Below are 72,089 nucleotides of genomic sequence, written 5' to 3' on the forward strand. Positions count from 1 at the left end.
TTGGTTTCACAGCTTGCTTGACGAACTGCGCAATGCTGGTCGGCAATGCGGACGTTTATTAATCGATAATGATGGAGTCTGTTATCACTCAAAACTTTCTCAAGGTTAAAGAAAGAAATTTCCAAGGTAACCACAAACCAATCTTTTAAGTATAGGTTCTAGCCAACCTACACTCAGAGAAGGCTCTCTCTTTATAATTTAACTTTGTTTTGGTTGGATTTAGGCTAGTTTTTAGTGCTCATAAGGTTTTGATTTTGGTTGGGTGGTGGAATTCTAGGAACAGATGGACAGATCAAGGCTTTCAAGCCATTGGGCTATGGAGTCAATCAAAGGATGGCTTAACTGGATCAGATCAATCACTAAAGGAAGAGTTCACAGGGCAGGTTACCAAAGCAAAAGACAAATTTGCAGGTTCAAATGGATGAGGTAGTCCTAACTAGGGTAAAAGCGCAATGAAGAATCCTTAAACTGGGATCAAGATGAAGAATAGAAGGAGATAAGTAGCAAAGGGCAACTAAGAATCGTTTACTATGGACCTAAGGGGGAAAACTATGGAAGTAAGGAAGCAAATAAGAATTCCCAGACTAAGATAGTTTAGTAGAAAATAGTGAGAAAGTAAACAGTCAAGAAAGAGAGAATTAAAGCTCATGCTAAAATATCATTCATTTTTTACCATTCAAATTTCATAGAGAAACATGTGAATATTTATAAACATGAAGAGAAAACAGTAATAAACATGAAGAGATAATACTTATTTGATTTCCACCGTGCACAAGAATCCTGTGAAATGTCTTTAAATTTATTCCATGATCTAGAAGCCAATCCGGTCTTGATTACAATAGCTCTTTAACTTGATATGAAATGTCTACAGAAATGTCTTTGAATCCACACAAAATACTTCAAATGAAGAAGTATTTATACTAATTCTAAACTGAAATATCTTGAAGAAATATCAAAATTGGTTTTACAAATTTCTCAAACTGTTTTACATTAATATAACTTAAATAAATGAAACTCAAAACTAATGAATATATTTGGCACTATGTTTATGGATTTATGGTGACAAAGAAGAGAAATTCGAATTTGATAGCAACTCTTAAGTGATGATGAGGCTTCCAAGTCACTAACTGCCTCCTTCCTTTGTGCATTCTGCCCCAGAAATTCGGGAAAATGAGGGTCCAATGATATGCTTGTATATCTCAATCCGAGATAAATATGTAAAAAGTGAAAGAGGTTATTGTAGATAAGTATGTTATTGAGATAAATCTCTCTCAGTTTCCCAAAATTTATCTCCATTTGTTCACAACATCCTCTGTAAAAAGATGTCAAAAACAGGACTTTGCACAAACTGAAATATACGCTGTGAAGACATGCACTTATCTCCCTTTTGGTAATTCCTTTGTAAAAAGTGAAATAGGTTTTTGTGTATTAGCCTTTTAGAAACAAAAACCTCCTCAATTATCTCAAAATACATCTTACATTGGTCACAATAGTTTCTTAAAAACTATGACTTAAACAGGAAATTTCTGAAGATTGTACCATTTCTGCTCTGATTTCATCTTTTAACTTTAAATTTCTTTTAACTATTTTTCACTTTTACTTTGAATAAACTTCATTGTTACTGGTGAAAGTGTTTTCATCTTTGTTTAACTTTTAATGCCTCCATGTTTACTTTTACCGCTCCGTTTTTTATCTGTTTTCACTTTGACATGAATCTGCTTGCTTTGTAACTGTCTTCCCGGCTGTTTATCTTCATTTTAGATGATTTACTTGACTTGGTCTTCAATATGATATTCTTTAACCCTGATGCACTTTGACTATTCTTTACTGTGTCCTTTTACCTTCACTGTATATTTTACGTTTCTACTGTCCATTTCAACAACAAATCATTTAATTTCATGTTTCCTCTGCTTGTCTTTTAACTGTATGTTTTATTTTCCATCTCTGTTTGAACAGATTTGATAACAATCTCAGAGTAAATAGGTCTTATGACTAGTATTAAGACTTTTTATCCAAGGCTACGGTCTTCTGATCGCCTGTAAAACGAACTATTAGGAAAACGTTGGGTTGACAGGGAGGGTCATTAATGGATTTATCAAGATTTATAGGTCTATGGAGTGAGTCCAAAGTGATTTCAGGAGGTAAACCGTGCTTGAATTGGTTAGCAGAGGCTTCAGGTGGCACAGAAGGGTTACACAGGGTTTTACTACACAAACAGGTGAAAACGAGCAAAACTGGGGTTTTTGTGTTTAAACGGGTAAATGTTTGATTTGTTTGAATTTTGGCGCAAAGTGAACAGTAGACGGTTTTGTCATTTAGCAAGAGGGCAGTAAGTAGTTTATTTCGCACTGCTTTTGTGGGCTTGGTGGTATTGGGGGGAGACCGCCTGATGCCATTCATCAGGCGCCACGTAGCATCAGGGCCCAACAGGAAACCACCCATATCAAGCGGTTAAAGGTCAGACTTTGGAGGCCGCCCGAAATGATCATCCATCGTTGGATCAAAGGGAGCCTGATTGTACGGTGATCAGGGTGGAGTTTTGATATGAAGTTTAATGGAGGGGCCCGGCGAAGGTTTAAAAGTGATGGATTTTAATTAATCACGGATTATGGTGGATTAAGGGTGTCAGGGGTGATTTCATTGGCGGATGTTTTGACTTGTAATTAACCACAGATTGATTAATTATGTTGGGTTTTATTCATAAAGTTTATATTTCAAACTTTCGGGGCGGGGTATTAATATAAGGGTTTTATTGATATATATACGGGAAGGGTTTATATTTCTTTTTGGGATTTAATACATATATAAGTGTTAGAAATTAATATGAAGATGGCAGAGAATGGGTTTTAGCGCTAAGTGTAATGTATTTAATTCATTTGCTTTTCATAAACACATTGTAACTTAGGCTAAAAAGGTAATTTTTGAGGGTTTTTTAGGAAAAAGGGTTTACATGGGAGTAATTGCTTTCCCTTAGGAAAATAGAGTTTAAACCTTAGGAAAAGGGGTTTTATGAGGGGAATGAGGGGGAGTGAAGAGGGGTAAATGTTTATGAGGGGATTTTTTGTACTTAAGGTCTATAAGTTATTAGGTCGAGAGTCTGGTCCCTCCAGAAGTCAGTGAAATGCTCTGAGCCCCCTTGACTTAAGATTTTAGGTACTTAAGACTTTTCTTGGAAATTAGTTAAGTGAAAAGTGTAATGAGTGAGGGAGGTTAATCAATTTGACTTTGTGGATTTGATACATGCCCAATTATTATCCATACTTGGAACTTTGATGATGAAGGTGATCAACATGCTTTTATCTAACAATCATCACAATTCTGCAACCATTCTTCTACTTACCCACCTACTCATCCTACCATTTTTACTTCTCTTTATTAGGGTGCACTTAAGCTGGCAAACCCTTATCAAAACCTTTTTATTTTCTTTTACAATGGTATTCTAACTAAGTCTAACCTTATTACATCCAAGGGCTTAGATTAAACAGTTGAGCTCCTTTTATTCACTCTACCTAATCTAATTATCTGCCAAGGTTAAACAGTTTGGTTAGATTTTCATTCTCTATCTATAAATATGAAACTCAAAACATTGAATATGTTAGTGTCGGTATCTTCATCCCTTCGTCAGTGATCAAATTCTCTTGTTGCATTACATGATAGGTGTCTCGCTTGGTCAGCTACATTCCATTAGGATCATGGATCATCTGACGGTAGTGGCTTGGTGTACATTTTCCCTCATGTCCTTTACCTGTTGGCCCATTTCCATTCATCTAGATCATTTGCAGTCACTTTTTGTCTTTAAATCTACAAGAGTCATGTTTAGGGTTTTAGTTTCATTAGGTTTAGGGTTCCATCAAAGAGGTCTTCAAAATGTCCAATAATGGTAAGTAGGTGCATGAGGAGGTTGAATACAGTTTCAGTAAATTCCATAATCACATACTCAAAGACTGATTTTTCCTCAAGACCCTGTTTTGAGGAAAAACAGAGTATTTTATGTTTTTATATATAAATCTGATGTAATTTCAATTTTTTCATATGTAAGCAACTTCAATGGCAACCCTAGTCACCTTACCAAGCTTCAGCCACTCCATCCCCTACAAGGCAAAAAAAAAAAAAATCAAATCATTCAATTCATTGAAGGCAAAAATGAAGTAAACTTCCCAAAAACAGAGTTGAAAAGGTAAGTCACAATGAAAGCATTATAAAAGTGGGTTTTATGAGTGAAAAATAAAATCTCTTGTATATAACTCATTGGTCATGTTCAAAGAGCTCATTTTCATTCAAAGGAGAAATATTGAGCAAGAGAAGGTCGTGCTGGAGAAAGGGAGCAAGTTGGAAGAAAAATTGTGCAAGTTCAAGGGCGCGGTACATTGGGTTGTGGGTGCGGCGCATTGGGCTGCCCTCCACAGTGTAAAAAAATACACTGGCGTGATGCATATAGAAGGCGCGGCGTGTTGGGTTTGTGGTGCGGCACATAGAGCTGCAAGCCCGATTTCACCATAAACTCCCTCAAATTTCCAAATTTGCTCAATCCTATGGTGTGCAAGTAAGTCTACATTTCTTCGCTTGCTAGTGAAAGAGTGTTTCTTAAAATTTATGGTGGTTTAGTGTGAAAAAACTCAAACCCTACCTCTTTGCAATTTTTGCTCAAAAACAATTGCCTAGGGTTTGTATTTGTGTTTTTGCTACCAATTCTACTCCATCACCCCTCACTCTTTGACTCCTCCATTCATTTTTTAGTTTCTTCCACTCATTCCCTAATTCCCATATTCCTAAAATTCCCTAATTCCCATATTCCTAAAATTCCCTAATTCCCATATCCCTAACTCCCACTATCCTAAACCCTAGATACAAATTCCTAAACCCTAAATTGCTATCCCTAAGCTTACATACTATTCCCTAAACCCCCTATTTCCCAAAAAACTTGTCAATAACATTCCCAAAACCCCTCATACCCTCTCCCTCCACAGTCCCTCATACATTCTCATCCTTGGTAGCAGAAAACTAAAAACACCATAAATCTCTTCATACTCATCAAGAAAACTCATACATTAGCAAACATGGAATCTGATCCCTCCTATGATCGAGATGAAGAGACACATAGTGACTCTCCTACATAAATGCATGCACCAAGGAGACCTCACAAGGGTGGTAAACATATACGAGAGGAGCCTACTTCACTTGCCGAGCTGCAGGCTTGCTCTCTTGCTGTCACATGCTTTCAACACCAATCCTGTTATCAGTTATGTGAGATGGTTACGAGAGTTCAATATCATCATGAGTTGGCCAGGTTGTTTGTCCTCCATCTTCAAAATGGCCAAGTCACTCTAGTAGGTGTGACATTCACCTTGACACCAGGGTCTATTTCTCTAGCAACCCGCATTCCAAATGTCAGTGAGCAGTGGAATAAAAGGCAAAAAATTGACAGGGAACAATATGAGCCTTACATCAAGGCTGGTTACTAGAGACATCTTAGCAGATTTTTTCCCTTCCGGTACCTGAAAGACTCATATGCTCCCTTGATGAAACTCATAATTAAGTATTTCAGCTGTGAGGGCCGGTTTTCTCGCCTATATGCTTATCATATCAAATTGTTGATGCACTTTAACAGGGTGAGAATGATGAATCTACCCTACTTTATTTGCCGGAACATTGAGAAGATGACGACCTTAGTGCAAAGGAAGACTCCTCAGCAGCAGTATAACAACATATATCATTTTGCACTAATTAAAATTGTGGTCATGCATCAGCTTGGTTTGTAGAACATCCCATGGGAGGATTTCATTTTGCATGAGGTCTTCACAGGTCCTCAAGTACCTCCAACATCTTTTCATGGGACAGGTGGACCTTCACATCAGCGGGAGATTCATGAGACACAAACCGCTAGTGTACCAGTGTTTGTCACCTACCAAAAGGGCACTAGACAGTTGTTTGCAGTAGCAAAGCGAGTATTATCTCCACCCGGGGTGGAAGGGGTTTCACTTCCTCCATCAACAGAGCAGGTTCAGGACAAGGGCAAGTGGCCATTACATGATGAGGGGCCTTCAGGAGAGTTAGAGATAGATTTTATTCTCATTCAGGATGATGACACTGATTTGGGCCCACAAAGCTCAAAGCTCAAAGAGACCATCTAGGAGAAACAGGCAATCATCAATGATTTGTCCCTCAACTTAGAAAGATCCAAGTGGATAATCAAATACCTGGAGCAAAGAAACAAGTAGCTAGAGGATCAACAAACCATTATGGAGCTTCAAAACATACAAGAAAACCGGCAAGCTGCTAAAAGGAGGAAAGTGAAGTTCACACCACTTGAGCAAGAAATCAATGCTCATCATGAGTCTTGGTTTGAAAGAGCTAATATCCACTTGGAAAAGTTGCTAGAGAAGGCCAACAGGGAGAAAACAATGTTAAAGCACATGGCCTACCATTACTTGGCGAGAAACAAAAGTTGCAATGCACAAATTAGGAACTTGAAGGCCAAGTTGAAGAAGGCATCGAGGAAGCGAAAGGAGCAAGATAGACTTCAGATATTGGTTGAGGCTTCCTTGGCCCAACACAAAACCTGATGGAGAACACTCAACCCAAATTTCAAAAAATTTGGGACACTTTTTGCATTTTTGGAATTTTTGGCATAAAAAACAGGTTTTTTCTGCCCAATGCGCCGTGCCACCTGGCGCTCGCTTTTGATGGGGGAATTATTGTGATGAAAACTCAAAATTTTTGGATTTTTCATGGAAAAATATGCATGCTCACCAATTGCCAAGAAATTTTGACAGGTTTTGAGCCCCTAAAAAGGTCAAAAACACCCCAAAAATGACTTCTCTGCCCCTTTTTGGACACACATGAAATAGTGTTGGGAGAACTCAATTTTGGAGGGGAAAATGGAGGCAAAATTCAAAAATTCCACTTTTTCGGGAAATTATATAGGTAGACCTTTCCAACAAGCACACTTGGAGCAAATTTGGACACCGATAAGGCCTCCAAAAGCAGCTGCAAACAGGCGCTACACATAAGGAAATCAGCACGGCGCATTGAGGAAATTTTGTCGAGTTTGACCAAAAATACTTTGTTTTTCGCCTAGTTTCTTGACAGTTTGACTTTTCTTCTTATAAATGTAAAAATAATGATGTAATTTGATGGATATTGATGTAATTATGCTAAATTTTCACTCATAGAGGTAGATTCATCCATGAAAAGGTAGTTTGCAACTGAATAAATCAGTTCCCTAGTTTTTAGAGGCATGTTGTTCCATTTCCTACTTTTTAGTTCTTTGTTTATAATTTGTTGGAATAGCTCCTAAACTTATGAGCTCGACCCCTAGAGGTAGGATGAGATTTTTTGCTTATATCTTGTGATTTTTTAGTCATTAGCATGGTTGGACTTTTGGGAAAGCTTGGAGCTTCATTGTATATTCATTTCAACAATTTGGCTAAGGAATAGACCAGGGTTTGCAGCACTTTATGGGATTCATGTGGCATCTTGCTTTGGTATTGTGTTTCCTTCTATAATTGTAAGTTTACATGTGTTTTATGTATGCCATCATCTCTCTTTGCTTCATCTTAACTAAATCAAACAAGGATAAAGGTAGAATCCATTGAAATTGCAGTGCTCTACCTAGGGTTTGTTTAGTTATTTATGTTTTCAGCTGTTTGAAGAGGATCCCTGAGACTTTCTTGCCCTCTTCAACTCCTCACTAGTCTAAAATCTCTCCATCTCATTCAATTTGAAGTACCAAACCATTTTCCTACCTTGCCCCATAGAGATTTCTGCAAAATTGAGCCTCATTCCCCAGACCCAAATCTGCCTTTCACATTTGAGCCAACAAAACATCATCAAATTCAATCAAACTCTTCTGCACACATACCTAGCCTAAAATCAGTCTTCACATCAGTCATCTCAAGCCTCATTGATCATATTTTGCTGAGATTGACAAGGAGAGAGCCCTCTCCTGACCTGGTAGGGCTAGCTACTAGGTTAAGCATGGTTTGATGTTATCCTAGATCCTACCTTTCTCAGCCTGAGGTAGATTTAGGCACTAACATAGTGGCGACCGTACTGGGCAAGAAATTGTTTGTTTGTTAGTGTTATTTGTTTTATAAACTACAGACGGAGCCTGAAAATTAGCCAGGTAGCCTTCGAAACGCTTTTGCTTTGCATTAGTGAAAGTAGATAAAAGGTGCTTCAATCAATCTCCGGTCTAATCTTATAAACAGACTATCTAACTTGCAAATTGCCCCAGTACATCTGATAATTCTAAGCTTTTGGATGATAAGTTTAGAATTTGATAGGCTGATCAAGTTGGTAATGTCCATTTGATTTCTTGGAAATAATAACACACTGGCTTCTCGAAGACACACTAGAGCAAATCTGAATCTTGATCCACTTGTGTACAAAAATCCAAATCTCATCCTGAGAATCATTTGCCAAGGAAGTTCTGTGATTCCTGTGTTTAAATATCATTCATGTCCTGTGGTTTTTGAGTGTCTTGAAGATCTTGAGTTTGACGAATAGTTTGACCTATCGTTGTTTGAGACAAAATCTGAAAGTGTTGTTGGTTCTACTGTTCTAAATCCAGAGTTTGTCAAAGATCTTGAAACTGAAAAGGCCAATAAGTCAATTGACGATTATATCTTGAAATAACTCCAAACTTCCATTGTGGCTACAAACATTCCCGAATTCTTATATTCTGCATCTGCAACTCTTGGGTCATCCGCAATTGCATCTACTTCAAAAATTCCCACCGAACCTCCTTTCATTCCCACCATCCCCGTGCAACCTTCTATCTATGATAAAAAATCTGTAGTGGTGTCACCTCCGTCCAATCCTTCTACCCCTCAAACATAAAAAAATTCATCACCTCCATCCACACCACATACACGTCATACATCAGCTGCACCAACTCCCCCTACATCCCCAAGACCGGTTGTAAATCCACCTAGAGCAATGGCTGCCCAATTTGCACCTCTTGTGTTGCCTCAAAATTTGGATGACATGCCCGCCGATTATCAAAGCAAAATTCCATTGTTTGATGGCACTCCTCAAGGTGTTACAGCTCAACAACATGTGGATAGGATGACAGACTTCTTTGACCTTCATGAGATTGATGCAGAAAATGTGACAATGAGACTGTTTGTACAAACTTTTGGAGGAGAAGTGAGGAAGTGGTTCAGAGCTTTGCCGGCTGCAAGTATCACTACATTGACTAATATTCAGAGACAATTCTTGGATCGCTGGGAAGTGAAGAAAAACCCTCTTCAGATCCTTTCCGAATATGAGAACATCAAGCGGAATGTTGGTGAGTCTGCTCAAGATTATTGTATTAGATTCAATTCTGTTTACAATGCAATTCCTGATCATATAAAGCCGCCTATGGGGCTGGCTTTGATTAAGTTTCCATATGGTTTTGATTCTGATATGGCCTATCAATTAAGAGAAAGAGATCCGGCCACTTTGGAGGACATGCAAAAAATTGCAGTCAGCGTTGAAGCTAATCTGCTTGCCAAGAGAGCTAAAACAAAGGCTGAAAATAAGGTAACAATAAAGGAAGAGGTTTCCACTTCAGATCAAGTGCTCCGGAAGATGGAGAAGATGTTTGATAGATTGAAAATTGACAAGCCTGAAACACAAGTCAGAAATCCCAACTTTCGTGGTCAGCAGCAACCACAATTTAGAATCAAGCAAAGAGAGCAGCGAGCACAAGACCAAGCAGCGCAATAGCAGGTGAAGACACCCTTACAACAGAATTTTGTACATGGTCCAGAATCAGATGATGAGGAGAATGTAATTGGAGAAGAGAATCATTTCTTTACACCCGATGATATGCCAATTTTTATCACTGAAGATGAGGAGTATTCCAAGAATTCAGCTGTACAAAGGGACGAAAATTTCATCTTGGCAAATGAAACAGTTCTTGAGGAGGAGTCTGATGAATATCAAAGAGGATACATGAATGCTTTGTCAGCCCAGTAATGAAAATATTCACTCAGAAGTAGAGATGTGCCCATAAATCCAATTCAGAAAATGAAGGAGACAACACCGCCAAAGAATGATCCTCTCATTATGCAGAAAAAGGGAAAAGAGACAGCTGATCCTACCACCAGCAAAACGCCATCAGCAAATGAAAGATCCAATTAGCCAAGTATACCAAAGGAAAAAACTAAAAAGAAGGATGTTTCAGCGAAAGAGGTAGAGAAAACTTCAGTTTTTGACTTAGAGAATGAAATTGCTAAGTTAAAAGTATCTATTCCTTTGACTGAGTTGATGAAGAACAACAGCTACAAAGGTCAGGTGTTTAAGATTTTGAATTTAGATCCATCATCTGATATGGTGAACGTGGAGGATGATAGACCTGAGTTGATTTTTGGTCCAGCATTGGAAGGTCAGTCTCAAGATAGTGATGTAGCTCCTTTTTACATCAGCCTTAGGGTGCATGAATTTGTATTACACAATGCTATGTTCGATTTCGGAGCCTCTCATAATCTCATTCCTAAGGCTATCATGGAGAAATTGGGATTGGATATCACTAGAAAGTATCATGACCTTTACTCTTTTGATTCTAGTAGAGTAAGATGCATTGGTCTTATCAAAGATTTGGTGGTCAGTTTTTGATGGATGTGGTTGTGGCGGATATACCTCCTAGATTTGGTATGCTTCTTTCCAGGTCTTGAGGAGCAAAAATTAAAGGGACAATGCAGCTTGATTTCTCCTATGCTACTATTGCCATGTTTGGTCATATGAGGAAATTATATCGGGAGAAAAAGATGTACATGATTACTAGCAAGGAGAAACTGGTAAATCATCCAATCAACTATGTACATACTGATTTAGAATCATTTGTTTTGTATTCAGATAGCTTTAATGATGTAAATAGCCAAGTAGTTGAAGTAGAAGACATTCCAGAGATCACTGAAAATTTCAGAGAGGTCTTAAAGCAATAAATACAAAGACTTGATAGTATCGCTGAGCAATCAGCCTTTTGACAGCAGCAACATATTGATGGACAGCAAGGAAAAGTAACAGAGCAAACAGAATTTCAGCATTTGGAGGAGGACGAAGCAGGCCTGTGGAGCATGGATTTTGATGGCGTGGTAGGAAGGGAAGGTGCTGGAATTGGAATTTGGATACGCAGCCCTGTTTTCGCCCCAAACAAAGTGCCAAGCAATGTAAGGGTCTATTCTTATAAACTTGCTTTTTACTGTTTAAATAATGAGGCTGAATATGAAGCTTTAATTGCTAGTTTGAAAATTCTTAGAAAGTTAAATGCTAAAAGGATTTCAGTATATGGCGACTCCGAGTTAGTTATCAAGCAAGTGAAAGGGGAGTACCAAGCTAAGCATCCTCGAATGCGGGCCTACTGCAATGCGGTATTAGATATCTTGAGAGTATTTTCAGATTACACTTTGACATGTGTCCCTCGTGTTCAGAATGTCATTGCAGATTCACTTGCAATAGCAGCAAGTAATTTAAAAATTCAGATGAATTCAAACAACAAGTTTGAGATTCACGTGCAACATCGCCCACCTGTCCCTGACAATCAAAGGTATTGGCAAGTATTTCAAGATGATGACAAGATCGATGAATTTCTGCAGAATGAAGGTAAATTCAAAGACACTTCTATTGATGTGGAGTATGATGATGGTGAGGCGGATATAGAAGTCAATCAGATGGAAGTTTTGCAGCTGAAGGACAACGTCATTCCTAAAGGTATAATACCTTTAGAGGAGCTATTTGATCAAGATGATGTAGCCTGAAAACCAAGCTTGCTGCCAACCGAGAAAGGAGTTGAGGATGTAAACACTGGATCAACATAAAATCCTAGAATGGTGAAGTTATCAAAGGCGTTGCCTCCACAGGTAAAAGCAAAGTATATCAGTTTACTTTCTTCTTTTACTGATGTATTTGCTTGGGATTATTCATATTTGAAGGCATATGACACAAGCATAATTCAGCATATCATCCTGATCAAGCCAAATCAAAATCCTTTTCGTCAGAAGCTAAGAAGAATAAATCCAAAGCTGCTGCCCTCAATTGAGAAGGAAGTGAATCGGTTGTACAAAGCTGGTATCATCGTCCCTATAAGATTTTCAGATTGGATTTCTAACTTGGTGCCCGTGTGCAAGAAAACAGGTGAGATTCGGTTGTGTATTGATTTTAGAAATCTGAATAAAGTATCTTTGAAAGATAATTATCCATTGCCCAAGATGGATCACATACTTCAAAGAGTTGTTGGAGCATCCCGCATGTCGCTACTCAATGGGTATTCGGGTTATAACCAAATTCTCATCCATGAGGATGATAGAGACAAAACAACGTTCACCACTCTGTGGGGAACTTTTCACTATGAAAAGATGCCTTTCGGATTGAGAAATGCTGGTGCAACCTTTCAGTGGGCGATAGATATTGCATTTGCTAATGAAAAAGATGTCTTTATAGTTGTTTATCTTGATGATTTGACAGTTTTCTCTAATTCAGATGAAGAGCACCTTTATCATTTGAAGATTGTATTTTAGCGGTGTAGGAAGTATGGCATATCTCTCAATCCAAAGAAAAGTCTATTTGCCATGGATGAAGGTAAGCTTCTCGGTCATATTATATCAAAGGAGGGCATCCGCATTGATCTGGCTCAGGTGGAAGCCATTCAAAAGATTGATTTTTCATGAAGTAAGAAAGGGATCCAATCATTCAATGTGTTAGCGTTTGAAATTTCACCTCAGGCTGAAAAGGCAAATCTCAAAAGCTACATCAAACCATTCAGCCTCGTAGCTAGCCCTACGGGGCAGGAGAAGGCTCTCTCCGGTCAATCTCGGTAAATTTTCAATAGGAAGAGATGACCAATCAAGGTAACACAGATATTAGGCTAGTAAACTGATTTGAAGGTTGATTTGGGGGTTTTTGATGGCAAATTGAGGATCTGCAATTTAGGGTGCGGGGATTGGACACAGTTTCTGCAGGGGGGTCTTTGGGGCAAGGTAGGAACCTGTATTGATGTCTTTAGCTGAAAGGGATGATTTAGAAGAAGGATGAGAGGGCTAAAGAGAGCAAACAATTGATTTGAATTCTCTTTAGACAGTAGAAAACATAGAAATTAAACAAATTTGAAAGCAGAGCATGCAAGCATGAGTTCTAACTTTATCACTTCATTTGTTTAATATGCAGCAGTATAGAAAGGAAATGAATCACATAAAAAAGCTTACAATAACATGAAGAGACACATCATCAACACAATGAGTCCACAAGAATCCCAATGATGACTGCAAAACCCTGGTCTTCCTTAGCCAAAAATTGCAGAGATACAAGCAAAATATACAATGATAGTTCCTCCCTCAAGAGTCCAACCATGAAAATGAGCATGAAAGTACATAATATAGGTGATCTAACCTCTTCCCCACCTCTAGGGGTCGAGCTCACCATCCTAGGAGCTGTTTGAACAACTCCTAAACTAAGCACTACAAAATAGGCAGTCAAAACAACTTGCCTCTAAAAACTTGGAAACCAGTTCATACAATCAATTTTACCCTTTTACATGAGAGAAACTTCTAGAAGAGTAAAACAAGAGTAAAAGTACCCAACCAGTGCCACAAGTATAGTCAAAAGGATCATCATAGACCTCAGCAAGTCAAACTGGTGTTAATCTGCAAATTCTGGGCTGAACTGGTCAAATCTGGCCAAATCTGCTCAACGGGTCGCGCACATGCTGCTCAACGGGTCACGCACTTTGGAGGCCTGTTTGGAGGCCTTCCTAGTATCAGAATCAGGTGAAGGATAGCTCGTTGGAAAGGTCTCTAAGTCTACTTTCCAAACCAACCAGAATTTTTGGATTTGGAGGTCATTTGCCTAGTCAAACGTCAATTCTCCCAAGACTACGTCTGCAGCTCAAAAAAGGGGCAGAAAGTCAAAATTTGGTTGCATTTTGACCTTTTGGAGGCCCAAAACTCCATGAAAACTCAAGGTAATGGATGTGCATATGTAACTTTGCATGAAAAATCCACCAATGCAAAGTTTCCGCAAAACGGAGCTACGAGGACAAAGGGTCTCACCGGGGGTGAGACCCGTTGAGAAGCCAAAACCTGTAAATTGCCCAAAAATGCCAAAAATGAGCCAAAACTTCCAAAATTTTTTGTGCTTGGTGCTGTGGAGAGGCTAGTGAGTGTCATGATGAGTGAGAGAAGCCTCGGCCAAGATGCGGAGTGGGTTGGCCTTCTTCTTCCTCTTGAGAGCCTCGGTCAACCTTCTTTGGAACATTTTCATCTTTGCTTTACAAACATGCATCCTAGCCCAATAATGGTTTTTCATATTCCTTAGCAGCTTTTTGTCTTGGTTGGCCTTAGCCAACAGCCTCTCCAAGTGGGCATTCTCCTGAATAAGCAAAGACTCCCGGTCAACAGGCAATGGATCACCGGGCCTCCTACGGTTTAGGACTCGATCACTTCGAATCCTCCAAATCTCATCAAGGGCCTTCTCCTCCTCCAGCTGAGTGTTCCGCTGCTCTAGATATGTGATGGTCCACTGAGCACCATCAAGTCTCCGCTGCAAAGTCTCATTCTCGGCCCTGAGCTGCTAAATGATCTCCTTTGCCTCCTGGCTAGGAGAACTGACCTCAAGATCGATCACTGGATCCTCATGAACCATGGGCTCTTTGCCCCTCTGCAATACATCTGCTGGTGAAGAAAGCGAGGCCCCTTCCACATACTGTGGAGATAACACTCGCTGCTCTGAAGATGAAGGCGAGACCCCTTCCACCTGCTGTGGAGATAGTACTCGCCTGGCTGCTGCAAATAAGGCCCTTGGGCCTTTCTGATAAGTGACCATAGGAGTAGAGCTGACATGTCGGGTGATGGGAGCATCAGGCTGCTGAGATGGTCCCCCCTCCTCATGAATAGCCTCCTGATGTGGCTGAGGTGGCACTGTGAAAAACTCACGGGAGATGAACTCCTCCCACGAGATGCCCTGCTGTGTCAACTGATGCAAAACAATGAGCTGAATCAAACCATAGTGACAAAGACTCCTGTACTGCTGGGCCGGGGTCTTCCTCTGCAACATGGGTACCATCCTCTGAATGTTCTGAAACAGGAAAACTGGAAGGTTCATCATCCTCACCCGGGTGAAATTCATCAACAGGCGAATGTGATATGAATACACCTGTGAAAATCTGCCCTCACATGTGAAATAATGCATGATGAGTCTCATGAGGGGAGCATACTCACTCCGAAGAAATCTGAATGGGAAAACACCTGTCAACAGTTTCGCAAATGATGGCCGGATATAGGGCTCAAAGTGAACAAAATCAAGAAGTCTGCGCTTAGACCACACCTCTCCCACATTCGGTATACCTGTAGCCTCTGAGATCACCTCGGGTGTCAATATGAAATTCACCCCTGCAAGAGTGACATGTCCATCATGGAGGTGTAAGACAAACAAGCGGGCCAACTCTCTATGATGCTGAATCTGAGTGAGCCTCTCACAAAACTGATAGCATGACATATACTGGAAACAACTCAGTGCCAAAGGACAAGCCTGTAACTCTGCCAATGAAGTGGGCTCCTCCCTCCTATGGTGACCTCCTTTACCCCCTCTACGAGGCCTCCTCTGTTCCTCAATCTCTGTAGATGATGAATGGTCATCACCTTGCTCATGAGTCTCGGTATCTGACATGGTTTTGGAGCAAGGTGGGCAAACTGAAGGAGTAAATGAACTGCTGCCTCTGCCTGCAAAAGTACTGAACTCTATGCTCGATCAATTTAGCAAGTTTGAAGAGGAAGGAGGAAATTTATTTGCAGTTTTGGAAGCTGGCAGACGAACGGGTCGCGCACACCCCTGGACGGGTCGCGCACAGCTCGACGGGTCGCGCCCGTTGTGTTTTCGCACTGCCGGAAGCTGCTGGACGGGTCGCGCACCGCCCAACAGGTCGTGCACGAGCCTGGACGGGTCGCGCACCTGTAAACTGCCCGAAACCCTTATATTTTCGCCTTCTTCTCCTTGCACGCTCTCACAATCTCTCTTGGAAGCTCGAAATGCATAATAAGAGTGTAAGGAGGGAGAATTAGCTTTTATAATCTCACTTTTGAAAAAATTTCATCCAAAACCCACTTTATAAAGTCTAATTTGTCACTTTTTAAAAACACTGATTTTCTTGGTTTCCTTTATCCTGAAGTTGACTTTTTGAGTGCTTTCACCTGATTCTTTTTGCAGGGAGATCATCTGAAGGACTGTGGCAAGGGGACCAGGGTTGTTGCTACCTTTCTGAAGATTTCTTGGACACTTATTCTTTTTACAAAAATTATCATGACCTTGGCTTTAAAAACAGGGTTTTTAAATCCAAGGTTAAAAATGAGCTATACATGATGAAAATTTGAAAGGAACATGTTTACCATCTTCCCTTTGGCTTGCTGGTCACTCAAGGACTCTCAGAAACATGACCTTGGTAACCTTGCTAAGACAAATGACCAAAACCCTAGACCTAAAATTTTGACATTAAGACCAAACAAGAGCATTTTGACAAACTCAATGACCTGATATGACCTGATCCAGCTAAGCCAAAAGGGATATGAACAGACCAGCTCCTCCATCAGGGTTATGGCATGCCTAACGGGATGCAAATTTTGACACTGATGAGACACCTACCAATGCAAAATGCAAAGAGCTTTGATCACTGATGGAGGGCTTTCAAGACCGACACTAACACAATGGTAAGATGAATTTCTTATGTCGCTTTGTGCCCAATCTTGCAGAACATTTAAGGGAAATCACAAACATTCTCAAGAAAGATAGTGTAGTGAAGTGGACCGAGGAAGCAATTAAGCCTTTCAATTTGGTGAAATTGGCCCTTTCTTCAGCTCCAGTTTTGATCAGCTTGGACTATACTTAGGATTTCATTTTGTTTTCATTTGCCTCGGATCATACTATGGCAGCAGTCTTGATGCAGAAAAGAGACTAGCTCGAGAAACAAATTGCATTTTTCAGCAGAACCATAAGGGATACAAAATTAAAGTACAATATTATTGAAAAGCAAGCCCTTCCTTTGGTAAAGGCATTGAAAGATTTTCGAGTCTATATTCTGCATTCTCACATCCTTGCTTATGTCCCTAATGCTGCTGTCAAAGTTGTCTTAGTGTAAACAGATCCAGAGGGGAGAAGAGGCAAATGGATTGCTGCCTTGTTGGAATATGACGTGGAGATCAAACCGATAAAGCTCATCAAAGGAAAGGAGCTGGCTAAACTAATGCCTGAGTCAAATTTGCATGCCTTGGACATTAATCTCATTGCTTCTATGTTCGAGGAAGATGAAAAGATTTCGCCCGCTCAGGTATCAAGAATTTTTCTTCTTTCTCCTTGGTATTCAGACATTGTTTATGTGCTCCAAAATTTGTCACCACCAACCGGAAGCTAAGAACAAAAGTAGGACACTGAAATTGAAGGCTGCCAAGTTTTGTATCATGAATAATGCACTCTATTGGAAAGATCTCGGTGGTGTCTTGCTCAATTGTTTGGTTGAAGAAGAGGCAAAACAGGTTATGGGAGACTTTCACAAGGGATATTACGGAGGTCATCTTTTCTGGAAGACAACAACCAATAAAATTTTGAGAGCGGGATATTATTGGCCCACTCTTTTTTCTGATGTGTACAAAACTGTAGCAAGCCACCACGAATGTCAGATATTTCAAGGTAGGAGGAAGTTGCAGCCGTTACCACTCAAGCCCATTGAAGTAAGTGCTCCATTTCAGCAGTGGGGTTTGGATTTCACTGGTGAGATCCATCCTTCTTCTTCTGCGCAACACAAATGAATCCTCACAACAACGAACTATTTCACTAAATGGATTGAGGCGATTCCCACGCGGCAGGCCACTGATTCGATAATCATTTCATTTCTTGAAAACAATATTTTGTCTCATTTTGTCTGTCCAAATAAGTTGATCACTGATAATGTAACAACTTTTAAATCTAAAAGAATGATTGACTTTTGTAATAAATATCAAATCAATTTGGGGCACTCAACTACATATTACCCACAAGGTAATGGATTAGCAGAATCCTCAAATAAATCTTTGGTCAATATTATCAAAAAGCTGTTGGAAACGAACAAGAAAAGTTGGCACAAAAAGCTTGTTAATGCACTTTGGGTAGACCGAGTAAGTCAAAAGAAATCTATAGGCATGTCCCCTTTCGAGCTCGTGTATGGTGTTGATACAGTATTCCCAACCTCTCTCGCAGTCCCGGTGGTTAAACTTCTGCAGGAAGCTGGTAGTGAGGACGATCATTTGCAGTGAAGAATCAATCAAATGATCCATTTACAATAGACTAGAGAGGAGGTTTTTCAGAACACTTTCAGGCTGCAAGAGAGAATCAAGAAGATATATGATCGAAAGGCAAAGGCCGACAAGTTTCAAATAGAAGACATAGCGCTGAAATGGGACATAAGAAATGAAGAGAAAGGTAAGCATCGCAAGTTTGAGAATATTTGGAAAGGACCTTTTAGGATTGCTGCATATCAGGGCCAAAATGCCTTCCTTTTGAAAGAAATGAATGGAGAAGACTATCCAGGTGGGTCGGTCAATGGTCGCCTGCTCAAATGGTACTATTTTTGAAGTGTTTTCTGCTATCACATGTATCATTGTACATACCGGTTTGTTTAGATTCCATTGCAAGTGTGTACTGTTTTAAGTCTTTCAGTTAGGGGCCCGAGGTGAAGGCTATAAAATTGAAGTTTGATTTCAATTTTGGTTTGTTTTGTTTGAGTCAGGTCTTTCAGTTGATTTCAGTCTTGAAATTGAGTCGATTTTGAGTCAGATTTCAGTCCTGAAATTGAGTCAAGAGTTTGGTTTTGGTTTGTCGAAGTTATTGACTCCATAGCCCAATGGACGAAGGCACTGCCTACTTTCCCAGAGATCTGTAGCTCTTGGCACCTCCAATGAGCTACCATCCCCATTGGAGCCAATGTTAGTGTCGGTATCTTCATCCCTCCATCAGTGATCAAATTATCTTGTTGCATTGCATGATAGGTGTCTCGCTTGGTTAGCTGCATTCCATTAGGATCATGGATCATTTGACGGTAGTGGCTTGGTGTAAATTTTATCTCATGTCCTTTACCTGCTGGTCGATTTCCATTCATCTAGATCATCTGCAGTCACTTTTTGTCTTTAAATATGCAAGAGTCATGTTTAGGGTTTCAGTTTCATTAGGTTTAGGGTTTCGTCAAAAAGGTCTTCAAAATGTCCAATAACAGTCAGCAAGTGCATGAGGAGGTTGAATAAAGTTTTAGTACCAATAAATTCCATAATCACATATTCAAAGACTGATTTTTCCTCAAAACCCTATTTTGAGGAAAAACAGAGTATTTTATGTTTTTATGTATAAATCTGATGTAATTTCAATTTTTTCATATGTAAGCAACTTCAATGGCAACCCTGGTCACCTTACCAAGCTTCAGCAACTCCATCCCCTGCAAGGCAAACAAAAAATCAAATCATTCAGTTCATCAAAGGCAAAAATGAAGTAAACTGCCCAAAAACAGAGTTGAAAAAGTAAGTCACAATGCAAACATTATAAAAGTGGGTTTTATGAGTGAAAAATCAAAATCTCTTGTATATAACTCATTGGTCATGTTCAAAGAGCTCATTTGCATTCAAAGGAGAAATATTGAGCAAGAGAAGGTCGTGCTGGAGAAAGGGAGCAAGTTTGAAGCAAAATTGTGCAAGTTCAAGGGCGCGGCGCATTGGGTCATGGGCGCAGCACATAGAGTAGGCGCGACGCATTGGGCCGCCCTCCACAGTGTAAAAAATACACTGGCGCGATGCATATAGAAGGCGCGGCGCGTTGGGTTTGTGGCGCGGTGCATAGAGCTGCAAGCCCGATTTCACCATAAACTCCCTCAAATTTCCAAATTTGCTCAATCCTATGGTGTGCAAGTAAGTCTAGATTTCTTCCCTTGCTAGTGAAAGAGTTTTTCTTAAAATTTATGGTGGTTTAGTGTGAAAAAACTCAAACCCTACCTCTTTGCAATTTTTGCTCAAAAACAATTGCCTAGGGTTTGTATTTGTGTTTTTTCTACCAAGTCCACTCCATCACCCCTCACTCTTTGACTCCTCCATTCATTTTTCAGTTTCATCCACTCATTCCCTAATTCCCATATTCCTAAATTTCCCTAATTCCCATATCCCTAACTCCGACTATCCTAAACCCTAGTTACAAATTCCTAAACCCTAAATTGCTGTCCCTAAGATTACATACTATTCCCTAAACCCCCTATTTCCAAAAAAACTTGTCAATAACATTCCCAAAACCCCTCATACCCTCTCCCTTCACAGTCCCTCATACATTCTCATCCTTGGTAGCAGAAAAATAAAAACACCATAAATCTCTTCATACTCATCAAGAAAACTCATACATTAGCAAACATGGAATCTTATTCTTCTTATGACCGAGATGAAGAGACACACAGTGACTCTCCTACAGAAATGCATGCACCAAGGAGACCTCACAAGGGTGGTAAACATATACGAGAGGAGCCTACTTCACTTTACGAGCTACAGGCCTGCCCTCTTGCTGTTACATGCTTTCAACACCAATCCTGTTATCGGTTCTGTGAGATGGTTACGAGAGTCCAATATCATCATGAGTTGGCCAGGTTGTTTGTCCTCCATCTTCAAAATGGCCAAGTCACTCTAGCAGGTGTGACATTCACCTTGACATCGGAGTCTATTTCTCTAGCAACTGGCATTCCAAATGTCGGTGAGCAGTGGAATAAAAGGCAATATATTGACAGGGAACAGTATGAGCCTTACATCAAGGCTGGTTACCAGAGAAATCTCAGCAGAGCTTTTCCCTTCCGGTATCTGAAAGACTCATATGCTCCCTTGATGAAACTCATAATTAAGTATTTCAGCTGTGAGGGCCGGTTTTCTCGCCTATATGCTTATCATATCAGATTGTTGATGCACTTTAACAGGGTTAGAATGATAAACTCCCCTACTTTATTTGCTGGAACATTGAGAAGGTGACCACCTTAGTGCAAAGGAAGACTCCTCAGCAGCAGTATAACAGCATATATCATTTTGCACTAATTAAAATTGTGGTCATGCATCAGCTTGGTTTGCAGAACATCCCATGGGAGGATTTCATTTCGCATGAGGTCTTCACAGGTCCTCAAGTACCTCCAACAGCTTTTCATGAGACAGGTGGACCTTCACATCAGCGGGAGATTCATGAGACACAAACCGCTAGTGTACCAATGTTTGTCACCTACCAAAAGGGCACTAGACGGTTGTTTGCAGCAGCAAAGCGAGTATTATCTCCACCCAGGGTGGAAGGGGTCTCACTTCCTCCATCAACAGAGCAGGTTCAGGACAAGGGAAAGTGGCCATTACATGATGAGGGGCCTTCAGGAGAGCAGGAGATAGATTTTATTCTCATTCAGGATGATGACACTCATTTGGGCCCACAAAGCTCAAAGCTCAAAGAGATCATCCAGGAGAAACAGGTGGACATCAATGATTTGTCTCTCAACCTAGAAAGAGCCAAGTGGATAATCAAATACCTGGAGCAAAGAAACAAGCAGCTAGAGGATCAACAAACCATCATGGAGCTTCAAAACATACAAGAAAACCAGCAAGCTGCTAAAAGGAGGAAAGTGAAGCTCACACCAATTGAGAAAGAAATCAATGTTGATCGCGAGTCTTGGCTTGAGAGAGCTAATATCCAGTTGGAAAAGTTTCTAGAGAAGGCCAACAGGGAGAAAACAATGTTAAAGCACATGGCCTACCATTACTTGGCGAGAAACAAAAGTTGCAATGCACGAATTAGGAACTTGAAGGCCAAGTTGAAGAAGGCATCGAGGAAGCGAAAGGAGAAAGATAGACTTCAGATATTGGTTGAGGCTTCCTTGGCCCAACATAGCACTTGATGGAGAACACTCAGCCCAAATTTCAAAAAATTTGGGACACTTTTTGCATTTTTGGAATTTTTGGCACAAAAAACAGGTTTTTCTGCCCAATGCGTCATGCCACCTGGCGCTCACTTTTGATGGGGGACTCTTTTTGATGAAAGTGTTGGAAATAATACTGAGAGGGGGGGTGAATCAGTATTATCTAATTCTTTTAATAAATCTTCTTTATTTGTTCTTGAATTATTTTTGCATGTCAGTACCATAAAATAATGAGCATGAACAAAGAAAGCAGATAGTCACACCAAAGAACACAAGATGTAAGGTGGAAACCCAATGTGGGTGAAAACCACCTGCTGCAATATGTCTCTATCTTTTTTTAAATTAGAAACTCCTTTTACAATGGTTTTGTACTGGTGCAGTCATTTACCAGTACGCAGGCTGCAACCTGCAGAGAGCTACAACTCTCTCTCGTTTTCCAGTCTCTCCTGGAAGGGAGCTACAACCCCCTACTTCTTTTCTTACAAGGACCACTTTTCATAAATTTTCAAACTGGATCCATAAGCATCAAATGATCATCAAGTATAAGAGAATCACCCAGTCAATGATAGGACCAAACCCAGAACACAACAATGATAAACAAAGATTTTAAGAGAAGTAAGCACCCTGCTCAACTGCTCGCCTGCTTACGTAAGCACCCTGCTCAACTGCTTGCCTGCTTATAGTACTCACCCTACTCAACTGCTTGCCTGCTTACAGTACGCACCCTGCTCAACTGCTCGCCTGCTTACGTACGCACCCTGCTCAACTGCTCACCTGCGTACCTCGCTCTGAGTCCATTGAACTGCCTGCGGACCTCCGCACTTGCAACCCTTCTGTGCCTGCGTATGTACGGACCTAAAACCCTTCTGTGCCTGCGTACCGGCACACCTGCAACCCTTCTGTGCCTGCGTACCGGCGCACCTGAAACCCTTCTGTGCCTGCGTACCGGCGCACCTGAAACCCTTCTGTGCCTGCGTACCGGCGCACCTGAAACGCTTCGTTCCTGCGTATGTACGCACTTTTCTCTCACTGTACCTGCGTACCTTCAGGCATAGATGATTTCAAGACTTCAGAAATAACCCAGACAGTCAGATCTACAGATCTGAACATGCGCCGACGAGATCTCGGTCCATCAGTAGATTCGCCTTATTTAGATCTAGACCAGATCGAGCCCTCATAAGATATTCAACCCCAAAACATACTCAAGCCAAATGATCTCCTTTGCTTTATATAGGAAAGCTCTTCCTTAAATCATGGATCAATACCACGAGCCGACACCATAATAACACAATACCGTCGACTAAATACCAAGAGTAAAACATAAGAAAATCCCACATGTGAATTTCTTTGCCTTGAAATGTGTGCACTGGAGGTACGCACCTCCTGAACGGGATAACTGCGGGTATGTACGCACTTTATGTAACACTGACCTGCGTGTACGCACCTTATGTAAGGTGTACCTGTGTACCCCTTATTTTCTTCAATATTTGATAGTTGATCATCAATCTCTGCTCCTGACTTGAAGTACTGTGATCTATCACCTGAATGGGTTGCCATCAAGGACAACACTTTAGCCATAATGCCAACAATCTCCCCCTTTGGACTTGATGGCAACCTCAAAACTTCAGCTTCATTCTCCCCCTTTGACATCAAGGGCAAAGGGTTATGCTCCCCCTAAGAACATGCTCCCCCTGAATATGAACCAGATCTGCAACGAAGAACCATAATCCACCATGAAAGAGATAGAGACATATTGCATCTACTTCCAAGATCTCCTTTTGCACATCCTCCATAATGCCAACAATGCATTATATGCTCCCCCTGAACCTGTACCATCAATCAGAAGAGGTTCAGCAATAAGATGATGCATCAACAACCCCCAGCTTTTGCCTGAGGTATTCAAAAGTGTCCCTGGGCAATGGTTTGGTGAGAATATCAGCAACTTGTTCCTTAGAAGGAACATACTCCAACTTGACCTTTTGTTCAAACACTTGTTCCCGGAGAAAATGATACTTGATTGGTATGTGCTTGGTTTTTGAATGCATAACCGGATTCTTTGAGACGCTGATTGCACTTGTGTTATCACATAAGATGGGGATAGGTGGTGTACAAGTGATTTGAAAATCCTGCAAAGTCTGCATCATCCAAAGGAGTTGGGTGCAACAAGATGCAGCAGCAACATATTCCGCTTCAGTTGTAGACAAGGCAATCGAACTCTGTTTCTTGCTGAACCAAGATACCAGTCTGGAACCCATAAAGAATGCACCACAACTTGTGCTTTTCCTGTCATCCACGCTTCCGGCCCAATCTGCATCTGTATAAGCATGAAGTGTAAGATCTGTATCTCTAGGATACCATAAGCCATAATTTTGAGTCCCTTGAAGATATTTGAAAATTCTCTTCACTGCCTGAAGATGAGTCTCCTTCGGATTTGCCTGAAATCTTCCAACTATTCCAACTGCATGCATGATGTCCGGTCGGGTACCTGTCAAATAAAGTAAACTTCCAATCATAGATCTGTAGGTTGGTTGATGTACTGCTGCAGATTCATCATTTGCACTGAGACTACATCCTGTGACCATGGGTGTACATACTGGTTTTGCATCTTCCATACCATATTTCTTCAAAATCTGTTTGAGATACTTGGTTTGAGATAAAAAGATTCCTCCTTCTTTTTGTTGGATTTGCAAACCAAGGAAATATGTCAGTTCTCCTAGCAAGGACATTTCAAATTCTTTTTGCATGACCAAGGCAAAGCTTTGACTCATAGCTTCTTCATTGCTCCCAAAAATAATGTCATCTACATACACAACAAGTATTAGCAATTTGTCATTTTCAACTTTTATATAAAGATTGCTATCTGCTGATCCTTTTGAAAAGCCTTGTTGATGAAGATATTTGTCCAAACGGTAGTACCAAGCCCTTGGAGCTTGTTTGAGACCATAGAGAGCCTTTTTCAATCTGCATACAAGATTTGGATCATTTCCAAGAATGAACCCATCTGGCTGTTCAATGTACACTTCTTCTTCCAAGTCTCCATTCAGAAAGGCTGATTTCATGTCCATTTGAAATACTTTGAAGTTTTGAAAACTTGAGAGAGCAAGGAACATTCGGATGGCCTCAAGTCTTGCAACAGGAGCAAAGGTTTCTTCAAAGTCTATTCCTTCTTGCTGCGCATACCCTTTACAAACAAGTCTGGCTTTGTTTCTAATTACTTCTCCATTTTCATTCAATTTATTTTTGAAGACCCATTTTGTTCCGATAACATTCTTATCTTTTGGTCTAGGAACCAGCTCCCAAGTGTTGTTCTTTTCGATCTGCTCAAGTTCTTCATCCATTGCTTTCACCCAACATTCATCTTTGCATGCCTCTTTCACATTTTGTGGTTCAGTAGAGGAGAGTAATGCCAAATAGCTTGAAGCTTCTGCAACTGTTCTTCTTGTTTGTACACCTGCTTCTTTCTGCCCCATAATCTGAGATTCTGGATGATTCTTCTGAACATATCTGGATGGAGTCTTTTCTTCTATTCTTGTTTGCTCTTCTGGTTCTTCTTGAGGTTCTTCTTCTTCATCATTCTGTCGTTGGGGGTAGCCTTCATCTTCTTCGATGTCTTCATGATGTACTTGCCTAGGAATGTATCCCTTCTCATCAACCACTACATCAATGCTGTCAACAATTCTGCCAAGTCTTTTATTGTAGCATTTGTATGCTTTGCTATGTGGAGAGTAACCAAGAAGAATGCCTTCATCTGCTCTAGGTTCAAGTTTGCCAAGCTGCTCATCAGTATTCTTGATATAGCATTTTCTCCCAAAGATTTTGAAGTGCTTTACCGAAGGAGTCCTACCACTCCAGAGCTCATGAGGAGTTTGAGTGCTGTTCACCCGGACATTTGTTTTGTTGAGAATAACAACCGCAGCATGTGCAGCTTCACCCCAGAAAGTTGCGGGAGTTCCTGACTCATCAAGCATAGCACGAGCCATTTGTTGGACTGTTCTGTTCATTCTTTCCACAACTCCATTTTGCTGAGGGGTTCTTGCTGTAGAGAATTCTCTTCTTATCCCATGTTCTTCACAGAAATCGAAAAATTCATTTGAAGTAAATTCCCCACCTCTGTCGGATCTGAGGCACTTAATTTTGTGACCTGATTCATTTTCAACCAAGGCTTTGAAGGATTTGAATTTTTCGAATGCTTCATCTTTGTGCTTCATAAGTCCTAACCAGACAAACCTGGAGAAATCGTCAATGAATAATATCAAGTATTCTTCTCCTCGAGGTGTTCTTTTCCTGAAAGGACCGCATGTATCTGTATGTACTAGCTCAAGAGGCATGCTAGCTGAACCTTCTTTCTCTGGAAAGTTAGTTCTGGTTTGTTTTCCAAACTGACATGATTTGCATATGGTGTTGTCAGGAATTTTGATATCTGGAAGATCGCGAACTGCCTGATATTTGCATGCTTTCCTTATTTGTGAAAAGCTTAGATGTCCCAACCTCTGATGCCATAACCAGTGCTCATCATCCTTGCTCAGATAGCATTGTTGTTGTCCTTCTTCAAATATGTACAGATTATTTGGAGTTCTTTTGCCTTTGATCACTGTTTTACCTGTATCAAGATCACGAACAAGACATCCATTTGATCTGAATATAACCTCGGTTCTTTGATCACACATCTGGCTGACACTTAGAAGATTATGCTTCAATCCATCAACATACAAAACATTTCCAGCCTTGACCTTTTCTTTTAACTGAGCAATGCCTTTTCCTTTTATAGTTGCAGGAGTATCATTTCCAAAAGAGACTTTCTTTCCTTTTTCTAGAGTAGAATATGACTCAAGTTTTTCTTTATCACCTGTCATATGCTTCGAACATCCACTGTCAATGTACCATAGATTTTCCTGTCCCTCTGCATAAAATGCTATCCCACATCTTTCTGTTTGTGGTTCCTTTATTCTCCATGTTTTGGTGCTTGAGGCTTGTTCCTTTTTCTGCTGAAACCTGCTCCTGCATTCAGAGTCTTCATGACCAAAGTTATTGCAAATAGAACATTCAACTTCATTTTCAAGAACCGAAAAGTTGTTATAGGTCCTTTTTGTAATCCTGGTCATACTTCTTTGTTTTTGAGCTTCCCTAGTCATGATTGTTTTATATGCAACACATTGAGCTGCTTTGTGACCAAAGTTATGGCAAGAAAAACATTGTCCATTGAAGAAACTTCTGCGGTTATCGAATCTACCAGCCAATTGATTGTAATTTCTATTGTCATCTATTCTTGAACCAAATTGAGAAGATTTTACCTGTGGCTGGTTGTAGCTTTTGTTCACCCTTAAGATGGATTGCCCCTGATAGTTTCTGTTTGTAATTCGTCCCTGCTTTACCTGATGATCTTCATTGTGCTTTTGCTCATTTCTTCTTGCTGCATCAAGATAACTTTTTGAGGTGGATGCTTGAGAAGTTTCTCCATTATAGCCCAAACCTGTCTTGTTTAGTGGAGACCGCTGCACATTGATAATCTCATCCAAAGTTTCAGATCCTTTGACAAACTTGAGATTAATAGCTTTTGTTTTCTCAATCTCTTTTCTAAGACCAACAATTTCACCTTCTAATTTTTCAAGATGTTTTTCCTTTTCATCAATTTGAAATTGTAGAGTATCAATGATCATGTTCTTTTCTTCTATACATCTCTTGAGTCTAGTAATTTCATCATAAAGGTTATCCACATCTATAGCATCCATATAATCATCATCTTCAAATGCCATTAACAACTTATATTCATTACCTTGTTCATCTTCATCACTGTTTGATAGACCATCACTATCTTCATGAGTGTAGTAGCTTTTCTTATTTGCGTTCTGTTTCTTGTTCCATCTAGCAGGTTCCTTTCCTTTATCCTTATAAGGACATTTTGCAGCATAATGACCTACTCTTCCACAAGCAAAGCATTTAAAAGGTAACTTACCTCTGAACCTTCCAGAACCCCTTTGAAGATTTCTGACAAAATTTGATTCTTCTTCCTCTTCTTCTGGGACGTGGCTTGCTTCATAATAATCTCCTTTGCCTGATGCCTTGAAAGCAGCTTCTCTTCTGTCTGATGGACCTCCCTTTCTCATTTCATAAGCAGTTAGAATTCCATGTAGCTGAGACATAGTAAGAATTCGTAGATTTTCCTTTTCTTCTATTGCAGATACTTTAGATTCAAACTTGGGGGACAATGATCTTAGAACCTTTTCAACCACAATAGCCTCTTTTATTTCTTCACCCAAATTTTTCATACAATTAACAACCTCATCTACCCGAAGAAAATAGTTAGCCACACTTTCATCATTATACATTTTGAGAGTCTCATACTGAATTCTGAGAGTTTGAAGTTTAGCACGCTTTACCTGTTCATCTCCTTCATAGCTCGTGACAATTTTGTCCCATATCTCTTTTGCGGATTTATAGTGCATTACCTTCATGAATTCTGATTGAGATATACATCCTAATAGAGTACTGACTGCTTTCGCATTTGTTTCATACTTCTTTTTCTCGGCTGCATCTGTAGGAGTAGCTGAAGGAAAAGCGTAGCCTGTCTCTACGATGTCCCAAACTTCTGTACCAAGAGATTGAAGATAGGCAGTAACTCTTACCTTCCAATAATTGAAGTTTGTCCCATCAAAAACCGGTGGCCTGATTGATGCTTCTCTCTCGTAGTTGCTCATGATGAACGATCTACCTTCAAGCGATCAAGCTTCTCTGAAGGACCTGCTCTGATACCAATTGTTGGAAATAATACTGAGAGGGGGGGTGAATCAGTATTATCTAATTCTTTTAATAAATCTTCTTTATTTGTTCTTGAATTATTTTTGCATGTCAGTACCATAAAATAATGAGCATGAACAAAGAAACAGATAGTCACACCAAAGAACACAAGATGTAAGGTGGAAACCCAATGTGGGTGAAAACCACCTGCTGCAATATGTCTCTATCTTCTTTCAAATTAGAAACTCCTTTTACAATGGTTTTGTACTGGTGCAGTCCTTTACCAGTACGCAGGCTGCAACCTGCAGAGAGCTACAACTCTCTCTCGTTTTCCAGTCTCTCCTGGAAGGGAGCTACAACCCCCTACTTCTTTTCTTACAAGGACCACTTTTCATAAATTTTCAAACTGGATCCATAAGCATCAAATGATCATCAAGTATAAGAGAATCACCCAGTCAATGATAGGACCAAACCCAGAACACAGCAATGATAAACAAAGATTTTAAGAGAAGTAAGCACCCTGCTCAACTGCTCGCCTGCTTACGTAAGCACCCTGCTCAACTGCTCGCCTGCTCGCCTGCTTACAGTACTCACCCTGCTCAACTGCTTGCCTGCTTACAGTACGCACCCTGCTCAACTGCTCGCCTGCTTACGTACGCACCCTGCTCAACTGCTCACCTGTGTACCTCGCTCTGAGTCCATTGAACTGCCTGCAGACCTCCGCACCTGCAACCCTTCTGTGCCTGCGTATGTACGCACCTGAAACCCTTCTGTCCTGCGTACCGGCGCACCTGCAACCCTTCTGTGCCCGCGTACCGGCGCACCTGAAACCCTTCTGTGCCTGCGTACCGGCGCACCTAAAACCCTTCTGTGCCTGCGTACCGGCGCACCTGAAACCCTTCTGTGCCTGTGTACCGGCGCACCTGAAACGCTTCGTTCCTGTGTATGTACGCACTTTTCTCTCACTGTACCTGCGTACCTTCGGGCATAGATGATTTCAAGACTTCAGAAATAACCCAGACAGTCAGATCTACAGATCTGAACATGCGCCGACGAGATCTCGGTCCATCAGTAGATTCGCCTTATTTAGATCTAGACCAGATCTAGCCCTCATAAGATATTCAACCCCAAAACATACTCAAGCCAAATGATCTCCTTTGCTTTATATAGGAAAGCTCTTCCTTAAATCATGGATCAATACCACGAGCCGACACCATAATAACACAATACCGTCGGCTAAATACCAAGAGTAAAACATAAGAAAACCCCACATGTGAATTTCTTTGCCTTGAAATGTGTGCACTGGGGGTACGCACCTCCTGAACGGGATAACTGCGGGTATGTACGCACTTTATGTAACACTGACCTGCGTGTACGCACCTTATGTAAGGTGTACCTGCGTACCCCTTATTTTCTTCAATATTTGATAGCTGATCATCAATCTCTGCTGCTGACTTGAAGTACTGTGATCTATCACCTGAATGGGTTGCCATCAAGGAAGCTCAGCATTTTTGGATTTTTCATGGAAAAATATGCATGCTCACTAATGGACAAGAAATTTTCACAGGTTTTGAGCCCCCAAAAAGGTCAAAAACACCCCAAAAATGACTTCTCTGCCCCTTTTTGACACACAGGAAGCAGTGTTGGGAGAAATCAATTTTGGAGGGGAAAATGGAGGCCAAATTCAAACATTCCACTTGTTCTGGAAAGTAGACAGGAAGCCCTTTCCAACAAGCACACTTGGAGCAAATTTTGACACCTTGAAGGCCTCCAAAAGTAGCTACAAACAGGTGTTACGCATAGGGAAATCAGCGCAACGCATTGAGGAAATTTTGTCCAGTTTGACCAAAAATACTCTGTTTTTCACCTAGTTTCTTGACAGTTTGACTTTTCTTCTTCTAAATGTCAAACTCATGATGTAATTTAATGTAATTTGATGGATATTGATGTAATTATGCTAAATTTTCACTCATATAGGTAGATTCATCCATGAAAAGGTAGTTTGCAATTGAATGAATCAGTTCCCTAGTTTTTAGAGGCATGTTGTTCCACTGCCTACTTTTTAGTTCTCAGTTTAGAATTTGTTGGAATAGCTCCTAAAATTATGTGCTCAACCCCTAGAGGTAGGATGAGTTATTTTTCCCTATATCTTGTGATTTTTTAGTCATTAGCATAGTTGGACTTTTGGGAAAGCTTGGAGTTTCATTGTATATTCATTTCAACAGTTTGGCTAAGGAATAGACCAGGTTTTGCAGCACTTTATGGGATTCATGTTGCATCTTTCTTTGGTATTGTGTTTCCTTCTGTAATTGTAAGTTTACATGTGTTTTATGTATGCCATCATCTCTCTATGCTTCATCTTAATTAAATCAAACAAGGATAAAGGTAGAATCCATTGAAATTGTAGTTTTAGTTATTTATGTTTTCAACTGTTTGAAGAGGATCCCTGAGACTTTCTTGCCCTCTTCAACTCCTCACCAGTCTAAAAGCTCTCCATCTCATTCAATTTGAAGTACCAAACGATTTTCCTACCTTTCCCCATAGATATTTCTGCAAAACTAAGCCTCATTCTCGAACCCAAATCCGCCTTTCACATTTGAGCCAACAAAGCATCATCAAATTCAGTCAAGCTCTTCTACACACATACCTAGCCTAAAATTAGTTTTCACATCAGTCATCTCAAGCCTCATTGATCATATTTTTCTGAGATTGACAAGGAGAGAGCCCTCTCCCGACCTGGTAGGGCTAGCTACCAGGTTAAGCGTGGTTTGATGTTATCCTAGATCATACCTTTCTCAGCCTGAGGTAGATTTAGGCACTAACAGAAAAACCAATATTAAACTGCGTAATTACCATGGATTGTGGCATGAATAACAAGTTGCACACAATCATTATTATGAAAAAAAGTAAATAGTAGTGGCATTTGGACTTGCAGACTTTCAAGGTCTTTTTGTTTTTGGGGTTCATATTCTTTCATTTTTTTTACCCTTTTATACCTTTTTGTCCTTTGATTTTTCTTTTAGGACATACCCTCTTTACATTTTTTTAACTTTTTTTATTTTTTGAATATGGAAAACATTTGAAGAAAGCAAAGGTATGTACATATTACAGATTTGACTTCAACCATTCAAAAATTATGACTCCTATTGGTATAGGAACCTAACAGTGGCTCCATTTGGGGATGGAATTTCCTTGTGAAATGTCAAGAACACCGTCGACTAGTAGCTTGATCCATTGGGCCAATCCCACACATGTATATGTTCTGTTGTATAATATTTGTGATTGAAAATCTTGAACTAAAATTGTAGCCTTTTCTACAAACTGAAATCTGATCTATGCTCAAAGTATTGAGCTTATTTGCACTCGTCTACCTACTCTAGTCTAATAAAAAAGACTGTAATATTAAGTAATAACAAATTTCCAATGCAACCGGTCAAGTAAATGGATACTTAACAGAGGTTTGCATTCTACTTTTCTAGGTAGAAAAGTAAATTCAGAAAATGGCATGTTAACTTTTCCACTAGATTTAATAGCTCTATTGATGAACTTGGCAAACTCTTCTTCTATTGATGACTGCAATACATTGACCAAAGGATAATGGTAATCCTTCCATATAATATCTTCTGGATGATTTGTAACAGGAAAACAAACCTCATTCCAAACTGCTGCTTGATTTAAGTGATTCTCTAATTGTTTCTCCTCCTTGTTATCCACTGTAACCAAGTGCTCTGAATGCTCTTGATCTTCATCAACCATATCATATACAACAGGGAAGTCTTTATCATTATCTTTGTCATGTAGAAGCTTGCAAGGGAGTTGCAAACTCTCATTAATTTCAGATGAAAGATCATGATTATCTTTGTCATGTAGAAGCTTGCAAGGGAGTTGCAAACTCTCATTAATTTCAGATGAAAGATCATGATTATCTTTTTCATGTAGAATCTTGCAAGGGAGTTGCAAACTCTCATTAATTTCAGATGAAAGATCATGATCTATTAAAGTATGTTGTCTTATTTTATTTATATCCAAGGAGAGAAAATTTGAGAGATGGTTTTCATCAAATAAATTTGACTGGTCTTTAATTTCTAAAGAAACCACTACTTGCTGAAGATGCTCTTATGGATCAATACTTTTAAGCTCTACCACCTCTATCTCTAGATCACCGGTCTGCTGTTGATTTTCACTGCTGTCTTCTACTTGAGCCAGTTTAGGGAGTTGAATTTCTTCTTTACACTGATCAGTTTGTTGTGCTGCAAGAATTGTTTCCTATGGGGAAACTTCATGGACCTCTAAACAACATACATCATCTTTTTCTTCCTACGGAGAAGATAATTCAAGCAAGGCTTCTACTTTTTGAAAAGGCTTTTCTTCTAAAGCCTTTAATATTTAATAATCCATGAACTGATCATCATTATAGTAATCTTCCAGATATTGAATAAAACTTTCAAAATTGTCACAATAGTCTTGAATTAGCAACAAAGATGAATAAATTTCCTTGAATTTGTCATGAAACACAGTATGAAAATGCTTTAAAGAACATATGATAAAGGATGGTAAATTTCATACCAAGATCTAGCCTTTTCCTCTAAAGGTGCCATAAATATTTTTATAAGACAATGTTCATGGAATTTAACTTTAAACTTTCAGATGTGCATATGAAACCTGAATAAATGTAAAACATCATCATTTCCTATTTCATCTTTAAATAATGGAAGATTTTTTGACCAATCAACGTTGGGAATAGGATTTGGAAAACTTGAAACCTTTGAACTGTCCAAAGGAGCATACCTGCATCGTATTCCTGAATACATCTCGAAAACACTTTAATGAGAGAATGCAGTCACCATAGGTTCTCAACAACTCTAGATTATTTTACCAGTGGAGTCTTGATTATTTGAGGCTTCTTGATTGGAAAATGATCATCCTAAGAGTTAGAAGAATGATGCTCAAATGTGTAAGGAGATTTTATGTTTACAATTTCCTAAGGAAAATAATTAAAAACTAATCTAAGATTTCTCTAAAATACTATATACATTGAAAAACTTTCTTGATGAGAAAGAACATAATGTCTTGGATAACCATCCAAGTTAAAAGCCTGATCTTTTCACATAGTTCTTTCATGTTCATTCCTCCAGTGGAGTCTTCATTTTAGAATTGATTTTGGAGTCGCCAGGTGGATGATTTTAACCTTTGTGTTTTTGATCACTGTCCACCATCATAGATCAGATCTAAACCTGTAAAACAATTCCGAAGAAAATGTTAGTTCTCCCCAGTATGGTCGCCACTATGTTATCACTCAGAACTTTCTCAAGGTTAAAGAAAGAAATTTCCGAGGTAACCACAAACCAATCTTTTAAGTATAGGTTCTAGCCAACCTACACTCAGAGAGGGCTCTCTCTTTATAATTTAACTTTGTTTTGGTTGGATTTTAGGCTAGTTTTTAGTGCTCATAAGGTTTTGATTTTGGTTGGGTGGTGGAATTCTAGGAACAGATGGACAGAGCAAGTCTTTCAAGCCATTGGGCTATGGAGTCAATCAAAGGATGGCTTAATTGGATTAGATCAATCACTAAAGGAAGAGTTCACAGGGCAGGCTAGCAATGCAAAAGGCAAATCTGCAAGTTCAAATGGATGAGGTAGTCCTAACCACGGTAAAAGGGCAATGAAGAATCCTTAAACCAAGATCAAGATGAAGAATAGAAGGAGATCAGTAGCAAAGGGAAAATAAGAATCCTTTACCGTGGACCTAAGGGGGAAAACTACGGAAGTAAGGTAACAATTAAGAATTCCCAAACTAAGATAGTTTAGTAGAAAACAGTGAGAAAGTAAACAGTCAAGATAGAGAGCATTAAAGCTAATTTTGAAATATCATTCCTTGTTTACCATTCAAATTTCATAGAGAAACATGTGAATATTTATAAACATGAAGAGAAAATAATAATAAACATGAAGAGATAATACTTATTTGATTTCCACTGTGCACAAGAATCCTGTGAAATGTATTTAACTTTATTCCATGATACAGTAGCCAATCCAGTCTTGATTTCAATAGCTCTTTAAGTTGATATGAAATGTCTACAGAAATTTATTTGAAGCCACACAAAATACTTCAAATGAAGACGTATTTATACTAATTCTAAACTGAAATATCTTGAAGAAATATCAATATTGGTTTTACAAATATCTCAAAATGTTTTACATTAATAGAACTTAAATAAAGGATACTCAAAACTATTGAATCTATTTGGCACTATGTTTATGGATTTATGGTGAAAAATAAGAGAAATTCGAATTTGATAGCAACTCTTAAGTGATGATGAGGCTTCCAAGTCACTAATTGCCTCCTTCCTTTGTGCATTCTGCCCCAGAAATTCTGCAAAATTAGGGTCCAATGATATGCTTGTATATCTCAATCCGAGATAAATATGTAAAACTTGAAAGAGGTTATTGTAGATAAGTATGTTATTGAGATAAACCTCTCTCAGTGTCCCACAATTCAGCTCCACATGTTCACAATATTCTCTTCAAAATGATGTCAAAAACAGGACTTTGCACAAACTGAAAAATTGGCTGTGAAGACATGCACTTATATCCCTTTTGGTAATTCCCGTGTAACAAATGAGATAGGTTTTTGTATATTAGCCTTTTAGAAACAAAAACCTCCTCAATTATCTCAAAATACATATTACATTGGTCACAATAGTTTCTTAAAAACTATGACTTAAACAGGAAATCTTTGAATATTGTACCATTTTTGCACTGATTTCATATTTTAACTTTAAATTTCTTTTAACTATTTTTCACTTTTACTTTGGATAAACTTCATTGTTACTGGTGAAAGTGTTTTCATCTCTGTTTAACCTTTAATGCCTCCATGTTTACTTTTATTGTTTACTTTTACCGCTCTGTTTTTTATTTGTCTTCACTTTGACATTAATCTGTATGCTTTGTAACTGTCTGCCCTGTTGTTTATCTTCATGCTAGCTGATTTACTTGACTTGGTATTCAATCTGATACTCTTTGAAATTGATGCACTTTGATTGATTTTTACTCTATCCTTTTACCTTCACTGTATATTTCAAGTTTTTACTGTCTATTTCAACAACAAATCATTTAATTTCATGTTTCCTCTGCTTGTCTTTTAACTGTATGTTTTATTTTCCATCTCTGTTTGAATAGATTTGATAAAAATCTTGGAATAAACAGGTCTTATGACTAGTATTAAGACTATTTATCCAAGGCTGCGGTCTTCTAATCACCTGTAAAATAAAACAAACTATTAGGAAAACGTTGGGTCGACAGGGAGGGTCATTGATGTATTTATCGAGCTTTATAGGTCTATGGAGTGATTCCAAAGTGATTTCAGGAGGTAAACCATGCTTGAATTGGTTATCAGAGGCTTTAGGTGGTGCAGAGTGGTTACACAGGGTTTTACTGCCTAAACAAGTGAAAACGAGCAAAATTGGGGTTTTTGTGTTTAAATGGGTAAACGTTTGATTTGTTTGAATTTTGGCGCAAAGTGAACAGTAGACGTTTTGTCATTTACCAAGAGGGCGGTAAACAGTTTATTTCGCATTGCTTTTGTGGGCTTGGTGGTATTGGGGGGAAGCCGCCTGATGCCATTCATCGGGCGCCACATACCTGTGCCTGCGACTCCGAGATTTATGCCACTTTGCAAGCCCATAATCTAAGTCACTACCTAGAAACCCCTGTAGCTTTCAAAATCCATAATTAACATAAGGAAAAGACTTACAAATCAAAAACTGACTCTAGGACTAGGCCTGACCATCCCCAACCAGGATTGACATTCTGTCAAACACTTGGCATCAATGCAATCTATAGGAAATGAATACAAGACATAGCATAAATGACTAATAACTCATATGAGACTTGACAAAAAGGATCACCACCCTCTTCCCTTAACTGTTTTGACATCAATTAGGTCTTGCATCCATTATCCTTTCAGTTACAAATAAATACATGAAATAACCATGACTATAACCAGTCACATAACCATGCTTATAACCATCATTAAACCATGTAACTAACAATGAGATAACAACTAGTAAGGTCACATAATAACAAGTAAAAAATCAAGAGAACTTAGCTTTTATTAAACTAGGCAAGAGTCAACCAGGTTTGGGAATTCCACGTACCACCTGACCATAGACATGGTTGAACCAAATATTTCTTTCAACCACTCACCCACATGCCATATTCCAAGAATGAATGTGGGATCTCATGGATAAAGCAATCCAAAAACAACCAACAGAACCCAAAGGTTAAACCACCTCCACCCTCACCAAACCATGATCTCACCAAAACCGACATCGAGATCAGAAAACTAAACCAAGCTTGGAATTCCTCCGGAATCCATCACTATCCTTGAGGAATTTTTCTTCTCCTTGCCTCTCATGCTTTACTGCAATCTACACCGTATCACTAGGCCCTAAACCGAGACACCATCCTCAGGCTTTACCGTGTATGCCACCAAAATCGGTCAAGGGATTCCTAGGCCTTTGGGAGTTTTCTTGAGACCGCCTTTGCCCTAGATTCTGAAACCATCAAGGTGAAAAAAATCCCATCACACCATGGCTATCTAGAAAAAGGAAAGGCAAGGTTGAAAACCATTGTCATAACCCGACAAAACCATGCCACCAACAACAAGAGAACCATATACCAACATGCAAGGCCATGCATGTCAAACCAGCTAGGCAATCACACATGCAATATGTTACCTGCAAGTATTCCTACTAAAGCTGCTTGATCTAGCTCCTCCTTGCTTTATCTTTGATTTCGTTTCCTTTCCTTGTCCTACCTTTTCTTGCTTTTCCCTTCCTTTCTCCAAAGCTAGAAGGCTCCAAGAAAACTCTAAGTGTCTAAGAGAGAGAGAGAGAGAATAATGAGAGACCTCCAAAACTGAACTGACCAAAACCCATGAACTGATCTTGAGAAGCCTTTTTACCAATGAGGCCTCTAGTTTCTTCATTTTCCTCCTCACATGCAACCTGTGACCTTTCACATTTTTTTTCTCCTATTTTTTTTTTATTTTCATAAATAAATGTGCCAAAATAACTTTTTTCCTTTTTAATGCCTTTGCCAATTTTCCTTAGCCATAAACACATCCAATGATTCCCACTAGGATATCTTTGCCTAACACTCGACTTAGAATAAGTGTCTCTTAACCATGGTCATAGTTTGCCTTTATTAACTTTTATTACCTGAACTTTTAACTTGGGGCTATTACATCCTCGTCTTGTGATGATGCTTGAAAATGATCAGTTCCTCTTTTCTAGTGCAGGAGATCATTACCTTGTATTTGATTATAAACTAGAATAGCAATATGAAAGTTGAAATAATTAACATTGATTGGTGGTATAACAAAATCTGAAAACTAGTTAAGATACAAAGAATAGTAAAACCAGGCTGACCAAAAATTAGAAACATGAGTGGAATCAGATCCAACATTGATATTAGCTTGAGGGATTGGGTTCACAAAATGATTCAAGAATCAATTTCGACTTATGAGGATTAATTGTGCCAACAAAATGATTAATTTTGTTAAACACACATGGGAAACATAAAATAGGAAAGATAAATCATGTGAGTGCATTTTTTATTAACATGAGATATACTTTTATAGTACAATACGTGACTCTTGGGTTTCAGATCCCAAGGTCTCTTGGACTGCTTTAGTCTATTCGGCTTCCACACTAACCCATTTAGGATTAGGTGTCCAACATTCCCCCCCTAATCCGAAGGGTTATGTATGAGTCCAAGAAGAGAGCTGTAATACAAAATGTGCAAAAAATACATGGCAGCACTAGGCTGAATGTGCTCTATGAAATGTTGGTATAAAGGGCAGTGGTTTAAGGATGACCACCAACACTGGAACGCTTAGTGCAGTTCCCGGAACTCTTCCAAAACTGGCAAGAAACTGAATTTTTCTGCTAGAGGAAGTGATCCAATTGTTTTAAAGAGGGAAACCTTCAACCATAAAAGGGAGGTCTCACCCCACATAAAAGGTAAAACTTCAACCTAAAAAGGGAAGTCTCAACCTGTGATGGTTTAAGGATAACCAACAACTCTGGAATGCTTAATGCAATTCCTGGAACTCTTCCAAAACTGGCAAGAAGTTGGAGTCTTCTGCTAGAGGAAGTGTTCTCAATTGTGTTCCTGGAATGCTTTCGAAACTGGCAAGAAGCTGAAGTCTTATGCTAGAGGAAGTGTCCCAGATTACCCACTAAGGGCATGTTCACGGGCATCTTTGTCTCTGGCTACAACTCTGAAACTGGTGTGGCAGGTTGTGGCTCAGGCTCGCTTGATGTGACTTTGAAGCTTGTAGATGACCATCATTTCCCCCCCTGTCAGATACAAGGTGAGAGGATGGAGAAAACTCAACTGCAAGACCGTTCAATATTTTGGAACAAGTTCTGACATGTGTTTGGAATATCTTCTTGGCTGTTGATGCCCATTGCCAAGAAGCGATCCAACCAAGATGAATCTTTGTTCTTGCAGGACGTTTGTTTCTGAAGCATCTGTGTGAAGAATGGCTGGTTTTATGACAGTGCTCACATGGATGAAGATCAAAACAGTGATCTTTCAGATGGCCAACTCGGTCACAGTGTTGGCATTTCACAATGTGTTTTTGTTGTTGTTGTTGCTGTGGAAGAAGGGCAGAATCTGGAACAGCTGAAGCTGAACTGTTATGAGGAGCAGGTGAACTGTCATGAATGAATCCAGCACTCTGAAATTGAATGGGCTTGGCATAGTCTGGAATATGAAAGGACAAGTCCTTGTCATATCCAAGACCAGTTCTGTGCTTATTGTGGACAAGCTGTTCCCAAGGTTTGATGATGGGCTTGGGAAGTGCAGGTTGAGTTTCTGCATCTGCATGGATAGCTGCTGCTTTATGGGGTACTAAATCTGAATGAACTGTAATATTATTGTCTTGTTGTTGATGGGTTGCAGTCTCAACATTCTGAATAGAAACAGGTTCAGAATGATGTCTATTTTGATGTAGCTCTTCTTGCTGTAGCTGTGATTCAAGCTGCAAAAAATCAATCTTTTCCTGTGCATTTTGTAGACATGTCTGAATTTTTGAGAGAGATCCTATGCTGATTTGTAATGTGTCATCAACAGTAGATTGTATAAGAGTTTTCATGAACTCTAATACTTCACTGATTCTGGCCATTTTTCTTCAATGTCAGATTTACACCTTAAAAACTGATCACAATTATTATTTTATGCAGAAAAGTAATAATACACAACAATATCTTGTATAAATGTGCAGCAAATGAATCAGGGAATCAATATATGTAGACAGACACTATAATGGGTTTTAAATACAATGCCACAATTGGGGCAACAACAACTGCAAACTTGCTTGGATCCTTCAAGTACTCCTTCACTTTCAAATCAGAAATGATGACTATCAAAACTTCAATAACACCATGTCATGGGCAGGACTTGAATATTCATATGCTTTGACTAGGGTACAAATTAATATTCTCTGATCTTACCACTTTCTAGCAATGAAGAGAAGCAATGAGAGTAAATTCCAGCAAGGACTTTCAGACCCAGAATGCTGCTTCAACAACAAGGAATATAGTCAACAAAATGACAGTCTGTGCCCAGGAAGATAATAATTGTGAGACTGATTTTATAAATCGGATAAAAATATTCCGCCCTCTAATATTATGCAATAATTCAGTCTTGAAAACCACTGTTGTGACAACAATTCAACCTTTGAGTCAAATTAACTCGGCCTTGAGACTACCACATACTATAATTGAACTCGGATCTCGAAATACTTTGCCACAGAGAATATGTTAGATATGGAATCAGCGAATGCCCACTCCTTTGAACTATGATGACCCAAACTAGTGCTTGGCTTTCTCTTTTAAAGACAGATAGCTTAATCTATTATGTGAACCTGTTTAGAAAATAAATGGGATACTCGGCCTTCCTAATGGAAGAAATATATATCAAGAGAAAATCGATGTTGCGAGATGGTGTAGCATGAGGAAAAACTAACGAATCACTTTACAAGGATCTCATTGCAAGAGCGAATCCACATTGTGAGTTGGTGTAGCGTGATGGAAAACTAGTGAAGCACTCTACAGGGATCTCATTGCAAATGAATTGATGCTCAAATGCACATACCAGATTGATCACGGATGTAGGTTACCATCTCCAAGATGACCATACCCCAGAACTTTAACTAATTCACCTCATATACAATAGATGTCACAGAGAGGTGTGATACTCCAGCTCGTGGTACAGGGATGTGATACTCAGGTCTGAAGCAATCAGTTTAGACTCCAATATAGCCACACGTCCAACCAGCTAGCAGTAACAAGTTCGAACCACCCAGAATAGCCTTCCACAAAATTGTGACCAGCGCAACACACAGTGGTAGGGATGCTCACACAGGTGAAGAGTATTCAGCTACCACCAGTTCGATTCTCCTCCCCAACGATAGTTTCTGCCTTGGAATATACCATACGGTCAGTCAACTGAAGTTGGGTTTGTTGCTGCTGCTGTCTGCTCTACTTTGCGAATTGGCTTCGTGAACCATTTCTGCTATTCGATCTCAGCTTGGATTAAATCTTAATAATCATGGCCGGAGCGGTAGCAGATGCGACTTTGTTCGACGCTCGTCAGTATGATGCCAAGATGAAGGAAATACTTTCAACAGAAGGAGACGAGCTCTTTGCAAGCTACGATGGAGTTCACGAAAGCTTCAATGAAATGGACTTACACGAGAATTAGATCATCGAACATTCAACGCATATCAGATCCATTAAACTCACTACTTTAAAACGGGTCACATCAACTTTGTCTTCAAACATACATGGAACGCTCCAACCTTTAAGCATCGCAATACTGGAAATTTAAACTTCAGGAATTCAAAGTCCCCTTACTGACTAATTTTCTCAGCATCAAAATGAACTCAGACCTCAAAATAATCGTAGTCCAACTCGAAGACATCCAAATACACTCGGCAGAAGCTTCAAATCATCAAAATAAAAGCAAAACTCCGTGATTTGTTCATCTTAAACTGCAGCTTCTTAACCCTCTCAAACTCAAAATCCTATTGATATCTTAGGCGACTGTCACTAAAATGTCTCCACTGGCAGTCTCTGACAACATCATTGGCGTAGCGAAGACTATTGGCACCTCGTCACCGGCCATGATAACAATCACTTCACCATCCATTTTATCGTTATCAGAGCACGACACAGTCATCGCACCATTCTTCTCTGGATACCCTAATCGATGCAAAGTCGTGTGCAAAGATAGTTGATGTTTTAAATACGGTATTTTCAGCTTTTGGTAGAGTTCAGAAAATTGCAATATTTGAGAAGAATGGAGGATTTCAGGGATTAATACAATATTCGGATATTGCCATCGACCAAAAAGGAGACAACATCGACCAGAGCGAGGACGTACGACGCACAGGTGAGACAAATCGACTCAGGCAACGATGGTATTTGCCTTAGGCAAGGTAAAATCGGTCCAGGCAATACCCATTGACTCAGAATGTCGCCCAGACAACCAACGGTCTCCTTCAAGCAATGAATTGCTCAGTTTCAGGGCTGAGAGTGGAAACTAAGCTAGAAATTTGAAAGGGACTTTTTCCGCAACCTTTAATCTCTTAGACTCCATGAAATGGACAGTTGAAGGGATTTGTCCGTATGAACTAGCAAAATGATGGGCTGGGACATACTGTGGTAGAGATAACATCTTATTAATCTGAAATTTATCATAACAATTCTCCAAAACCAGCACATCCAGTCATTAATTTCTATGCGTTACTGTGCATAAGATAGAACAGAGCAGAATGATATGATGTTCTGATGATAGTACTGAAAAGAACTGTTTGGTAACCGGCGTGAGGCTTTATGATGGCTACACAGAGCAGAATATGGAGCGTTGCTACCAGGTGAGGGATAGCAAAACGCTGCGTATGGGAATGCAACAGTCCAGCAAGACAACCCAATCTTCAACGCTTTTCGAAATAATTGGAGAGGTCGGTTCGTAGACTAGATTCGACTATGCAAATTCATTGGGACAAGCTGCAAACGGTTCAATGGAGCAGAGCGGTGGCAATAATTAATGTCAGCAAATTGGCAGAGCTCAAGTGCGTAGGAGCTTTAAGTTTCCTTGGGAAGATAAAATGCCCAACCCAGAATAGGAATTCTGAGATTTCGTTTTAAATCAAAACCAGCGTGACATATTAAAATTGCATGAGATGCCAGGCCAGCGTTTTCAATGAGATGTCAGCCAGGACAACGCTGATATAATGTATAAGGACAGTGTGTCAGAGACCAAAAATAGAGATCAGGCACAAGCGAAGGAGGAAGGTCAGAACTAGTTTCAGATTTGACAACACTGACATGTGCAGAGTGCGCTCAATGAAATGGAACGGCTAAAGGAGTCTATAATCACCATTACGCACAAAACTGAACAAGTAAATGTAGAAAACGAGCTTGATTAGACCATAAAACTCATGGAAGGCCACACATCATAAAACTCATTAAAACATAGAAGCGTTGGTTTACACAGGCCACAAAAACAAGTGCCTTACACACTATTGAGAAGGTTATGAACGTACCAGCTCCGATACCATGTTAAACACACATGGGAAACATAAAATAGGAAAGATAAATCATGTGAGTGCATTTTTTATTAACATGAGATATACATTTATAGTACAATACGTGACTCTTGGGTTTCAGATCCCAAGGTCTCTTGGACTGCTTTGGTCTATTCGGCTTCCACACTAACCCATTTAGGATTAGGTGTCCAACAAATTTCATAATTTAATGATCTTGGTCGTTGATAGGAAGGTTGTCAAACCTCACGTCAAGTGATTGTAGATGGTATGTGTGTGGGCCAAGCTTCTCATGGACCAGTATAAGATTATTGGGTTCCGCTATCGGAACCTAGTGGTAACCAAAAATACCTTTAGGTGGAAACGACACTACTGCTTCAGATGCTGCATGCAACATAGGCTCTCATGATGGCACGGGGTAGTTGTTTTTATTTGGGGAACAATTCAAGTTTCTGAAATCAATGCACAAGCAGGTTTCCCTAGATTTCTTACGTAAATGACTTAAATTAGAAACCCATGTATGGTGACGAACTTTGTAAGTAATCCAAACATCCAACAACTTATTGAATCCTTTCTGTATAAGAGGTTCAAGCAACATATGTGTTTTACCCAGCTTTTGCTGCAATATCTTGGCTCCTCCTTTTCTTGGAATCTCGTGTTGTGTGTAAATAGGTCATCATATACCCATGCAGACATGTCTCGATACTATTTTATTAAATGGACAAAGGCTTGCCACTCCTACAATGTGCAGTTTGCACTGAGACTGACTATCTTCAGATTGTGATTGGTTCCTAGGTTTCTCTATTCGTTCATAGTGGTGGACCTGTGGGTTCTGCTATTTTTGGGCCCTTGACAGCAATTTTGCAAGTTGTAGAGATTGTTGAGAGAAACCACACCCTTGGGGATGATGTTTCCTTTCTTGCCATCAGCTGCAGTTTTTAGGGGCTACTCATGCTCATCTTCATCAATTGTTGTGGCCTTTAAAACATCAACGTTGTTCATGAAGTGCAGTATATATCGTACTATTGTTTTCGAATCACCTACTACTTTGCGTGTAACCATGTTGAGGCCAATAGATTTTCGTAATCCCAACACGAGTGCTTCATACCCAACAACGTTGTTTATGCACCCGAACTCCAAGCGACTTGAAATCATGTGTTTTATATTGTTTGGATCGACCAGGATGCACCTAGCCCCTAAGCCGTCTAGTGTCTTTGACCCGTTAAAATACATGGTCCACAACTCGTCTGTCCACAGACCGTTTGATGCACTTATATTTCTACTATTGTTGTTGTTATTGCTACTACTAATAATGCTACGATATGTTATACATGTTTCATTTCTGTCAGTTGGGCAAGGAAGGTGGCCCAGCTATGTGTCTGGTGGGGTTGGAGTTGGTCGTGCAGGATAACACCCCAATGTTGTTTCCAGGAGGCAGTTGCCAAACATGAGTTATATGAAGGCCAACAATGTTTTCTCGTTGTTAAGGGGAGTCACATTGTGCTTCATATACCTCTTGAAAAATACACATATTTGGTTGCATTTTCCCTTGTACGGAAGCCACATGTGGGACCAGTCTGTAGCAAAATATCCGTCCAGCTTGCTGGACCAATCTCTGTTGAGTAGTAGACCGTATGCTTCTGGTATGTCCACAACAACTATGTTGATGCATTGGTGGACTCGACCGTCATGAGATAGTCGGATGATCACGTCTCGCAGTTCACCAATGGCTGGTACCGATGTTTGATCAAGATGGATGATTCACGCAGATGTCTTGCTCCATTGTGCATTGATCTTTTTCGCAATGGAGAGCGGCATGACGTTGGCTACTGCGTCGGAATCAACCAAGCAATTGTGAACATTGTAGTTAAAAATTTCAAATGATAACAAGAATGGAGGGCAACCTGAGTTTGCTTCTTCCATACAAAGTGTGTTGAGCACAGTAGAAAGTGATCCAGGAGGTGTTCTTGCTCCCTTCCTGGTAGAGGTTGTGTTGTCTATTGTTGTTTGTCCCAATGCATGCAACAGGATGTCTCACTGACTCTGGATCTTACCTAACTCAAACAAACTAATGTTCACTCGAGTTATCTTCATGTCATCTACAATGTTGTAATCCAGATGTGGTAGGCTCACCGAGGTGTCTCGGGTAGAATGGATGTTCACATTGTCTGGTAGAGTGTTTTGCAGTTTGCTTCTCATGGACGTACTCTTGTTCGTCGTCGTCTTCTCGGACTTGTTTTGTGTCTACTTCTTTCGGGCGATCGGTGGATCGATCTTCCTCATCAGTAGCCTCATCTTTTCTTGTGCTTCCCCAAGTGTAAGGGGAGCCCCTTTTCTCTTGAGATTGTAACGGTCATTTTGATTTTGGGGCTTCTTCTCGGTGTTTGTCTTCAGCATTGTTTGCGAGCACTGATATGTTTTCACCACGTGCCCATAACTTGATGCTTCATCAGGTGCAACCTCTTCGTCATTATCAGTGTCTTCATGCTGCTCCTACATACTGTTTTCCACATCGAATGTATGATTGCATAAAGAGTTCACAACTCGCTTCCAGTCCGAACAAGAGTTATCGGGGTGATGTTCTTCGTGGAATGAACATAACTTATGATCTGCGCATTGTTCAACCTGGAACACAGAGCTTTGTGCAGTCTTTTGAGTGAGCCAGTTGCTGCCCAATGAGCTGCTTCCCTATCCCTATCTGGGATGATGGCTGCTTGTAGATGTCTCTGTTTTTCATTGTTTAATCTTGGACATTTATGTTGTCAAGTTCTTGACGAAGCGAGTGAGTTTTTCAATGTGATTTTCTTCCTTGTCTCTACCCTTGTTCGCCATTTCTTAGGACTTTCTACTCGCATCTCTAGAGTCCTTTGTTGGTTCATCGTCCTTGATTTCTCCAATCGCACGCAAGTCTTTCTCAACAGCAATAGCCTCTTTGCAGTTTTCTAATAGAGTTGGTTTCACAGCTTGCTTGACAAACTGCGGAATGTTGGTCGGCAATGCGGACGTTTAGTAATCGACAATGATGGAGTCTGTTATCACTCAAAACTTTCTCAAGGTTAAAGAAAAGGAAACCACAAACCAATCTTTTAAGTATAGGTTCTAGCCAACCTACACGCAGAGAAGGCTCTCTCTTTATAATTTAACTTTGTTTTGGTTGGATTTAGGCTAGTTTTTAGTGCTCATAAGGTTTTGATTTTGGTTGGGTGGTGGAATTCTAGGAACAAATGGACAGAGCAAGGCTTTCAAGCCATTGGGCTATGGAGTCAATCAAATGATGGCTTAACTAGATCAGATCAATCACTAAAGGAAGAGTTCACAAGGCAGGCTAGCAAAGCAAAAGACAGATCTGTAGGTTCAAATGGATGAGGTAGTCCTAACTAGGGTAAAAGGGCAATGAAGAATCCTTAAACCAGGATCAAGATGAAGAATAGAAGGAGATCAGTAGCAAAGGGCAACTAAGAATCCTTTACTATGGACCTAAGGGGGGAAACTACAGAAGTAAGGGAGAAATTAAGAATTCCCAGACTAAGATAGTTTAGCAGAAAACAGTGAGAAAGTAAATAGTCAAGACAGAGAGAATTAAAGCTAATTCTGAAATATCATTCCTTGTTTACCATTCAGATTTCATAGAGAAACATGTGAATATTTATAAACATGAAGAGAAAATAGTAATAAACATGAAGAGATAATACTTATTTGATTTCCAATGTGCACAAGAATCCTGTGAAATGTCTTTAACTTTATTCCATGATCCAGCAGCCAATCCAGTCTTGATTACAATAGCTCTTTAACTTGATATGAAATGTCTACAGAAATGTCTTTGAATCCACACAAAATACTTCAAATGAAGAAGTATTTATACTAATTCTAAACTGAAATATCTTGAAGAAATATCAAGATTGGTTTTACAAATATCTCAAATTGTTTTACATTAATAGAACTTAAATAAAGGACACTCAAAACTAATGAATCTATTTGGCACTATGTTTATGGATTTATGGTGACAAAGAAGAGAAATTTAAATTTGATAGCAACTCTTAAGTGATGATGAGGCTTCCAAGTCACTAACTGCCTCCTTCCTTTGTGCATTCTGCCCCAGAAATTCTGCAAAATTAGGGTCCAATGATACGCTTGTATATCTCAATCCGAGATAAATATGTAAAAAGTGAAAGAGATTATCATAGATAAGTATGTTATTGAGATAAATCTCTCTCAGTTTCCCAAAATTTATCTCCCTCTGTTCACAACATTCTCTGTAAAAAGATGTCAAAAACAGGACTTTGCACAAACTGAAATATAGGCTATGAAGACATGCACTTATCTCCCTTTTGGTAATCCCTGTGTAAAGAGTGAAATAGGTTTTTGTATATTAGCCTTTTAGGAACAAAAAACTCCTCCATTATCTCAAAATACATCTTAAATTGGTCACAATAGTTTCTGAAAAACTATGACTTAAAGAGGAAATTTATGAAGATTGTACCATTTCTGCTCTGATTTCATCTTTTAACTTTAAATTTCTTTTAACTATTTTTCACTTTTACTTTGAATAAACTTCATTGTTACGGGTGAAAGTGTTTTCATCTCTGTTTAACTTTTAATGCCTCCATGTTTACTTTTACCGCTCTGTTTTTTATCTGTTTTCACTTTGACATGAATCTGCATGCTTTGTAACTGTCTTCCCGACTATTTATCTTCATGTTAGATGATTTAATTGACTTGGTCTTCAATCTGATATTCTTTAACCCTGATGCACTTTGACTATTCTTTACTTTGTGCTTTTACCTTCACTGTATATTTTAAGTTTTTACTATCTATTTCAACAGCAAATCATTTAATTTCATGTTTCCTCTACTTGTCTTTTAACTATATGTTTTATTTTCCATCCCTGTTTGAACAGATTTGATAACAATCTCAGAGTAAATAGGTCTTATGACTAGTATTAAGACTCTTTATCCAAGGCTGTGGTCTTTTGATCGCCTGTAAAACGAACTATTAGGAAAACGTTGGGTTGACAGGGAGGGTCATTAATGGATTTATCGAGATTTATAGGTCTATGGAGTGAGTCCAAAGTGATTTCGGGAGGTAAACCATGCTTGAATTGGTTAGCAGAGGCTTTAGGTGGCGCAGAAGGGTTACACAGGGTTTTACTACACAAACAGGTGAAAACAAGAAAAACTGGGTGCACTTAAGCTAGCAAACCCTTATCAAAGCCTTTTTATTTTCTTTTACAATGGTATTCTAACTAAGTGTAACCTTATTACATCTGAGGGATCAGATTAAACAGTTGAGCTCCTTTTATTCACTCTACCTAATCTAATTATCTACCAAGGTTAAACAGTTTGGTCAGATTTTCATTCTCTATCTATAAACATGAAATTCAAAACAAGGAATAACCAAGATTGAACTACTTGATTACCATGGAGTGTGACATGAATAACAAGTTGAACACAATCATTATTATGTAGAAAAGTAAATAGTAGTGGCCTTTGGACTTGCACACTTTCATGGTATTTTTGTTTTTGGGGTTCATATTCTTTCAATTTTTTTTACCTTTTTATTATTTTTTGTCCTTTGATTTTTCTTTTAGGACACACCCTCTTTACATTTTTTTGATTTTTTTGAATATGGAAAACATTTGCAGAAAGCAAAGGTATGTACATATTACAGATTTGACCTCAACCATTCAAAAATTATGACTCCTATTGGTATAGGAACCTAACAGTGGCTCCACTTGGGGATGGAATTTTTCTTGTGAAATGTCAAGAACACCGCCGACTAGTAGCCTGATCCATTGGGCCAATCCCACGCATGTATATGCTCTGTTGTATAATATTTGTGATTGAAAATCTTGAACTGAAATTGTAGTCTTTTCTGCAAACTGAAATCTAATCTATGCTCAGACTATTGAGCTTATTTGCACTCATCTACCTACTATAGTCTAATTAAAAAGACTGCCATATCAAGTAATAACAAATTTCTAATGCAACCGGTCAAGTAAATGGATACTTAACAGAGGTTTGCATTCTACTTTTCTAGGTAGAAAAGTAAATTCAGAAAATGGCATGTTAACTTTTCCACTAGATTTAATAGCTCTAATGATGAACGTGGCAAAATCTTCTTCTACTCACGAATGCAATACATTGACCAAAGGATAATGGTAATCCTTCCAGATAAGATCTTCTGGATGATTTTTAACAGGAAAACAAACCTCATTCCAAACTGCTGCTTGATTTAAGTGATTCTCTAATCGTTTCTCCTCATTGTTATCCACTGTAACCAACTGCTTTGAATGCTCTTGATCTTCATCAACCATATAATATACAACAAGGAAGTATTTATCATTATCTTTGTCATGTAGAAGCTTGCAAGGGAGTTGCAAACTCTCATTAATTTCAGTTGAAAGATCCTGATTATCTTTGTCATGCGGAAGCTTGCAAGGGAGTTGCAAACTCTCATTAATTTCAGATGAAAGATCATGATTATCTTTGTCATGTAGAAGCTTGCAAGGGAGTTGCAAACTCTCATTAATTTTAGATGAAAGATCATGATCTATTAAAGTATGTTGTCTTATTTTATTTATATCCAAGGAGAGAAAATTTGAGAGATGGTTTTCATCAAATAAATTTGACTGGTCTTTAATTTCTGAAGAAACCACTACTTGCTGAAGATGCTCTTGTGGATCAATACTTTTAAGCTCTACCACCTCTATCTCCAGATCACCGGTCTACTATTGATTTTCACTGCTATCTTCTACTTGAGCCAGTTCAGGGAGCTGAATTTCTTCTTTACACTGATCAGTTTGTTGTGCTGCAAGAATTGTTTCCTATGGGGAAACTTCATGGACCTCTAAACAACATACATCATATTTTTCTTCCTACGTAGAAGATAATTCAAGCAAGGCTTCTACTTTTTGAAAAGTCTTTTTCTTCTAAAGCCTCTAATATTTCATAATCCATGAACTGATCATCATCATAGTAATCTTCCAGATATTGAATAAAACTTTCAAAATTGTCACAATAGTCTTGAATTAGCAACAAAGATGAATAACTCTCCTTGTATTTGTCATGAAACACAGTATGAAAATGCTTTAAAGAACATATGATAGAGGCTAGTAAATTTTCATACCAAGATCTATCGTTTTCCTCTAAAGTTGCCATAAATATTTTCATAAGACAATTTTCATGGAATTTAACTTTAAACTTTCGGATGTGCATGTGAAACCTGAATAAATGTAAAGCAACATCATTTCCTGTTTCATCTTTAAATAATGGAAGATTTTTTTACCAATCATCGTTGGGCATAGGATTTGGAAAACCTGAAACCTTTGACTTGTCCAAAGGAGCATACCTGCGTTGTATTCCTGAATACATATTGAAAACACTTCAATGCTAGAATGGAGTCACCATAGGTTCTCAACAACTCTGGATTCTTTTACTAGTGGAGTCTTGATTATTTGAGGCTTCTTGATTGGAAAATGATCATCCTAAGAGTCAGAGGAATGATGCTCAAATCTGTAAGGAGATTTTATATTTACAATTTCCAAAGGAAAATAATTAAAAACTAATCTAAGATCTTCTCTAAAATACTATATACATTGAAAAACTTTCTCGATCAGAAAAAACATAATGTCTTGGATAACCATCCAAGTTAAAAACCTGAACTTTTCACATAGTTGTTTCAGGTTCATTCCTCCAGTGGAGTCTTCGTTTTAGAATTGATTTTGGAGTTGCCAGGTGGATGATTTTAACCTTTGTGTGTCTGATCATTGTCCACCATCATAGATCAGATCTGAACCTGTAAAACAATTCTGAAGAAAATGTTAGTTCTCCCCAGTATGGTTGCCACTATGTTATCACTCAGAACTTTCTCAAGGTTAAAGAAAGAAATTTCCGAGGTAACCACAAACCAATCTTTTAAGTATAGGTTCTAGCCAACCTACACTCAGAAAGGGCTCTCTTTATAATTTAACTTTGTTTTGGTTGGATTTTAGGCTAGTTTTTAGTGCTCATAAGGTTTTGATTTTGTTTGGGTGGTGGAATTCTAGGAACATATGGACAGAGAAAGGCTTTAAAGCCATTGGGCTATGGAGTCAATCAAAGGATGGCTTAACTGGATCAGATCAATCACTAAAGGAAGAGTTTACAGGGCAGGCTAGCAAAGCAAAAGACAAATCTGCAGGTTCAAATGGATGAGGTAGTCCTAACCAGGGTAAAAGGGCAATGAAGAATCTTTAAACCAGGATCAAGATGAAGAATATAAGGAGATTAGTAGCAAATGGCAACTAAGAATCCTTTACTATGGACCTGAGGAGGAAAACTACGGAAGTAAGGGAGAAAACAAGAATTCCCAGACTAAGATAGTTTAGCAGAAAAGAGTGAGAAAGTAAACAGTCAAGACAGAGAGCATTAAAGCTAATTATGAAATATAATTCCTTGTTTACCATTCATATTTCATAAAGAAACATGTGAATATTTTTAAACATGAAGAGATATTACTTATTTGATTTCCACTGTGCACAAGAATCCTGTGAAATGTCTTTAACTTTATTCCAGGATTCAGCAGCCAATCCAGTCTTGATTACAATAGCTCTTTAACTTGATATGAAATTTCTACAGAAATGTCTTTGAATCCACACAAAATACTTCAAATGAAGAAGTATTTATACTAATTCTAAACTGAAATATCTTGAAGAAATATCAAGATTGGTTTTACAAATATCTCAAACCATTTTACATTAATAGAACTTAAATAAAGGACACTCAAAACTAATGAATATATTTGGCACTATGTTTATGGATTTATGGTGACAAAGAAAAGAAATTTGAATTTTATAGCAACACTTAAGTGATGATGAGGCTTCCAAGTCGCTAACTGCCTCCTTCCTTTGTGCATTTTGCCCCATAAATTCTGCAAAATTAGGGTCCAATGATACACTTGTAGATATCAATTCGAGATAAATATGTAAAAAGTGAAAGATATTATTGTAGATGAGTATGTTATTGAGATAAACCTCTCTCAGTTTCCAAAAATTTAGCTCCATCTGTTCATGATATTCTCTGCAATAAGATGTCAAAAAAAGGACTTTGCACAAAATGAAAAATAGGCTGTGAAGACATGAACTTATATCCCTTTTGGTAATTCCTGTGTAAAAAGTGAGATAGGTGTTTGTATATTATTCTTTTAGGAACAAAAAACTCCTCGACTATCTCAAAATACATCTTACATTGGTCACAATAGTTTCTTAAAAACTGTGACTTAAATAGGAAATTTATGAAGATTGTACCATTTCTGCTCTGATTTCATCTTTTAACTTTAAATTTATTTTAACTATTTTTCACTTTTACTTTGGATAAACTTCATTGTTACTGGTGAAAGTGTTTTCATCTCTGTTTAATCTTTAATGCCTCCATTTTTACTTTTACTGTTTACTTTTACCGCTCTATTTTTTTATTTGTCTTCACTTTGACATGAATCTGTATACTTTGTAACTGTCTTCCCTGTTGTTTATCTTCATGCTAGCTGATTTACTTGACTTGGTCTTCAATCTGATACTCTTTAACCTTGATACACTTTGATTGTTCTTTACTGTGTCCTTTTACCTTCACTATATATTTTAGGTTTTTACTGTCTATTTCAACAACAAATTATTTAATTTCATGTTTCCTCTGCTTGTCTTTTAACTGTATGTTTTATTTTCCATATTTGTTTGAATAGATTTGATAACAATCTCAGAGTAAACATGTCTTATGACTAGTATTAAGACTTTTTATCCAAGGCTGCGGTCTTCTAATCACCTGTAAAATAAAACAAACTATTAGGAAAACGTTGGGTTGATAGGGAGGGTCATTAATGGATTTATTGAGCTTTATAGGTCTATGGAGTGAGTCCAAAGTGATTTTGGGAGGTAGACCATGCTTGAATTGGTTAGCAGAGGCTTCAGGTGGCACAGAAGGGCTACACGAGGTTTTACTGTGTAAACAGGCGAAAACGAGCAAAATTGGGGTTTTTGTGTTGAAATGGGTAAACGTTTGAATTTTGGTGCAAAGTGAACAATAGATGGTTTTTTCATTTGGCGAGAGGGCAGCAAGCAGTTTATTTCGTACCGTTTTTGTGGGCTTGGTGGTATTGGGTGGAGGCTGCCTAATGCCATTCATCGGGCACCACATAGCATCGGGACCCAACAGGAAACCACCCACATCGGGCGGGTAAAGGTCGAACTTCGGAGGCCGCTCGAAATGATCGTCCACCGTTGGATCAAAGGGAGCCTGATTGTATGGTGATTGGAGTGGAGTTTTGATATGAAGTTTAATGAAGGGGCCAACGAAGGTTTAAAAGCGGCGGGTTTTAATCAATCACGGATTATGGTGTATTAAGGGCGTTGTGGGTGTTTTCATTGGTGGATGGTTTGACTTGTAATTAACCACGGATTGATTAATTATGTCGGGCTTTATTCATAAAGTTTATATTTCAAACTTTCGGGACGGGGTATTAATATAAGGCTTTTATTGATATATATACGGGAAGGGTTTATATTTCTTTTTGGGATTTAATACATACATAGGTTTTAGAAATTAATATGAAGATGGCGGAGAATGGGTTTTAGCGCTAAGTGTAATGTATTTAATTCATTTGCTTTTCATAAACACATTCTAACTTAGGCTAAGAAGGTAATTTTTGAGGGCTTTTTAGGAAAAAGGGTTTACATGGAAGTAATCGCTTTCCCTTAGGAAAATAGAGTTTAAACTTTAGGAAAATGGGTTTTATGAGGGGAATGAGGGGGAGTGAAGAGGGGTAAATGTTTATGAGGGGATTTTTTGTACTTAAGGTCTATCAGTCATTAGGCCAAGGGTCCGGTCCCTCCAGAAGTCAAAGAAATGCTCTGAGCCCCTTTGAATTAATATTTTAGGTACTTAGGACTTTTCTTGGAAATTAGTTAAGTGAAAAGTGTAATGAGTGAGGGAGGTTAATCAATTTGACTATGTGGATTTGATACATGCCCAATTATTATCCATACTTGTAACTTTGATGATGAAGGTGATCAACAGGCTTTTATCTAACAATCATCACAATTCTATAACCATTCTTCTACTTACCCACCTACTCATCCTACCATTTTTACTTCTCTTTATTAGGGTGCACTTAAGCTGGAAAACCCTTATCAAAACCTTTTTCTTTTCTTTTACAATGGTATTCTAACTAAGTCTAACCTTATTACATCCAAGGGCTCAGATTAAATAGTTGAGCTCCTTTTATTCACTCTACCTAATCTAATTATCTGCCAAGGTTAAACAGTTTGGTCAGATTTTCATTCTCTATCTATAAACATGGAATAACCAAGACTAAACTGCTTGATTACCATGGATTGTTTCATGAATAAAAAGTTGCACACAATCATTATTATGCAGAAAAGTAAATAGTAGTGGCATTTGGACTTGCACACTTTCATGGTCTTTTTGTTTTTGGGGTTCATATTCTTTCATTTTTTTTTACCTTTGTATTCTTTTTTGTCCTTTGATTTTTCTTTTAGGACATACATTCTTTACATTTTTTAATTTTTTGGATTTTTTGAATATGGAAAACATTTTTAGAAAGAAAAGGTATGTACATATTACAGATTTTAGCTCAACCATTTAAAAATTATGACTCCTATTGATATAGGAACCTAACAGAGTTATGAGGTTTGGTGTCCGCTACAAATTTGTTCAATATGCGTGTAAACCTTTGATTGAAATCTTTTACCTTTTCTTTTCCCTCCATCTTCAGGCTTCCCAATTCTTTGAGTAGCATGGCTGGGGTCTTGTCATCAACAAACTTTTCAAGGAACATTCGTTTCAATGCACCCCATTTCTGTATGGAGTTCGGTGAAAGGTTGTGATAGCATGAAGTTGCGCGACCATCTAAGGTACATGGAAACAATCTACATGCTACGTGGTCATACCATACCTCAAGGGTCTACAGCTATAGGTAGTAATTGTCCAAGTGATCTTCTGCCTTCACCGTGTTGTTAGGGTTAAACTTGATGTTCATTATCTCTACTCGCTTCAGCATCTTGTGCAAGACACTCGTGAGAGCAGTTGGTCCTTGAGTCATCCATTCCCGATTTGGGTCATCCATATCTTTTTCTTCTTCCTCCTCCTCCTCTCCTTCAGAATCTGATGGTTTTGACTCTGAGTCTGTTGGTTCATCTCTACCTCCGCCTCCTCCGCTGCCTTCCCCTCCGCATCATTTACCAAAGTCTGATCCCAATATCACAAGGGTGTCTTGTTCCCCTTATTAGAAGACCAGAGGTTCCTCTCTGCCTTGGATAGCTTCTACTAGACCTTCAAGTGTGGCAAGAATTGCTTCTTCCACTGATGATACAACAAACCCTGTGGGAGTGGCTTTTGGCTTCCTTGATGCGTATGGAAGATGACGTATTCCTGGGATCAGTCAGGCTGCTTTCGCGAACTAGCGGGTGATGGGACGGACGAAGCAACATTGATGATATGGAATTTTGTGTTCAATCCTTAGAGGTGAGAAGTAACCACCTGCAAAGTCGCGTGTAGGTGAGAGGGAGTGCGAGTTACTGTCTTGACCAAATGGTTGATGAGTGAGTGTGAGAGGATGTTTAGCCATATACAACAGGCTACCCTCCTTCTAGAGCCAGAAATGTTAACGGTGCTGGACTTGCCAACATATAAGGGATCACCATAGTATAAAGTCCCAACTAGACCTCACACTATTTGGTGTGGGAGTCCCATCTGGTATGATGGCTTGGTTATCATTATCTTAAATATTTGCTTCAACTCTTGCTTGTCAGCATAGGAGAGTGGTTTGCTTTATTTTCGAGAGGTTAGGGTCGTGTGCCTGGTGATTGTTAGTGTCACTTGTGTCAATGGTTCTTTCACTGTAGAGGGAGAGGGTGGGAGTGAGTCCCAAGTTGGTTGGGAGGAAGTCCCAACTCTGCTAGGAACACACAACACAATAGGACATGCACAGCTTTTGGACAAACAGTCCACATGGATGCGACAATCACAACACAAAAGGGAAGATAACACTTACAACACTGAGTAGATGAGTCTGCGCAAGTGCAATGGTTGCTATAGCAAGTTTTATGTGAAAGATCTGTCTGATGTCCAAGGAGGTAACCAACATGGGTGAGATAGCATTAACGAAATATATAACACATTTTCATTAATAGATTATGCATTACAACAAGTGAATGAGTTCAAGTGTTAAACATAGGTTAAAGCAACATGCATTACAAGTGTTCAAGATTAGTCTTACAATAGTTACAATACATGTGTGAAAACGTGTTTTCCTATTAGCAGGCTTCTGAATTATATGGGCCTTAATTCACCTCCTATCTTAGTCAAGCCAACTATTCTCACAACTTATTACATATTTTTTATTATATTTTGTTTATGAGATGAGTTAGAGCTGGATATTTTGCTTTATGGTCTAACGTGCATTTAATGCAGGATTAAAGGATAAAAGCAAGGAATTTTGGCAAAGACCTTAGTCAAAACTCGAATGGGACAAGGGAGAGGAATTATAGGAGGTAAATACTCCTCATTTACTACCACCCCCATTCAAATATTTCTCCATTAGCTCGGAGTGAAAACAACCAAATCATGAGGACTAGAAGGCAGTCGAGCAAGTGAAAGTCAAAGCACCAGTTTATCTCGAGTTTGGGAGGCCAGACTCCCTAATTTTAAGGAAGTCATTGAAGACTTCAGATGTATAAGTAGAGAGGCCTAGGACCTCAGTAGGATTCGTATTTTTGATTGTAAAACTCCACTCTATTTTTGAGCTGCAAGACTTGTGACAATTTTGATGTAATCCATGGTTTTGATAATAAGAATGAGTTTTGTTTTGAGCCAACACTGAGTTAACTTAGAGGGCTAAAGATCTTGGGTTAGGGCCCAACCCTAACAACCAAGGATCATCTTTATTTACATGTATGCTAGCATAGATTCATGGTTTAATTGTTCATTTGCTTAAGTAGCTGCATTTCCATTACAACAGTGTAGAGTAGATTGGTTGTGTTCTAGTTTGCTTCCATTTGTGCCTTCTTTCAATTAGAAGGTTAGCAAGGAGAAAAATATTACCATAAGGTTGTCAGTAGGTGTCTCGGCCTCACCTCCTCCCTTTGGGACCATGACTTGAGGAAGAGACCCTTCAGCAACCCCAAAGACACATATTTCTAGTTCTTCCATGATCTTTGGAGTTTGTTGTCTTGATTCAATACTTGGTTCATTTCATAATCTTCTTTTTCCATCACATTCTTTCTGTAATAAGGTCTCAATCATCTTCTCATTTCCTTCAGCACTTTCTTCATGTATAATATTGGCAACTGATTCATGCTCTTCTAGTTTATGACAATGTATCTTGTTGCATAGTTCTTGGAAGACACATGCATTTTAAGCATTGCAGGTACTTCAGGAGGAGGTATAGACTTCATCACCAACATCTAACTTTCATCTCATCCACCTTAACCATCTCTTGGTCCACCCTCACCCTCACTAGTTTTTTTGTCATTTTTCATTCAAATTCCCCTAGACACATTGAAATGCTTAAGCGGAAGCTAATAAATCACATCTTAATCAGATTATACCTGTGGATTTCCTTATCGTCCAATCCACAACAAACCTAACCAATAATCGTAAACCACGTGTCACATAGCTGACGTATTCATTTCAACGTTTGACTTTAGGAGCTCCAAATCTCCACCGTCGATCTGTCTTGCCTGATCCAACAGCTATCACGTCACCTGCTCGCCAACTAGCTTGGTCGATCTCCTCTGTTGACCTATCTCGCTTTATCCAACGACTATCGCGTCACCCACTCACCAACTAGCTTGGCCGATCTCCACCATCGATCTGTCTCGCTTGATCCAACAGCTATCACGTCACCCGCTCACCAACTGGCTTGGCCGATCTCCACCGTTGATCAATCCCGCATGATCCAATGGCTATCGTGCAATCTCGCGTGAATTCTTGCACGACCGATAGCCGATCAAGAGAACGCGAGAAAAGTGGTTTTCCCGTGCTACATGTCACCCACTTAAGCTAATCGCGTGAACTTTAGGAATACCATTTACAGCTCTTAGGGCGCATGAGATACTGCTTACCACCTACGAAGACTTCTGCATCATTCTACATGTTTTCCACCCTTCTGTCGACACGTGACTTGATGTGATCCATCCATTTATTAACTTAATCCCCTACGATAAGATCTCCGTTGCTCATCTTCCGTTAATCTTGTTTGTTGATCCGACTGATCCAATAGTTCCTGTGCACTTCTGCTTCATTACTTCTTCCTTTCATTGATTTCAATATTTGATTGCTCTTCCACTTGACTCCTTCCTGAAATTCGTTCTGCATATTATTTAAATGTTGCCACTCCTAAGCTTTGATTTGGTTATTCAATCAGACTCCAACATTGTCTAATCATCACAATACTCCTCTAAGCATTGTCCTCTCTCTCGGATTATTTTTTAATTCCCTGCACACTTATGTTATGTAGAATTACTCTAATCCACACATATTTCATAATTTAATTACTCAATACACACCACACAAACTCAGAAATTGCACTTTTGTATTAATAAGTAAATATTTACACAATCAGTTCGTTCTCGGCCTGATCTTCTATATCAGTGGCCTTTCCTTTCACAAAAGGCCTCCTAGGACCCTTCCACACCATCTAAACACTCCATAAACCTTCTAGCCATCCTCAACCACCTTCCATCCACCTGTCACATCCACAAGAACAATTAAATTGTATGCTTTATTTTACCAAAAAAACCAAAAAAGTGAAAACAGATTTAGTTTAGTTTCTTTGCTTACACATTAGTATGGTTTAATGCTCTTTACTTTTGTAACTTAGATAACAACATTAGATTAGTGTTGATTTAGCAATTATTCTTAGCATATCTGTTTAAATGTTTAATTAGGATATGGTGTGATTTAGCATTACATGTTGTTTTCTTCATCACTGCAGTAGAGTAGCTCTCTTAGAATAGATTTGCTCTTCTTCCATCAAAGAATCAAGCTTCTTCTGACTCTATAGAATTCTGGCTTGGAACCCCTGGGGTCTCTCACCAGATGAACATTGACAACAGGCAGGACCTTCACTTTTACTTGTGCGTATAGCATTGTCACCTCCAAGTTTGTACGAACCCGGGTTGATAAGTAAAGCTGGTAGCCCAGGAGTTGCAGCATCCTTGCTGCAACACTATCGCTCATCACTTTCTGGTGCCGTTTCCAGGGAGGTGTCTAATTAGAATATGATTACTGCTTTCTTCTCTTCTATTTATAGTCTTCAATTTTCTGCCATTAGTTTTATTTCTTCAAAATTAATCTAGTAGCTTCCTTTCTTTCAATTGTCATTATCTGCTTTCCTTTCCATTCTGCAAGTAGAATTTCAATTCAGCAAGTAACTTTTCTTTCTGTCAGTAGTTTTCATTCAATCAGCAATTTCATTTCTGTAAAGAACTTTTCAGCTAAAAAAATCTTACAAAAATCAACCCAAAAACATTTCCTTTCATGCCTCGTAGGAATAGGGACAATTTAGGGAAATTCTTGCCAAATACCCTAACTGCATCCAACATGAAACCTTCTATCTTCTTTTGTGGTTGTGAACTGGAGGAACTTTTAGGTGAGAACCCTGAAATATTTGAAGAACCTACAGGGGAAGAAGAAAAAGAAGAACCCATTCCTACTGAACCAATGGCTGAAAACCAAAATTACAGAGGGAATAGAGAGAGAGTTAAGGGTGCCTTCCCCATCAAGGAAACCAATGGGACACTAAGATGAAGAATATAAGCCCATATGCTCTACCTCGTTTCCATGGCATGACCACAGAGGACCCCAACACTTTCCGATTTGAGTTTGTCGTTATATGCGGAACCTATGACTATACAGATGATGAGAAAAAGTTAAAACTATTTCCATCTACCCTCAAGTATGCAGCATTGCACTGGTTCATGGGTTTACCTAGAGATAACATCACAACTTGGCCTCAGATGCAACGGGCTTTTAACAACAAATATCGGGACTATAGTAGGTCAAAGGATACTAAAGAAGAGATTTTCAGGATGACCATGGGCTAGGATGAATCCTTAGAAGACTACAAAGAAAGGTTCTAACTCGTTACAAAAGGCCCAGGTGCACACTTGACCCCGAGTCACTAAAGATGGTCCTACTCAGAGGAGTAAGGGAAGATATTTTGGATAACTTGCATTTATTAGAAGGAGGAGATATCTACCAATTTCCCTATGAGGATATCAAGACTGTCTTTAGAAACCATTTTAGGGCAGCTGGAAAAAAGGGTAGGAGTAGTCAACCTATGGCCAGTTGTTAAGTTATGGTATGTTCTATGCTTATAACAGTTTACTTCTTTTTCTTATTATATTCCACCGATTAGCAATCACACGTACATAAAGTAAAGTGCAGATAGAACATTAAATGATCGACAGAAAACAAGCCAAGACAAGAGACACAAGATGTGGCGGCTAGCCAAGGACAAACCCCACAATGTGTGGGGAAACCCTTTGATCAAATCTTCTTTTATCTTCAATAATTCAGCAGAGAGAAATAGTACAATAAATCTGATTCATATCAGCAGTAGCAAACCCTAGATCAGTAGCATCAGCACTAGCGGCTTCATTATCAAACTAGGGCAGACCATATCTCACAAACCGACGGTCGGATTGACTTCATTCCAGCACCAAAAGTTTTGGCTTCCAGAGGAGGTTCAGATGAACCTACAGCGTAGTTCAGATGAAGATATATTCTAGGCCACGCAAGTCAATCTTTACTTCTGCAGTTGCAGCTTCAGTTTCAGCAGTTTCCGGCTTCAAACTAGGGCAGTCGATATCTTGCAAACCGTTCGTCGGATTGACTTCATTCCACTGCCAAAAGTTGCGGCTTTCAAAGGAGGTTCAAATGAACCTACAATGTAGTTCCAAAGAGGAGATCTTCTAGGCCACGCAAGTCAATCTTTACTTCTGCAGTTGCAGCTTCAGTTTCAGCAGTTTCCGGCTTCAAACTAAGGCAGTCGATATCTTGCAAACCGTTCGTTGGATTGACTTCATTCCACCACCAAAAGTTGTGGCTTTCAAAGGAGGTTCAGATGAACCTACAACACAGTTCCAAAGAGGAGATCTTCTAGGCCACGCAAGTCAATCTTTACTTCTGCAGTTGCAGCTTCAAATTCAACAGCTTCCGGCTTCACATGTGTTATAAACATTTTTGTGCCTTGCAGCTCCAAGCATGAAATGTCCATAAACCAAGGGCTCCTAAGTCCCTAAAAGTGTTTTTCCAACCCCTAAAGCAACAAGGTCAACAAATTACAGCTTCTCCCAGAAGTTCTTTACCAGAAACTGCTCAGAATCAATCAAATCAGGATCATTTCAGCTGCTCCACTGGCTAGCTGCGTTGCATAGCACCTAAATACACTAGCTGGGTGCGTTGCAACTCACCTAAATGCACTATCAGGGTGCGTTGAGCGAGAAATGACAAATGGCAGTGTCATTCCGCGAGGTGGAAAGACAATGGAAGCTTCCAGAATCTTCTCCTATGACACTTGCCTCACTGAATTCGACCAAGGATGAATAAGAGGCTTTCAGTCTCCAAGTGGAAGCAAGAACTGACAGAGAGAAGACACTAATCAAATCACAGGCTGACTCATCCTCCTTGCATACATCTATATATGGATCCCTCATCCCATAGATCCAGAGGCTGGAATTTTGTACATTGCAAGGAATTGCTGTTGGTTTTGAGATAGATATCAGAGTATTGGGTGATTTATGCTTTTTTGGAGGTGTAGAAGGGGCTTCTTTGCTGGGAGGTTGATGCTGGGTCAGGAATCATCGGTTGTAACTCCTCCTAGATCTTCTTGCATATCAATAAAAACTATTTGAGTTTCTCCTACATGCTTGTGTATCATTGATGCTTGTTACATTTGTATGTTTAGCTTAAATCTGATCCTAAGCTGTTTATGAATATAGATCCATGTATTTGTATAGTTTTCTTCTTCTGTGATCTTACAGGAACTTGGTGAAGCTGGGCAAGTAAGGGAGCAGGTAGCTGGAAGTTGTCAAAGAAGAGAGGGATTGGATCAAAGGATTAGCGCAAGACACATGTCGGTTCTTTCTATCCCCCTCTATCTTTAATTCATAAAGGAAATACAAAAGTAGTTTTCTCTGTTTGTTTCTAAGGCAACTGTCACACCTTAGTGGGATAGAGCAGTTCTAAATAGACACTTTTCCCAGTAAAAAAATGGCGACCATACTGGGGACGATTGTCTAATTAGTTTGTTTGTGTATCTTTTGTTGTTTGTTTCATAAACTTATAAGTAGCATTCGAACTGCATTTGCCATAACAAATGCAAAGTAGACATCTGCTGCTTCAATCCATTCACTGGATCTGTTTATGATTTGAACATTTGATTCACAAATGATCTGATTGCCCTTTGTGATAGCTCTTAGACCCTCCTTAGATCTACCCCTTGATTGTGCATTACTGATTGCTTTTACTCGGCCAAAAACCAAAGACTAAACTACAAAACGTGACCCAGAACCCGGATAGAATTCTCTTTTCTGCCCTAGCGCAGGTACTGTGAAGAGATCCTGCATTTCAACACACTTCCTGAAAGGGAAACCTATGCTGCAATCCAGTTTCTCTGTGTTACAGGTGCGCTGATAAGACTAGCCCTGTGCAGCTGAGGTTCTTGTGCTTCATTCTTTCCAGTTTTGTCTCTGATTTTTGCAGCCTGTGATCAGTGTATGTGTCTGTTTAAAAACCCCTTTTCCTTGCTGTTATTCCACCTCCTTTGTACAAAAGAACTGTAGATGTTTTTGTGTGTTTGTTGAGTCGTTTACAGTTTTCCATTGCAAAAGTAGAATAGTCGTACTGTCGTCCTTTGATTTAGATCTGTCGCAAGTGTCGATTTCGATCATAGGAGAAAGTTTGATTGCTGTTGATGGTCGACTATACTTGTACTATTGCCTTTGGTCTGAATTTGTGACTTTCTAGTGTCAAAAACGAGTATTTATTTCAAAATCGTAAAGCGTTGTAATCGTCTTTATCTTTTGATTTCGAAAAGAAGCTTGTTTGTGTTTGTCGCTTGAAAGCAAATTCAAATTTGTACAACAACTTTCTTTGTAGCATGAATATTAAGAAAGTCGAAAACAAATACATGCACATGTGCGTTTGCATATTGACAGTCTGTTTGGCTTGATTTAGGAAAGTGCATTTACAGTGTGCTCTTTGTGAAAATATTGTGCCTTTCTTTTCCCCTAGTAGCTAGGATTTTCATTGCTGAAAAGAGATAAAAGTTTGCTTATCATCTTTAGATTGCATTTTAGGAATTACATCTACATCTCGTGGTGAACCCAAAAGGAAAACTTCATAAGAAAGATCAACTTAAAATAAATTCAATGAATCTAACAATGCTTTGGAACTTAAAGCACAACATTTAGAGGTCTAGGCTAGAGACGTATTCCGGCGTCGTAAAGCCTGGTAACTGTTGTCCTCACTGATGGTTGGGTGATTCCTCCACTTTGAGACGATAAGTGCCAGTACGGACTTGTGCTCCCACATACCGTCGAGTATCTTTTGGGAGACCCCTATAGGCTTAAATCCTTTATCCATAGGAAGCCGTGTCTGCTGCCATATCGATCGCAATGCACTGAACACAGCATTCAGGAAGATTGACTGCCGTACCGTAAAAAGTATTCTGCAGTTTTGCGATTGGTTTGGTACTCCCTCTACCTAGATCTCCAGAGCAGTCCCTTTCGTTCCTTTTCAGACTCCTTAATGGAAAAGGTCCATTTGAGCACTTGTCACTTCAGGCTCACTAAAAATCGAAGGAGACTAGAGTCATCTTTTGTTTTTTCTCGACTCTTAAAAACTGAAAAAAAAAAAAAGTTGTGTCAAAAGCATCTAAAATTCATTTAATTCGGAAACATAATTCCCCTTTTTATTTTAGTTGATCGAGTAATACGCAATCGTGGAAGAAAGTCAATTGAAACCCAGTCGTTCACGGAGGCTTACGAGTCAACCGTCTTTGTCTCCGAAATCGAAGCCAGTACGGACAAAGCGAACTCGTTTAACCGGTTCCAAATCTCCTGTTAAAGTTAGAACAAGTGTTCCAATGACATCAGAGACTCCGGTCACTCCAAACATTTCTGGAATCCCTGCCTCTACAGAAGAAGTTCAACAGCCACAGAGGGACAGTGATACTGATCCTAGTCTGAGAGTAAACACTTGTGTTACCGAACCAGGTCCATCTACAACCGGTTCGGAGAGTCTTACTCTTCAAACATCTGTCGCTGTCGATTCCATACCTTCTTCAGCACCAGAAATATTTTACGGACCTGACGGTCTTCCCCTTCCACCTGGTCTGATTGCAATTAAAGAAATTGTAGAAGATCCTCAAAAAAGTACTCCAACGCACTTTGGAGTCGGGATCACTCTATATCCTTCTTCATCAGAAGTTAGTCTACCACTAGCGGAAGCTCCTGTAGAATCGCTAGGTAATCTTTTGGATAGACTACAAATGTCTGAACAACCGTCAACATCTAGGACTGTGTCATTTGACACAGCAACGGCAGAACTTCCTGCTATCACTCCGACAATGTTCGCCGACATACCAGCTGTCCCGACTAGCTCTCAGCCGCTAGAAGGAGCCCACTCAGGGGCTATTACGACAGTATGGTCCGTTCCTGTTTGTTCATCTGGAATAATATCCGGAAACTCTTATGTTGAGTCTCAACAAATTGATCCATTTAGAGGTCAATTTGGGCAGTCTGGTCCCCAAGGGCAAACAATTCCCTTGAGTTCCAGATTACCACCGTATGGGGGGCAGTATTCCCTTTCATTATCCCCTCCAGGAGGGTATCCATACGGGAGTTCACAACAACATTCAGGTTGCACTGTAATTACCTCAAGCGGTTGGGTACCTATACTACCTCAACAACCAAGAGTTGTGTATTCAATGCAACAATGCGTACCTATGTCGAATATCCCGACTACGCCAGCTATTGTGATGGTGTCACAAGTTCAAACGCTGCCTGTTGTATGCCAACCTCAGGTTTCTTAGGTTGTAATGCAACAGCCCCTTGACCCTGCGACTCAACCACAATCGCCGACTAGTGGGGCGACACAGGTGCAGACGGGTACAATTACCCCTCACCTTGGTCCAACGGTTAGTATCGCGCAACAACACATGGCTTCACAACCATGGTTGGTGCAGTACCAACAACCGCAATTCCAACAAGTATACCAAGGTTCTGAGCAGCAAATCTTTGCGAATAGCGGACAGCCGTACATTCAAAACGGTCAAAATCAACCATTTTACAATGGTCATGTCCACCAACCTTACCAGACATACCAACATCAAATGCATTATGTTGGTATGCAAAGACCAACTGCTCAGGCAATCCCATCTTATCCTGGGTATGCTTCACCTAACCTGAATCAGCAGTTACCCTTTGTGGCAACCTTAGAGTTACCTGATTTAAATTGGTTAACAAACGATCCAATTGCTTACGCCCCTTGGTGGCCAGCGATTCCGCATAAACTTCCATTAGATATTCCTAAATTTAATGGAAATCCGGGTGAAGATCCATTGAATCACGTGATGACCTTTCATCTATGGTGTTCATCAAACACCCTAAATGATGATTCGATAAGAATTCGCCTCTTTCAGAGGACGTTAACGGGTCCAACGGCAAAATGGTACATTGAATTGCCTAGAGCTTCGTTCGACAACTTCAGTACCTTAGCCACAACCTTTTTAACCCATTTTCAATTACCAATAAGGTACGAAACGGGAACAGAACTTCTTACCAACTTCAAACAGAAAACGGCCACTCACATATCTGATCATATACATGAGTGGCGACGTCATCGTAGGATGGTAAAAACGTACGTCCCCAATCAACTATTAGCTGAATGGTTTATCAAGTCATTACTGCCTTCCATCACGGAAGATGTGGCAAAGGGGGGAGTTGTAACAGAAGAGCAAGTTATCGCTCGTGCACAATATTTGGACTTGATCTATACTCAGTCTGTCATGCTCTACGACAAAATACCTGACGCCCCTAGACCGGAATTCTCAATTCCTCCTCCTCCTAAATCAAACAATGACTCTCATGCCGACGATGGCGTGATTGGCACGACGGACACGAAATCGACAAAGGCTACATCCAAAAAGGCCCATAAGATTTTAGGTCAAAATGCAAAAGACAAACTTCTTGCTTCGGAAGTAAATGTCGTATCGACAGATAAAGGCAAAGAAACCAAACAACCAGGAAGCAAGAAGAAAGGCAAAGGGAAGAAGAAGAAACAGGAGGAATAATCACCTGAATTTTTTTTTTCAAACCCTCCTAGAGATAAGAAACCAAAAAATCCATGCTTCACATGCGATGAGGATCATTGGACCGCAAGTTGTCCACACAAAGCTGAGCTTAAGAAATTCTTAAAGAATTCAAAAACCTCCGCAGTGTTAACTGATCCGTTTCCAAATCCAGGAACAAATATGGTTGAAAGTGGAAATGCTTCCCCATCTCAAGTGCTAATGTTGTCGGTTTCAAAACAGCAAAATGATGCTTTGATATCGACAAGGAAAAAAGATTATGGGAATCCACAGCTGTCGAACAACAAGGATAAAGATCAACCAAGTAGTTTGACAACAACTTCGACAGAAGTTGTGCCACCCACCATTCCTGAATTGACGATAAAACCGCCAAAGGGAGTAGTACACAAGTCGACATTTAATCCCTGCGCTAGAGCGACACAGCATTATAACATAGTGGAAGATTTGGCCCAATCGCCATCCGCTATGTCGACTCTTGAAGTACTACAAAATTGCCCATCCCAAAGGCAGGCTTTATTATCAGCCATTGGTGGGATTGACCCAAAGGATTCCAATCTTGTATCCTTCGATCATAGAGGATATGATCCTCAGTTACCAGCTCAACTAGCTTTCCTTATTCAAGTGAAAGCCCTCAACAAAACTGTTCATCGAACAATTATTGATGAGGGGGCATCTACATGCATTATGTCGATGAGTTGCTGGAAAACTTTAGGATCGCCAACCTTGTGCGATCTTCGATGACATTAAAAGCATTCGACGGAAGGACATATACCGCATATGGTATCCTAAATAACTTGAAAGCTGAACTAGGGGGGAAAACGGTAGAAATAGATGTTGAAGTCATCGATGGGAATCTTGATTACAACATCCTACTAGGAAGACCATGGATTTATGCCATGGCAGCTGTTGTGTCGACCTATTTTAGAAAGATTGCATTTCCTTTTCAAGGAGGGATTACAATCGTCGATCAACAAAACTTCCTCCCCAATGGTTCTCAAGTTACTGGAAGCATTCCCATGATCCATGGAAGCCCCCATTCGCTTCAGAATATCGGAGTAGGCCTACTAAAAGATCCTATACTAATGGGAACTTTCGCCCTTCCACCTCCAAACAACCTGGCGAAAGTAGCGTCGATAGGAACCTGCAACATGATATCTTCTATGAAGATCTCAGAAAATGATATCGACATGGATCATGCAGTGGTTTTGCCCCCAAGCCCAACGGAAATATTATAGCAATCAATGTTCCTAGCATGGGAGGCAAACCCAAATCAACGCTCATCAAGAGTTTGGATAGCTAGGTCTAGAGAATATGGTACTCCTTCAGATCCTTGGTCGCGAGTGCATGTCACCGACGAAGGAATTGTCCAATCAATGGTAATTGAAGGAGCACCATGGAATGATTCCCACCATCGTTCTCTTCTTCCGGATTGTGGAGAAGATACTCAAAATGACCTTTATCATCCTTCAGTCTTTTATTTTCTGTCAAATACTGTAAATACGGTGGATTCCGAGCGAAACTTGTCCAACATTGAAGAGACTATAGCCATAAATATCTCGACCAAAACAGATATTGTAGAGAATATTTATGTTGGCAAATGTTGTTCTCCTTTAGAACTGGAAATATATAACGCCCTTTTTCGCGAATTCAGAGATGTCTTTGCTTAGTCATACAGTGAAATGCCAGGCATTGACTCGAGTATCGTTGAACACGAGATTAAGATGTATCCAGATGTCAAACCCGTACGACAACGGCTAAGGCAGGTGCACCCCAAGAAAGCTGCTGCCATTAAGGCAGAAGTTCAAAAACTTCTCCATGCTGGTTTCATCTACCCGGTTCCTCTAACCGATTGGGTATCGAATATTGTCCCTATTATGAAAAAACAAGGGACAATTAGAGTGTGCGTCGATTATAGGGATTTAAATCAAGCTTGTCCAAAAGACAACTACCCTACATCCTTCATTGACCAGATAATTGATGAATGCACCGGATGCGAAATCTTTTCATTCATGGATGGATTCTCCGGGTATAATCAAATAAATATCCGCCCACAGGACCAGTCAAAGACTGCATTTATTTGTCTGTGGGGCACATTCACATATCGAAAATTACCCTTTGGTTTAAAGAACGCAGGGGCGACATTTCAGAGGGCAATGAATTATGCCTTCCATGACATCAAAAACATCGTTCAACCATACCTCGACGACCTTCCGGCTCATTCGCGAAAGCAAACTGATCATCCGCGGCATTTAAGAGCGATATTTCTACGTTGCCGACACTACAAGATACGACTCAATCCGCACAAATGTGTATTTTGCGTCAGTTCTGGTCGTTTACTTGGCTTTGTAGTCTCCAAGGATGGGATTCATCTCGACCCATGTAAGGTCCAGGCAATCATAAATTTGCCTCCACCTTCGAATTTGCTTCAGATTTAGAAACTCCAAGGGAAAGCAAACTTTCTGAGGAGGTTCATTCCAAATTACACCGAACTTGCTAAAGGTTATACACGTCTTTTGAAAAAGGAGGTACCCTTTGTCTGGAATTAGGCTGTGCAAGCTTCCTTTGATGCTTTGAAAGATTCCCTGATGAAAGCATCATTAATGTACGCCCCTGATTATCAAAGAGACTTTAACCTGTATCTGGCTACAGCAAATACAACCATTGCAATGGTTTCAGTTCAAGAAGTCGATGGAATTGAGCATACTATATATTATTTAAGTAAAAACTTAAATGATACAAAAATCAAATATTCTTACGTTGAAAAACTAGCGCTTGCAGCTGTTCAAGCGATACAAAGATTTCGACACTATGTCCTCTTTCAGAAAACTACCATTCTGTCAGATTGCAACCCCATGACTTATATATTGTCGCGACAGTTACTGGGGGGCAAATACTCAAAATGGATAGCAATCCTACAAGAGTTTGATCTGGAATTTGTAAAATCCAAGTCAAAGAAAGCTCTAGTTTTCGCAGAATTATTATGCGATCTCCCATCGTCGTCCAACGATGAAACGTCCGAAGAATCAATCATGGATGAGAGTTTGTTTCTGATATCTACAAGCAATGAGTGGTATGGGGATATAATCATTTATCTCCAAACCCAAAAATTTAGGCCAAACACCTCCCACTCTGAACAAAAACGTATTCGATACCAAGCAAAAGACTACATGATCGTCGGTGATACACTTTACCGTCGTGGTATCGATACAGTTCTGAGAAGGTGCCTCACCCATGAGGAGGCCGAAAAAGTCCTGAATGAGTGTCATTCAAGTGCGTGTGGGGGGCATCAATCTGGATATGCTACAGCACAAAATTTTTTACGAGCAGGATACTTTTGGCCAACAATGTTCAAAGATTGCATAACCGCGGTTAGAAGTTGCCATGCTTGTCAAATTTTTGATAGCAAAACCAGAAGACCACCCGCACCTCTACAGCCAATAGTTGCTGTTGGGCCATTCGCCAAATGGGGCATCGATTTCATGACATGTAACCCCACCTCGACCGGGGGGCATGGGTATATCATAGTCGCGGTTGACTATTTTACCAAATGGGCCGAGGTGATGCCTACATTAGATAATACTGGTGAAACACCTGCCCTCTTCTTTTTCAATCATGTAGTCGCCAGATTCGGCGTACCACAGGCTATAGTCACAGATCATGGATCGCATTTTCGCAATCCCATGATGGTCGAATTAGCTGCCAAACTAGGGTTGTCTCACGATAGCTCTACTCCGTATTATCCGCAAACCAACGGACAAGTTGAAGCGATCAACAAGGTCCTGAAACGCATGCTGCAAAGGATGATCGGAGTTCACAAAAGAAGATGGAACCTAATCCTGTGCTTAGCCTTGTGGGCTTACCAAACATCGGTAAGGAATGCAACCGGGTTCACACCCTTCCAACTGGTATATGACCTGGAGCAGTCTTACCAATCCAGTGTGAAATCTCGTCTCTCAAATTCGCAATTGATCTCCTCCCCAGAACTTCAGAAGAAGAGGCTCGTTTCTTGGAATTAATCCAATTGGATGAAACCCGTCGTGACGCCGCTTTGGCTAACGAAGCCCATAAGAAACGAGTCAAGGCGCAGTTCGACAAAAATGTCAAACCCCGTGTCTTCTCGGAAGGTGACTTGGTCTTGCTTTACGACCAAGAATCCGATTAATTGGGAGCAGGTAAATTTAAGTCTTTATGGATGGGCCCCTATATTGTTAAACGAGTGTTAGCGAAAGGAGCCTACGAGTTAATGGATTGTGATGGAATTCCACTGGCACAACCCCATAATGGGTTGTACCTCAAGCGTTACTATGCGTAATGGTAACCAACATGCTTTTGTTATGTTTTTGTTTTCGCTAAAGTGTTTGTTTTGGTCAAGTAATCCACTTTTTACATTTATTGCAGATGTCAAACCTATTGGAGCCATGTGTTGGATATGCCGACGGAGCGAGTTGTAGTTCGCAGAACCTGTCCTCCGCAGCCTGGGCCATTTTTGATCCAAGCGGCGAGTTAGTAAGTTTCAGAGGTGTATGTATTGGTCGATCAACGAATAACATCGCTGAGTATAGCGCGTTGATAGAACTTCTCTCTGATGCCATCACTCATGGTATACGCCGACTAATTGTCAGGCTAGACTCACAACTCGTAATACTACAACTCAATGGTATATATTCCGTCCGAAACCCAGCTATTTATCGCATGTTCCTAAGGGTTAAGATTTTGGAAAGACAATTTGATCTTATTCAATATCAACATATTTCCAGAAACTTAAACACATTAACTAACTCATTAGCAAACTATGTGTTAGATAGACATTTGCAACATTTATAAAAAGAAACACATCATCAATGTTTCGCATGTGGATCATGTAGCTCAACCAAAATAAAACTCCGAAAATAAAAAATACATATAACTGTTTATGGTTTACACATAATGTTCTGTAACCAAGACAAAATCGGTCAAATGACCCAAAAACTCAAAATGCTAGGGGGCACCCTAGTCTAATGATGCTCATGATAGCAAGTCACAGCCTGTGCGATCATGCGTAAGAGACAAGTCCATCGTCTGGGCACACCAGTAGTATGCCGCTGTAACTGCAAAGGTAGCTCATCGGTCCTCACATCCGGAATACCGAGAGTGAGGCCCTCAACCTGCTCTTGCAAAGCTGTGAGAGTCTCGGCCACATCGAGGTCACGAAGAACAGCTCTTCCGACGGCCTCTCCTGCTGGGGCAGCAGCTGGTACTCTCAGGCGAACTACTGGACGAACAGGACCAACATCTGCATGTACACATGAGTTTGATTAAAGTCTTGATAGAATAAAGCACAAGAACATTACAAGAAAAAACGATAAACAACAATATGGTCAAATATTTTACCAATGGCGCCCCACTGCTCGACATCCGGCAGTACTAAATCTGGATCACCCAAGAAGTCCATGCCAGCATATGGATACTTAGAATA

Source organism: Pinus tabuliformis, chromosome Q (assembly GCF_031772625.1).
Source record: "Pinus tabuliformis cultivar Carrire ecotype Pingquan chromosome Q, CPIR1, whole genome shotgun sequence".
NCBI classification, from domain to species: Eukaryota; Viridiplantae; Streptophyta; class Pinopsida; order Pinales; family Pinaceae; genus Pinus; species Pinus tabuliformis.